Raw genomic sequence first — 59807 nt, 5'->3', positions numbered from 1 at the left:
GGCTGCAGGATCTCCAGCGTTAGTCTTTCCTGCTCTTTCCAGCCTCCAGCCCAGCAACAGCACCATCCAAACCGCAGCTTCATTTCTCAACTTGACCGCATCTTTAATAGACAGATTGTCCCTCTACTAAAACCTCTAAAGCTCCTTCAACAACACATCGACATTCCCGTCGTCAGCGTTTGCCTTGCCATAATTCCTCTTTTTAATCCACCATAAAGATCTGTCAGCTGAACATTCCTTTACTCTTGCTTGCAATCAAGCGCCCCTCCTCCGCTTCCAGAGTCAGCACAATTTACCGTTCCTTCATAAGATCCTGCCCTGGATTTCTATTAGCTACGTTCAACGTTTTAAAGACCTATCCTGTCAATTTCATACTCCATTTCAACGTGTGGTGGCTTGTGCTTTCGACTGGTCACAACATGCTCCAACAACACTGCTGTTCTGCAACTTTGCCACCGGCGCCTCTCAGTCTGTGGCTACCATGGCAACGCCCTCATTGCATGACTGTGGGGAGTGGTAAGTCGCCATGGTGACCAGGCAGCTTCATCCGGCACTGCGAGCTCCGTGCCTCAGTACTCCAATCTCCTGGCTTGCTGCTGCTGCGCTTTCACAATCTACGAGGGCTCGTTCTACTCGCTGAATTGTGAAATCTAAATACTGTGTTAACGTATTTATACACATGACTAACTGTCCTAAAACATGTAACGAAGATATTAAAATCTAAAAGAATATGCAATTGTTGTTCTACACCGACAAGGATTTTAATCACAATAACCAAATATATTCTACCCGGCTTCACTCAAGCCAATGGTTAATGCTAATCATAACCGCTAGATGGCAGTATAACACCACAAATTTTATACAGTCTCTAAGCTGGTTTGCTATCACTGTGACGCTTGCACGCTCCAGCTTTTCTATACATTCCTGCAGTTTGTTGTCACTCCAAGGGATTTGCAGGAGTCCCCCTCCCTCAACCTTTTGTAGCAACTGATGTTCTCCAATTTCAACTCTTCCCCTCTTCAAGGACCTGGTCATGAAGCAACCTTACTCAGCTGTTTTTGAGATGCTCAGTATCTACCATCATAGTAACATCCTGCTTCCCTGCATCACACATCCATTCCTGGGACTTATTCCTGTTCCCAGATTCGTGTTTCCTCATCTGGCGTTGCTCCTCCAATCCAACCAGCTTCATCAAAGTCATCATTTCATCAATGCAAGCCACTAGTCAGTCATGGAACCATGTCCGATTTATCAACATTCCAGTCAATGTCCTCCTATCCCCCAGTAGACAATAAACTGCTCCCGACCAATCAATAGGTTTTGCAGACACCTTGGAGCAATACATTCTTCATCCTCTCTGGTTCTGCAGCAGTCTCAGATCTCTGCAATCTTCATCTCTGCCCAAAAGCATCCCCATCTCTGGCTCTATCTAAATCTGCCTTAACACTGAAAGACCAATATCTACTGCATTCAGCAGATCCCTACTCTCTGCAGCAGACCACTGCACTCTACCGAAGTTAGTCCTCCGTTATCTATTGAAGATCTCTGCTCTCACAGCTGGGCCTCTGCACACTACTGACAGCACTCCATTGTTTTCTTCCTCAGACCTCTGCTCTGTTCAGCAGATCCCGCCCTCTACTGTTAATCGCTCCTCACTACAGCAGATCTCCACTCCCTCTTCAGATCAGCTGCAAAAGTCGCTCTAGTTTACTGTTTAAATCTGCAGCATTCCCACAATCAAGGCTAACGCTAATCCCGATCTAATCAAAATACGGGGCACTACATCAGCAATCCTAGTCATATCTCCTCTCATCCTCCCAAATGTTACAGCACCAATACTTGTTTTGAGACATGGTACGAGACTGGAAATCTGGCTTGATTATGAGCTAAGGATTTCCATTATTAAGAGAATAACTGGCATTGAGAAACCCAAATCTCTGCAATGATTGTCCCATGGAGATCAGCTGCCTCTCAGCCACCTTCCATGCTTATTCCACCACTTGGCTGCATACCTCAAGACAGATCAATTCAGCGTGGTCGGTCCACTCACCCGTCAAGTATCAAGTCCCCTATCCCCCTTTTCAAGGTATCTTTCCTCTCCACAGCATTACAATGGTAGGTAGTTGTGGCCTTAATATTAGTAATATTTGAGCTATTCCCATGAAAAAAAGTAGGAATTGCTTGTTTCCTTTGTTATCCCAGCAGCTGGATAATTGTACATAATAAAAACACGACATATATGCATATAAAACAAACTATTTTTGTATTTTTATTAATCTATTAAAGGAAATATGTAAACACGTAACAAATGCTGAGTATTTGAAATACAACTGACAAATTTTGATTTCGATCTGCTGACGTTACGAAATAAACAACCTAATTCACAATGCAAATGTGGACTTTGCATTTAAAAAGTTGTGTGGTTTTCTGAACTCTCTCAGTCAATGTATCAAGGCTGGATCTGCAACAGATCATGGTAAGGACATGATATTGCATACGATAGTGTTAAAGTGTGTTGCTGTGAAAAAAATTATAAGCTTGAATGAAAACCAAGCTTATGGCCCTCCCATAGCCGTACTTACCCTGGGCCTAGGATTACATTTTATAATAGCACTGCTGTCCTTATAGTGGCTTTTAAAAAGTACGAAATGATATGTCATTTTAAAAGCTCATATACAAACAGTGGTGTCATAATTTTAAGGTAATCATAGTAATGGCTGTGTAGTGCCTTGTTTACATACTATCCCAACCATTTCTCTTTCAGAGTATGTCAAGACTATGAACCTCATGCTTGAAGCTGACATTATAACTGGTTTAAATAGGAAAAGTAAGGAATGTACAGAAAACACAATTAGAAATGGTGATGTTTGATAAAAGCCTTGTTTATACAATGGTTGCATTCCAGCAGCATTTCCTTGTTAAATTAACATCTCACAAGACCTTTGTTTCCTCATTGATCTTTTTGTCCTGCTGCCTTTTATTTTCCCTTTTATTTTGATGAGTGATGCCAGTTATCCTGTCTCAGCTAGCTTCCTGTTTTAATTTTAGAACACCAGCAAGAAACATTTTTGTTGCATGCAAGAGCAGATAAACTAAAGTAGTTTCTTGCTAGTGTCATACAATTTTATACCATTATATGATTCAATGATATATTCGGGCCAGTAGAACACAGATGTAGGCTTCTATTATAACTGGAACATAGGAAGTGAAGCCTCTGAAAAAACCAAGTCTGGAAAACACGAACATCCATTAGTTAATATTACAACTTTAAAAGTCTAAATCGTGTCTACATTCATTGTCATAAAGCAGTTAAGTTTGAAGATTATTGTGAAAGTAAAATCATGAAAAGGTTTATTGGAAAATATCAAAATATGATTGCATTTATGACCTAAAACAGTGTCTAATAAATAAAAGTAAACTAGATTAGGCAAGATTCTTGTTACTCCAAATCATCCAGCAAAGCAATTTTTTTTAGAAAATAAAAAACACACCAAACCAGAATATAAAAAGCTCTGACAGTTTAATTTAGGGTCTTAAGTTGCTTCTTATTCCTTTTAGAATTATAATTGGTGTTTTTGCGCTTTCAGAAAAACAGCAACATAAAACACACTGATAACGAAAAAAACTAAACTTTGAAAATTGTGCCTATAAATATTGAATTACTTGGAATGCAGGTATTAATTCAACAGTAATATTTCCACACACTGCTGCTTCCAGTTTGATGTCTTATTTATTGTTTTCTGATCTAGAAAATGCTGTTACAAAAACAGAATGTGGAATATAAACATTAACCCTTTCTATAATTTCTATGCATTTAGACAGCATACCGGTAAGTAATTTGTTAAAAAATAATCATTAACATGATGCTGTTTGACATATAGGACAAAATGTGCCTGCCTGAAACTAACTGCGAAAGACAATGCCTTGAAACGCAGCAAGAGAAAAAGAAGTGGCCCACCACCATATAAATACAAAAGGCTAATGAAGTCAGTGCCTTCTGGGTAAGTCAGGGTATGAGGTTGTCTGACTTGCATGTATTGTCTCTGATTTAGAAACTGCAAAACTTGGCTCAAACCACTTTGTTGTGCAAAAAGGACCACTTGGGTTTATATTATATGGGTTAACTGTACACTGCTGTGAACAAAATTTGCTTGCAATCATCAAAGAAGTAAAGTATTTAAAAAAAAAAAAAAACCTGTGTTGACAGCATTTACGAGTGCAGCGTGTAGTGCAAATGTGACTTAAGATTGTGCCAAAACCGAATGGTACAACATGGCCTTCGAGTCTGACTCCAGGTGTTTAAGACGGAGGAGACCGTCTGGGGAGTTCGCTGTCTGGATGACTTTGATGAAGGGACATTTCTATGCACATATGCAGGTAATGATGTTCTCTACGTTTCACATTGTCTTCTGCTGATTCAACAAGCAATTACATAATAGAGTGTTTTTGTGGCCCAATGTACACACTGTCACGGGGCATTCCAGGCCAGATCAACAAATCAATGAATCAACAAAGGAAAAACTAGTGTCTGTTCTTTATGGCTTTAAGATGTCGTGAGGTTTCTGATTTTAGATAAGAAACTGAAATTTGCACTATTGTACTTGGGTTTTTTTTCTACAGGTAAAATTTTAATATAGGGTTAGAGAAAAATGAATGTAAATGTATTTATCTATTGCATTTATATAGTTCTTTTTATACAAAATTATCATAAAGCACTGTATAGTACATTGCAGAGAGAAAAAAAAGAACAAACCACACTACATTTGTATAGCATGTCACACATACAACTGCCATAATCAGACCATTTAAATACTTAAACAGTATACATAATACAAAAGCAGCAATTTTAAAATTACATTAAAACCCACTAAGATAAGAAAGCCATTTTTATAAAAGTGCATTTTTAGTCTGAACTTAAACTGTAATGGTCCCAGCTTCCCTGATAAACAAAGGCAGAGCATTCCATAATTTAAGAGTTCTACAAGAAAAAGCCCCACCTCCCGTGTTGCTTTTGTTGACCCTAGGAATAACCAGCAGCCCTGAATCCTGTGATCTCAGAGTGCGGTTAGGAAGATAACGCCTGCAAATAACTAGGTGCTAATCCACTGAGGGCCTTGTAAGCTAACAGCAAAGTATATCTTTAAGTCAATTCTATACTGCAGAGGGAGACAGTGGAAAGACACCAAAACAGGGGTAATATGTTCACTTTTTATGGTTTTAGTCAGAATTCTAGTGGCAGTATTCTGAACAAGCTGCACGCAGGATAGCACACGTTTTGGGGCACCAGAAAAAAGTGCATTACAGTAATCAATTCTAGATGAAACAAAGGCATGCATTAGTCTATCAGTACCAGATATGGAAATAATTGGTCTAAGTTTCGCTATATTTCTCAATGGTAAAAAGGTACTTTAGTCGCTTCCCTAATATGAGTCTCAAGTAATAGATCAGGATCAAAGATGACCCCCAAACTCTTAATTTCTAGTTTAAGTTTTGATGAGAGACTGCAAGAGTCCAGCTCATGTAATCCCACATTTATTTTTAGTTGGTACTGTGAGCCCACTCGCATAACCTCGGTTTTATCTGAATTCAACATTAGAAAATTCTCTGACATCCAATGCTTGATGTCTATAAGGCAAGTAGCCAATAACACCCAGGCACAAGAAATTCCTGGCTTTAGAGGCAAATATAATTGGATATCATCAGCATAGCACTGGAAATTGTCATAATGAAGTTGGATAATGTCACCCTACGGTAGCAAATAAAATGAAAACAACAAGGGACTTAGAATGGAGCCCTGTTGAACACCAGAGACAACTTCCGATAATGCCGATCTTACCTCCCTAATAGAGACAAATTGAAACCTATCAGAAAAATAAGATTTGAACCAGGATAGGACAAGGCCAGACAGTCCCACTGTGCTTTCAAGACGATTTGGTAGGATGGAATAGTCTACAGTATCAAAGGCAGCAATTAGAGCGAGAAGAATTTAAGCTGATGGAAAACCCAAGTCAGAGCTTATCAGCAGATCATTCACAACTCTAACAAGGGCCGAGTCGATGGTATGTGTAGCATGAAAACCAGACTGAAACTTCTTGAATATACCATTAAGAATTATAAATTCTTGTAATTGAATTGAAAAAACTCTCTCTAGAACCTTATCTAAGAATGGTAAGTTGGAGATTGGCCTATAGTTATTGAGGACTTTAGGGTCCAAATTGTGCTTCTTAAGTATAGGCTTTACCACAGTTAACTATTCTGAACCATCTATAATTTTTTAAATATGGGTATTGGGGTGCTCCCAAGTGGCGCATCCAGTAAAGGCACTCTGCGTGGAGTGCAGGATGTGCCCTATAGCCTGGAGATTTCCTGGCTATGACCTCCCCCCCCAGTAGAGCGATCTTTCTGGAAAAAAGAATAGTTAGGTGGAGAAGCCGCAATCAGGGAAACATTGTCATTCAGTCCAAGCCAAGTTTCAGTTAAAGAGAGAATATCAATGTTGTAGTCCTGAATAAAATCACTAATTACCCGAGCTTTATTAGACAGAGACCTGATGTTAAATAAACGTAGGCCTAAATTAGTTCAATCAAGAGCATGTGATTGAACAGGGGCAATAGGAATTTGACAAAGGTTACTGGAGCACACACCTCTGTGTTTACTCAGTGGATAGTGGCAATGGCAGGATATTTTAACCTAAATTTTACATGCTTCTTTAGATTCCCTCCCCTCCCCAGTTCCTAGTTTAAATACCTTGCTAGGTGATGTTTGATGTTATCAGCTAGCCTGCTTGCCCCAGACCTATTTAGGTGCAGTCCATCTGTCCTATAATATCTATTTGTTTTCCAAAACAATCCCAGTTGTTCATAAATCCCAGACCTTCTTGCACACGCCAACCAGCCAGCCAGCCAAGTATTTAAGGCCCCAATTCTACTGAATACTTCATCCCCACTGCCAACAACAGGTAGTAGACCTGAGAGAATAATTCTGCATCCTAACCTTTTCAGCTGTCTGTTAATGATTTAAAATCCTCTTTCAGAATCTGATTTTGTACAACGACCACAGACTCTTTTTTTGTGATTTAATAATCTGTGCACTATTGATTCAAAATCCTTTACTTTTGCTCCAGGGAGGACAACCTCTCACCTGCACGAGGGTGTGGATGGGAGTGGTTTTCAACCACCGAGTGGTGATGACAGATGCCTCCAACTTGGGCTGGGGGTCAGTCTGGGAGGGCAGAGGAATCCGCGGATCCTGGTCGGTCCTTGCATATAAACATGCTGGAGCTGCAGGCAGTCTCCTTTGCTCTCTGCCATTTCCTCCCGGTGCTGAGAGGTACACATGTGTTGGTCCAGACGGACAACACAACAGTGGTGGTCATCTAGGGCTATCAGATGAGGTTGTGAGTATATTGCAGAACCATAGGGCAGATTCCATTAGGCCGTTGTACACCTACAAGTGGAAGTATTTTCAAGCTTGGTGTCTGGCTAGAAACCATGACCCAATCTCTTGCCCAATGCCAGTTATCTTACAGTTTCTGCAAGAACTGCTTGATGCTGGTAGGTCACCTATCACTTTGAAGGTGTATTTAGCAGCTGTTTCTGCATGCCATGACCCCATAGATTTGTTGTCTCCAGGTGCGCATTTTTTTGGCTACCTGATTTATTAAAGGTGCTCGCCAATTTCACCCTTCCAGGAGGACTGTTTTCAAAGAATGGAGCCTTAATATTGTACTGGAGGCTCTCACAAAGGCCCTGTTTCATCCCATGTACTCCGTAGAGTTGAAGTATCTGTCTATGAAGACAGCCTTCCTCGTGTTAAGCGTGTCAGTGAGCTGCAGACGCTGTCCCTGCACAGCTCCTGAATGTGTATTTGGGAGGATGGCAGCAGGGTGTCTCTGCGCACCAACCCTGCTTTCCTCCCAAGGTGATCACAGCCTTTCACATTGATCAGTCTGTGGAACTGGAGTCCTTCCATCCACCTCCATTTTCTTCAACAGAGGATGAGAGATTGAATTTCTTCTGCCCTGTTTGGGCATTGAGATGCTACGTGGATAGGACAAGAGCTCTGCGTCAGTCTGACCAACTCTTTGTCTGTCATGGGACACTGACACTAGGCCAGCCCTCTCAAAGCAGCGTCTGTCACACTGGATTGTGGACACAGTCTCGACTGCGTATGATGGTGCTGGCTTGCTCCCACCTGGGAGGGTAGCCGCACACTCCACTAGAGGTCCTCTTCAGAGGGGCCTTGATGTCCGATATTTGTACTGTGGCTAGCTGGGCTATGCCGCATACTTTCTCCAGGTTCTACCACCTTAATGTGGTAGACCCTGCTATGCCTTTATTAGGCACAAGGGTCCTTGAGTGTGTAAGCTCACACTGCTAACCCTTGGGTTATGCGTTTCTGATGTGTCCCTCAAATGCTGTCGTTTTTTAGGTTACTTACCATAACCCTGGTTACCTGAAAGGAAGACAACCACCAACCGCGAGGTGGCATCGGTCGCCCTCACGGGTTCAATGGAAAAAGAGAAATGGCTTTCTCAGGATGACGGTTTAATCCCTCGGTGGACGGGACCGAGTCAGCAGCTCTGGTATAAGTAACCTAATGTTTTGCTTAGTAAATAAAAATCCGACAGATTGAAATCAGCCTGTTTATGAAGTAAATAATACAATACCGTGCCTTCATCAGAGGAATCAGTCAAATGTGGTAAATACACACAAAAAAAAATCAGAACTTGAAATAGCAGATCCCTTTGACCTACATCCATTGTTTGTACATGTAAAAATGTGAATTCAACATACATACAGATGGGTAGGTGCCTCCAATACTTCCAGATACTGATACTCACAATAACTTTTTAAAAGAAGGTCCTTGGTAAATTCATTACCTTTAGACCTTCATTACCTGCTTACTGAAAACAGATTTAAAAAAAGCAAAGAAAATTATTTTAGCATGCACTGTAGTCTTAACGTATGCTAAACTACTCACAAAATGTTGTTTTTAATTCTCACAGAAATGCTACGGGGATAAATTGTGGAAATATGTTGCGGCGCTTCTCTGTGATAAAGCAGGATGGCAGTGCTCCAGGCCAGGCTGGAAAAGCTGAGAGAGGAGGTGAGGTGATGATTGTAGTTCATGAGTAGCTTTAGCAATGTCCACATACACTGCCCTGCAACATGAATTGGGTACTAAAATAAATGTTTTTTGATAATGAGAAGGCTTTTTCATTGTCTTTGTGTATTCTTTATACATGAAATTGATGGACTAAAAGAAAGAGTAAAACTAATAAATTTCTACAGGATGTACTATATCTTTTAGTATGCTATACATATTTCTATTGAATGTTTTATATATGTAGAGAAAGCTTTTTTTCCCAGTAACTAGGCAGCTAATTAAAGGTCACCTTTATGAAGAAATTCAGAGTTCTCTTTTTGAAGCACCTGAATTCTAGGGCACAATCAAATGCCATCCCAGCAGTTCTCAGGGTGCGAAGAAGATGAAAAAATACATTTCTCTCCCAGAACCAAAGTTCATGAAGAAAATTGGTCCATTGAAATCAAATTCACCCAAGACCAGAACTAGATCAGGTTAGTAACTTTTTTAACTTGTATTTTGCCTTGTGTGGCTATGGTTACTCCTCATAGCTAGGCAATAAGAGATTCCTAAGTGTGAGAAGGAACTTGACCAAGACCACTCTGCAGTACGTTTTCCATTCAAGTGAAGTGTTGTTTGATGAGATGCTTGGTTGCTTGGTGTTTAGCAGGTCTTGTAGTAGAGGCCGTGGCAGACCCAGATGTAGTCTAGCTAGATGTGGAATTGGCTGCCAGTGGACAAAAAGTAACAAATTCTCTCCGTGCAAGAAAAAAAGATTCAAAATTGACTCACGTGTCGTCCATAGCTGAAGAGAAGGAAAACTCATTTAGAAGAAAGTGCAGCTGGCCATCAGAAGTCAATAGATCAGCATAAGCATTTAAAATGTCAAACAGTATGCTAATTGCATGTGAAATCTATCTGAGCATTGCAGTTTTAGCCATTGATATTGCTAACTAAGTTCATGTATGGCTCAAATTGCTAACAATGACTAGTCTATTGCTAGCCCTGGCTGTATGCGTTTGTTTTCTTAAACTTGTATATGTGCCAGTCACCGAAAAGGAAAGTTTCCTGACAAGTTCAGATAGGGGAACTGTGCAAATGTATTTAATGAGTCAGCTATATTTTGGTATTTGATTTTTTTAGTTTTTTTTATTTCAAACAATGCCAATAATGATGCAGATTTACTAAGGGAAGAACAGCATATACATAACAGCATGCCTGTTTAACATCACTCTGTAACATCTTTGTGTCCAATATATATATATATATATATATATCATCCCACATTGGGCGTTCCTGAAGTACAAGTGGTTGAGCCCTTCCAGACCACATACCATGCTGCTGGTCACTGACATCCACTTGTTATGCAGTTTGCAGTCATTCTTAGTATTTCTGATTTGTCTTTCAGTTGTACTTGTCTACATTAAAAATATGTAACCTAGGCAAGACTAGCCAAGGTGTATTTTATAGAAGTAAGGTTCTGTGCAATGTACTGATATGCCACTTTGGGTCCAGTTTCCCATTGTCTTCCTGGCAATACACTGTTGTGCACTAAATGGTTCTTGATTGATCAAGCCAACTGGAACATAAGAGCTGCTCTTGAGTCAAGGAACCTGATGATACAAACATCATATGTTTCCTGAATGATATATATAAACATATATATATATATATATATATATATATATATATACATATATATATATATATATTATCTTATATATATTATATATATTATATATTATAATATATAGATATATATATATAATATATTATATATATAATAACATTATATTATATATAATACAAATTATGTCTTTGTTTAATACCAATTATCTGTCAAACAAAGCTAACAGACTGCCTAACACATCTGTTTCCTTTCAGGTGAACCCCACAGCCTCTCTTGCGATGTCACTGGCTCAGACAAGAAGCACAGTTATGACCTGCAAAGCCCCCTCTGCGCTCACGCGCTCACATCATCTTGTCAGGCTCAGTAGTGAAGGTAAAGAAAGAGAACAGTGCACCCTCGAAGCTCAACACCTAACTGCAAACTAACTCGATCAGGGCTAGCCAACGTCCACACTTCTAGTCCTGTCTTTGGAAATCTTTGTTCCAACCATATCCTTCATCCACAACTATTAAACACTCAATTGTGCTGAGTTTGGAAATACTAAAAGTAACCTAAATTCAGTGACAGACGTTTCCACTAGAAATCTTTTTCAGTGTCTATGATCAGCGTTTCTAGTCTAGAATATATATACTTTATATATATATATATATATATATATATATATATATATATATATAAATAAACAAACAAAAAAAATAGAGCTCTAATTAGAAAACTGACAGGACATTGTATTTAATAATCCCTTTTCTTCCTCTCTCTTTTTTTTAGTTCAATATACCACATAGAAAAGACGATTAAAGGGGCATAAGAACCAGGATCCATTATTCTGTGTGTGTGTATGTGCCTTATAATACAGTTCTACACCTTAGTAGCCAGTTCTGAAAACACGCTCAGGGTGCTACTGAAACATACTCAGAGAGGAATTAAACAATGGGAATTGTACAAACTCGAAGAATACGCCTAATTCCAAGAAGGAGCAGTGGAAGTGTTCCGAGTCGTTTCTTGCTGGCTTTATTTTGTGAAAATCAGTTCATTTGGTTTTACTTTGCACTTGCTTCAAAATACTGTTATGTTTCAGTTACATCTGGTTACCAGTGAGTGCAGCCTATCCCCACATTTTTAACTCCAGTATTTCAGTGTAGTATGGTACCCTGTATCATAATCTAGCCCAGTGGTTCTGAAATTGGAGAGTGGGGAACTCTGGGAGCCCACAGGAGTTGCCCAGAAAATTCTAGAAAATAGTTAGAAAACAGGCTGTTTACAAAAACTTTCTACGAGCCAGAGCAGCACATTATCTTCCCATAATGCACTTTTTTGTCACGCACTTTATTTCGTTTGTGTGAAGTGTGTGATAAATAGACCCAAAGGTGGTTTCCTGGCCATTGTCAGTTTTTGAGAAATAAAACAGAATTGCATTTGTATTGCACACAGGATGTAGTGAGCCTGATACACTCGAGTGAACAGATTCATGTGCCACAACATCAATTTTATTAGCAATAAGGCAGTTCGAGATTTTTCAAAATGTTTTTTTTTTCTTTTTTTTTTACACAAAAATACAGCAAATGCTTTTGTTTTAAATAGAGTTGTATTACATTTCTATGGTAGCACTATTTGCTTGCTTAAAATAAAATAAAGGCTTGATTTAGTCTGTATTTGCATGAGTTTTTGGTGAGCTATCCATAAAACACATTATTAAAGTTTCCCATAGTAAAAGCATAGAAAAGTGTAGTAAAACACAGTAAACGCATAGATAAGCATTGTAAAGCACAGAGAGGTATCGTAAAGCATATTAAAAACATGGCAAAGCAAGCATCTTCAGTCTCCCCCCCCCAGCCCCGCCCCAAGTTTATTTTTAAACAGGGATACCATTTTATCATGGAAACTGATTGTCTTCACCGCCCATGATGATGATGATAATAATAATTAATATGATGTGGTAAACCCTGGGAGATCAATGTTCATTGGAAAGATTGACTAATAAGCATTTATCTCTGTTGTCTGATTATCTCCGTTATACTGTTATACAGTATTGCATGACTAAAAGGCACAGGAAATCCTATATCACTGCTTGTTATGAAAGACCAACACATTGTACTGCTAGGTATTACTGTAATAATGAATGTGTAGGAGGCATAATATATTACAATACAATAGATTTTCAAATATATATAACCAGGCCAGAACCCATAGCACACCTGTACTTTCCATGTTTTTAAATGGAGATTGTGCAGTGCTTTACAAGATTCAAATATAGGTCACTGTGCTAGAGTAGTGTCTCACATACTGATCATTTCAGCTTTGATGACATTGGCAACTGTATGGAAAACATACTGCAAATAATTTGATGACCAGCAAGTTCTTTTTCACCCATTTATAGATTATTTAAAGAAATGTCAAAGTGTATAATACATGACCTCAGAAACAGCACATCTTCCAACACTCATAATATGTTACAAACAGAAATGTGCTAAAAATTCAGGGGTTTTATTTTGGATCTTCATAAAGGTGCTTTGACTATGAGTTCTGGAGCTGCTCTTCACTTGAAGTTGTCTGCCATCGGTTTGATCAAAGTGTTTTTTTTTATTACCAAGTACTATCGCCATCTAGTGCAGGGGTTCTCAAACTCTGTCCTGGGGACTCCCTGTGGCTGCTGGTTTTCACTCCAACCAAGCTCTCAATTACTTAACTAGACCCTTAATTGAACTAATAACTTACTTAGACCTTTTTACTTGTTTTCAGCTGTTGAACAGTTTCAGTTCAAGTTACTTATCAAATGTTACAGCTAACTCGAAATATGCAACTGCTCAAGAGCGGAAAACAAGTGAAAAGGTCTAATTAAGTAAATTATCAGTTCCATTAAGGGGCTAGTTAAGTAATTGAGAGTTCGGTTGGAATGAAAACCAGCAGCCACGGGGGGTCCCCAGGATCGAGTTTGAGAAGCCCTGGTCTACTGTAACGTAGTAGTGCCAGAAAAAAGAAACTTGATCGAAAGCAGTTGATTTCTAGATGGCGTTATCTCTTTTTCTATAAACACACTTTGGCAGATCTAGCCTGTGTTAAAATGTCTCTAGAACTGAAGACCAGCTCCTGAGCTCTGGTCAAAACACCACAACACAGACACAGTAGTCTTTGATGTCATGCTTACAGTGGCTCTGACTGCTATTAGTTAGGCACCCACTATTGTGTAAGTAAGATTTATTTTAAGGTTTATTTTGTTAGTTAGAGAGGGTCCATTGATGAGGGGATTGGACTTTTAAATATATATAAACAGCAGGTGGCACTCCACACCCATCTACTGAAAAATAAAATCATTTACACGCAAGAAGTCCCAGCCGTTTTTTACTTTACAGTACCAGGGCCAGGATAGCACCAGACTTGCGGTTAATGGAATCCTGGGAGATTCTCTAGAGCTGTAAAATTATCTAAACACAGCTCTGACTAATCCTGGGGGGTTAAGCTGATCAAACCCTTAGTCTTTTTAAACAGTAGTTTTTCTTATAACTTATGGTCACTCCCATCTCCATACATAGGGATTACTATCAAATCCAGGTCAGTCATGTCATTTAAATTGGTTTACATTTGTTTAAAGGTGATTCTAAAGCCCGTCCTTTTGTAATGTTTGGCAAGATGTATGTTACCTTTGTATAGGATTCTATACAGTATATTAATTAACCATTCACAAAACATGAACAACATTTATTAACATGTTCACTAGCTGTTAATTGTTAATAAACTAAACAATTCCCCTTAAAATTAAGCTTGACAAAGTATTATGTAACTCAATTATTTGAATATGACTGCTAAGAGAATCCAAGAACAAATAGCCATGCTGTGTATGGTACTATATTAAGAAAATTGTATCCATGAAAATAAAACAGAATACAAATGTATGTAACATTAGGATTCAGCTGAGGTTAGTGACTAATTCAGATCCACTGGTCTTTCCTCATAAGCTGAAAGCTGTACAGGAACTCCGTTGTGAAAATGTCAGCTCTTGTTGGTTTTGTTTTGAGGTAGCAGAAGCTACAGAATTGTTGAAAGTTGTTTTTCTTTAGTGTGCTGTCTTCAGATGAGTGGTGCATCTGTGTTTCAGTTTCACATCCAGCTTGTTTGGTGAAGAAAATGAGAGGAAGGCTGGGTGACACCAGAGTCTTTTACATACATGTATCACAAATAATATATTTCATAACCCATATAAATGGCTTGATTAAGCTACATGGATTTACATTGGGATTTGACCCCTCAGGTTTGGTATACTTTCAGTCGGAGAATCCACATGTCCTCCTATGGTGTTGTCATAAGGAGGCTGTTCTCCTACAAATACTTACCTGCTGCAAACAATTAATTTACTACAGTTAAAAAAAAAAAAAATGCACGTATAGCCATCTGAACTGCATGCATAGCCATCCCTGCTCTTACTAGACTATAAGACTAAACCACACAATATATTGTTTCAGTATAAGCAAAAGAGAGAGACAGCTTGAAAATAAATGTAATGTTTAATTTGTTTTGCCTTTAATGGAACTACCATGGGGTACATTTATAGAAGTGAACTAATCTGTTTTCCCAGTCTTTGTTTCTTCCGTGTACACTGAATTCTATGTAGGACCACTTCTACATTTTTTACTGATTTTAAGGTCCTTTTCTTTACTTTGCGTCCATTTTTGAATGTCTTAAAACAACTTCAGTCTTCAGTATGTTGTTTACCGTTATGAGATGTGATAAATATCAAAATGTTACATTGTTTAAAGATGGTACTGACAATTCAGTGCAAATGGCTACAAAGTAGGAAATATGCACCCACAAGATTTGATACACAAGACAAGTTTGCTTCTGCAAATATACACAACATCATAGTGAATATTTCATTTATGGCCATCCCTTGCAGGCACATTTCCCGTCTTATAGGCTCGGAGCCTTGCTTCTCAGAACTTGGTTTCTGTCTTGCCGTGCCCAAACAAGTGTCTTAATCACTAGAAAAGCATCAACCCCTGTGGACCGGTGTGTTTTTCACAAGCTCGTATCTTTTCATCTTGTCTCAGCAGTGGGGTTCAGCATTATCGGTAACGCTTCACAAAACACTGCCTCATAACATACAGCAGCTCTTCAAGCCCCAAGTTATTGCCCTGTTCTATATATAGCACTGCCAGCCAGGGGCTCACATCCCTACCATGTCACAGTTTAACCTTCACAGCTCCTATGCAACACATTCCATAGTCATGAAGATGATTTTGGATGTGTTTTTTTTTTTTTACATTCACAAGTCTTTATGTATAGCAGTATATATATATGTGAGGAGGGGTCTCTCTACTTTACTGTCACTCCCAGTGTGAAAACAATGAGCATTCTCATCACAATCATACTTTTAAACATAAAGGTTATAGTGTGTAGCCTACAACAAAAACATCTTCATTTGTGATTTGACACAAAGTTCTCATCAGATCCTTTCCTTGCCAACAGTATACTACATACAGCAAAATCAGGAATTGTGACCCATACTGCAGGTTCTATAACACTTGAATTTTAATACCAAGCAATTGGGTGTCACTGTGAATTTTTGATTTGATACCGACATTCTTCCTGCCTTAGCTAAGGCTGGCAGTGCAGATTTAGAATTCATGTGCCTCCTGTTGCTTACTGTATAATACCCTTAGAATGTTATGTTCCAAATCTATAATGCTGATTCAAAATGTTTAATGTTGGTATGGTAGAATGCATTGTTATGAAGCTCACATCACTTGTATGTAGTAAAAGGAACATGTATCTGTTTAAAACATTCCAAAAAAAAAAAAGAAAGTTAATGAACGAGACAGAGACATTTGTTTCTATTAATCTGGATCTAAATACCGTTGTTGTTTAAATAATGAACACAAGGGGAGTGGAAAAACTGAGTCTCTGAAGTGTATTTTTGTCTTGAAAGATAAGAGCAGATTACAGGTTTACAGAGTGATCTTGTACCAGCTTATAATGGACTCCAAGTCATTTATTAGTTGGATCAGAATCATACAAACTGGTCAGGAAAGGGGACTGTTATGTAGCTTTCCATGCCAAGAGGTTGTTATGGTATTATAATTAACAGAACTAATTAATTGTTTAAGATGTTGTTTTTCTTGTTGGAGTAGCCTATTACTGGAAATCAGTTTTTTAAAAAAATGTTGTCTACATATTAAAAATAAAGGCTGACCTTTTAGTATGTTTGAAAAGAGGCCTGCTGCTGTACATTGGGTAAAGCGTTTATCCCCTTGTTAAGTGAACACTTTTCTTTTGTAAAAAATAAAATAAAACTGAATCTTAAAAAGATTCCAACTCAGGAGCCAAAGGAAATAAAGGTAATGTAGGCTATTGTAATGCAGTACTGTGTTGAGCTGAGTGTGGTTAATGCACCTGTGTGCTGCATTTAAGAAAACAAAATTAAAAACAGCTTTGAGATTGGAGCAAAGGATACACTGGAAAGTGCAACATAAGTTATGCACTGGTCTATGCCCCAAGGGTTAACACTTTGTCTAGTTCTTACACTATTTTATACTACAAAACAAACATGTCAAGTGAATTGAATTGAATTGAAGGAATCTTATGTGCACATTGTCCTTTTTGTGTTTTTACTGAGCTGCATGCAGTACAGAGAAATTTACAAGGACAAAATTACACAAAATATATTTTAAAAACTTACCAAACGTTTTAGCCAACAATATTGGAATGTGCCTCTTTTTAGTGTTGTTTTAATGGTCTAAAAGAGTTTAAAATCACATCTGCCTCTTGAAACAGGGGGCTTTCTTGTAGGTTTTCATGTTAACGGTTTGCATTATGTAAAGTTTGTCCTTCCCAAACTCCTTCAAACAAACAAACAAGGCTCTGTTTGTGAGCTCAGTCGGTTTTCAGCTGCAGCTTGTCGGACTGGTTTACTGTGTTGTTAAAAAGATTTAATGTTATATAATATTCTGTATTTATCCAAGTGAATGTTTCAGTTGACTTATATGTAGGAAAGGAAGATAAAGCTGCTGTTTTTTAAAAAAAACAAGAGACACATTATTTTGTTCAAAACAATGCAGCAAAAGGGTATGAACTGACATAGTGTTCTATCCCCCTGCTTATAACAAAGTCTTATTTATTTAAGCATTTATGTATCTATGACTGATGTTAACTGCAGATCTGTTTGCCCTCAGCCCCCCCCCCCCCCCCCCCCCCCCCCCCCCAATTAACTTTAAATGTTGAGGATGTTTTTATTGGGTAAATAACCATTTAAACATTGTTTTGACACATTGTAAAGCATTGAGGTCAGGTCAGTTATTTGAACTGTATTGACTGCAAATGGATGTAGTGTCTTTGTTATGATCTTCTATACACGGTTAATGATGTAGCTATACATGTGTTATAAATAGTTAATAATATAGCTATACATGTGTTATAAGGGATGATAAAAACATTGTTGGACAAAATGTAATACCATGCTATAGCAATCGTGTGTTATACCAAATGTAACTAAAGCACAAGTTTACCAATATTTTTCACGCAACATTTTAGTTTATAATTTGCACTTCCTTTAATAATTCAACTTTTTTTCTCATGTAAATATATATTTTTCAATATATGTACTCATTTATTTTAACCCTTTAACCCTTCACCCTTCACATGGGAGTTGTAATTTCTCACTGGGTTATATTACTACATCCACTTTAAAAATCATGTCAAAGTTCAGCTTCTACAGTATTTAAACATGATTCATAGCTAAACTACATTTGAATTGAATTATCATTTATGGTTTTAACATCTCTGGTCAGTTTTAACATATCACTGAAATGTGAAACAAATGCAAAAGCCAAAGGCTTACAGTAAGTCTTCCAGCTTAAACACGACACTATTTACATTTCGAAACATAACACAAATGTGAAGTAATGTTTATCACACCATTCATTATATGTATAACTTGAACATATACACTGCCAGTAACATCTACAGTGCTGTACATATTTGGCCAAATGGCACACATTTGTCAAAATAATGTTTAAATTGTATCCTTTTTCCAGAAAGCTGACAATGTGGCCAGTTATTTGCATAACGAGAGGGAACGTGTGTCCAGATGAGCTGGGGTAAGGGAGCAGCGGAGTGCTGGCGCAGGTGGAGTGCTCAATCTTTAAGATAAACCCACTTCCTGAATCTATCGACACAGAACAAAAGGGATTGAAAGTGTTATCCACTTGATGCAGTTGCTGTACCAAGAAAGACTTCAGACTTTTTAAAATTGATTTAAAAGAAAATGAATTTACAGCGGACTTGCGCCTTGGCATACCTGGCCACTGTGCTTCCCGTCACAGGTAAGATTATTTTGAATACTCGTTTTCAAACACTTTAGGATAGCCCTGCTTCGGGCTGCTTGTTTTTGAAAACTTTCTTCACCTTCTGCTAAGATTATCTGAACAAAAGAACATTTTATATTTTTAGTTCAACATACTTTTCCTAATGCAAATATAATTCAAAAGCATGATGATTTTTTCATTTTGTGAAAGAGTATATGCCTAGGAAGCAAAGACAGTTGCAAACTTGACAGCCTGTAGCAGAAATCATTTCTAACGTTACATTAATGTTAGCCATTTTAATCTATGGTAGTATATAGTGTGCACGTACTACTGATACCCTTACAAATGAACAGTTCTCTACCTCCATGTTTGCTGAAGTAAAGCATCCCCACAATGAAACACAAATGCAGAACATATATACAGAACATATCACAAATAAGCTCTCATTTTGACAAACAGTTTGATGAATAAAGACATGGATTAACCCTTCTTATTGAAATGATTACATAAATGCAGTTCCAAGTGTATGTTTGGTAATTCTGTAGTGCTTTAGCAAGTGATGTGTACTGTGTATTCAAAAAGCAAAATTCTGCAGGAGCCATTACTAGCTCTGACTTTTTTGTAACTAGGGTGTTGGCCTTGACTAGAAGTTAAAGCCACATGGACCGCGTTTGGTTTGCCGTTATCATCTTTTAAAAAAAAAAAAAAGATGTGCATTTTGTATCCTGTTCACAACCAGCTTTTCTGCTCAGAAAAATAAAACAGTTGCTGCTTTTTTAAAGACAGCAATGGTGCACGTTTAGTTCTGTAGGTTGAATTAGGCAACTCAGAGCAGCCACAGAAATTTTAAACGTACACCAACTGTCAGTTGAAGGTTTCTTGCTGTAAAATGTAGATGTCACACCAATTGTAACGGTATATAGCCCTACTTTTGTTGTCCAATTCAACCTTATTAACCAAGAAACCAGAAAATTGAGATGCACAGTATAAAGCCATTCAGATGAATGTGATAAGTAGCAGTCAGAGGTGAACTTCATATCCTGACCAGTTATGGATAAAATACAAGAAATGTGCCTTACGCACACAATGCACACAAGTTTAGATTGGCTTTTAAAAATCTCTTCTCTTTTTTGCACTGGGTCTCCAGTCCACTACAAAAGCCACTGGCACTAATGTTCGTAGGACAGTCTTTTTGTTGCTTCTCAAATCCAGAAATTCATATCAGAATTGTAATACTGTAGTTTGCATGTAAGTTTATTTTACATTAGGTAAAAGATGATTTGAAAAAAAAAAAAAAAAAAAAAGAATTAAAAAGCAAGCTGAATATGACTGATGATTTGCGGAGGACGAACATGAAAACAAACAAACAACACCATCGCTGTCAGAAGACTTTTCATTGGATTCTCCCTCAAACGGTCAACAATTAGTTAACCTGCGATCAGTGATTTTCTGGTATGCAGATACAAGACCATCTTATATAAAACTATTTTTGCTTTCATTTTCCCCAAAGTTGGCCTAATATGCCTGCAGAGAAACTGATAAACAAACCTTAAAAAAAACCCCATAAAAAACAAAAAACAACATCATAGACGGCAAACCATCATGTGTAATGTTTAAACTTTCATTGAATGCCATTCATTAAATGCATTTTTACATGTGAGCATGCAGTCTATACAGCAGGGCTGCTTAAACATTTATTCGATCTTTGTAATGACCCTCGTAACCCATAACGCACCCCTCTTATTGTAACCTACAATATAAAGTTCATCTGAAAATACTAATCCTTCTGTTAAAGAAATGGTTAATACTACTAATGGAAACAAAAAACAGTTTCTCACATAGTGTAATGAAAACCATGCATTTCAATGGTATTTTGTATATATATATATATATATATATATATATATATATATATATATATATATATATATATATACACAGGAATGTGGTATTCCTTTGACCGGAAAGAAAATTCTGGTTGTCTAATTTTATTGACAATACAGACTATTACAGAACTAGCCAAACAAATGCATGTTAGGAGCGCTTTAACGAATCAACCGAGTTATTTATTCCAGGCTTATTAGCATTACCTTTTTTTTTTAGAACACAAAGGGTGTTAACTAAGCACAAAGGAAAATTAGTTTTAAATATCTGGCCCATGTACTGTTAAATATTATTACTCTAACCTTTTTACTTAAGAGGGGCCTATTAAATCACCCCACCACCAATGTGACTACTGACAAACAAAAATGGCTGTCCTAGTAAAATTCTGCACTTGGTTTTCAATTGCCCCAGGTTTGTTCATTCTATTGCCCCATCGCATATCAAGGCTTTGTTTAACCATATTCAGAAAAGTTACAATGTCACTGAAAAGAGGACTGTAGTGTCTGTCAGCAATAGTTAGTGCTCTCGGGAGATCTTCCATTTATATCTCTGGAACGTTTAAATAGATATTGTTTTTATTCTTTATAGGTCTACATTTTAAGTACGCAACACAAGGACTCAATAAAATGCTTGTTGTGTTACAGACAGGAATCGATAATGTATTTTCCAAACACATATTTAACATGACGTATCCCTGTGCAAGGTCTCGCTGGGTGTACAGTATGAATTATCATTTTTACCAGCATTAATGCTAAAAGTACCCTTAAGGTGGGATTCTGTATAATCATGATTTATATTTGTTAAGTTAGAATTATGTTGTGACACCCTCTGTAAAGATTCCTTAAAATATTATGGGCCTTAATAAATAGGGTTAATTACCTTAAAAAGTATTGTTTAACAGATGTCAATATTATACTTAGCTAACATGACTTTGAAATTCAAAACTACTGACTTTAACAAGGGCTACATTTTAGCTGCCTTTTATGCTAGATCACCAAGTGTTTGGATATTTTTTCAAGGCTACAATTCTGTGTGTAGCTCTGACTGAATCTTTTATTAAAGTAGAACTGCAGTACCTAAGGAGACTCAATCAGACTTGCAGAAAACACCATGTTTGCTACAAAGTATGATTTTAAACAGACTACAGTACACATTCAGGTTTATCCAGAAAAAAAGGAAGACAAAATGAAGAGCTGACAGTTATGATAGCATAATACTACCCACAGCTACCTGGAGTTGACCTTGTCTTTCTGTAGGAAAAACTTAGATAAAAGATACAAGTCTAAATTACCTTCTAGCTGTCCTATATGAACACATTTAGGACAATTAAATTTTGCCACCAGTCCGAATGTGGCTTTTTTATGTTCAAGTGGACTCCTTTTTTAAAAAAAAAGGTTTTGAACAGGGATCCCCGATTGAATAGTAGATTGAATACTGTACTGCAGTGCAAGTCATTTTGTTGATATATTTTCTGTTTCATCACAAGGTCCATCTTTCATCACAACAGTGAGACAGAATGTTTTGTACATAAAATTTACTGATATGTGTTTTATAAAAGAGAAGTTTCCAGAACTATTCCTAGACCCCCTTGGCAACCTCTGCATTGAGATTTGTGTATATCTTTATTTGAATATATTATTTTTATTTAATTATATTATATATAATACTTATAATATATTTGATATATATATAATAATATATATATATATATATATATATATATATATAGATATATATAATTATATATTATCGTATATAATATATATATATATATACATGCACACAAAGGTCTTGTACAATGAACATGTAACCAGCCAGAGTACATTTCATATGCTATTTGTTATTTAACACTACGTATACTTTAGTTAAAAGGGCGATGGCAGTACTGAAATAATCATGGACCACCTTTAAAGCATAATAAAAATGATGAAAGCTCCATTTCAAAGAGAAGGGTCACTAATTTCTCAATACAGCTCAGTGAATATGGGCCTGTGGGATCTATCCAAGCACTGAGAGAACCCAATGGACACATTCACACATGTTTCCCTCTGTACTCCGGCAACATGCAAAACCTTAATTGCATTCACATTTATGTAAAGCCACCATCGAGAGGTTTAAAGATGAACGTTAAGAATGTCTCTCCAGTCCCTTTCGCTGGTCGTCAAGTTCATTGGAGCTCTAATTAAAACATAGCCACTTGCAAGCAGCCAGCATTCCCAACCTTACTGAATGCTTCTTTGTGAGGGTAGGCGTCCAACCGTGAACAACATCAATCTACTATTTGAATACTATTCACTTTCAAATCTGCATCCACTCAGGACCACGGGCAGAAAGGCAGTCGTTCAGAGCATAGGCCTGTTTTCAGTGCACTGGCTGGTACATTAATGCTGCACGAACAAAAAAGCTAATTGAATGTGAAAAGCTGAAGTCTTTGATCAACCCATATTTCAGATTCTATGAACAGCAATGCAATGGCTTTACATATTAATTAAAACATATTTTTCCACAAATTACAATGAATTCATACAAATCATAGAGAGGTTAATGAAAGATTTTAACAGACATTCAAATCTGCAGCCATGTCTTTGTGAAGGATGTTCCTGTTCACAGAATTTCAGAACTTTGCCAATACCTTCATGCCAATGTAAATGTATTCTAACTGGCTTGTGTGACTGTGAATTCGATTGAAGACCCTGAAGTTAGCGAAGAGCCTAAATGTTTGCATTAGTTCATGCTAGAAGAATCCAGTAGGAGAGAGTACCCTTATAATAGTTTCTATGGTAAAAGCAAAGTGTAATAAAGCACAGTGAAAGCATGGTAAAACATAGGGAAGCATTGTAAAGAACAAATAGTGAGATACATCATATTAATAAACTAGACAAACCAGGGTAAACTATGGTAAATGCACAGTATAAAAGGAAAAGCATGATAAAGCTCTAAAAATACAATTGCAAACTACCGTTGTAAACTTTAATACGTTTTTTAGTAATATTTCAGTTTTGAAGATACTTGTAACTAGCAGCTGCAGTTAGAAAATATAAAACAAATAACAAGGAAATTACAGTTACTTAAAATAAGAACATGGAAAGTACCTTTAGAAAATATCAAAACAGGCAGTGTAATTTGTGTTTATTCAGTTTAGGCAAGAAATAACCTTTATTTGAGTAATGTAATAGCAGTTATTCTGTGTTTAGGGGAAATGGAATATATGAATGTTTAATAATTGAAAACCAAACAAAAAATTACACCACTTTATTTTCAATGTCTAGTTCAGTTGTTCAGATTAAGCTGCAGCTGAAATTGTTGTGCTGTTTTCAGCAATATTTGGTGATGCTGCATGCAAGTTTATAATGGACAATTAGCTGATTAGGGTAGGGTAATATAGGAGAATTTCACTCTAATAAGAGGAAGACTTCAATTATTTATCTGAAAACAAATTAAAAGGGCAGCAATAGTTCATTGCTCAGTATGGGAGATTATCGCAGCAAACTTTCTGTGTCTTCAACTTTAACTATTCAAGTCCTTTTTTTATAATTAATTTTGCCTTTAATTTTTCATCCAGGCTGCATTGGTACTATTTTGTCTATAATTTATTATTTGCAGTATAAACCAAGCTTGCTTCCATTGTATGCAATAACACATGTGCAAGTGTTTGCAGAATTTGGCTGCTTTTGTTTGCAGGAGCCAAACCCAGGTCCACCTCAAGTCACATCTCAGGGTTGAGATGCTCTTAGATAAACCCCCTCGAAACACACCTGGGGCGGTTCCCATAGCAACTCCCTTTGTTAATAATATCATTTGAATTTGAATTTTTATTCAGTTCATATTTGCTTTTCTTCTTTTTTTTTTTTTTTAAAGAAACTAACATGAAACAGTATAGTCATCTCATTAGCTATTGTTGGTGTATGTAACTATTACAGTAAGTACCTTCTATTATTTCCCCTTTATTAAGCATTTTATAATACAATACAATTCACACAGCACTTAGCACTTTTAACAAAATGGTATTGTATAATAGCACCCTTCAGGGTTTGTAGTTATGAAATATTTTAAATGTATATCTTAGTACAACTGGACTTGCTGTTGTGTGTTATTATTTGCATGAAAATACCAGTAAAGCATAATTTAAAAAAAATATACAGCAACCAACATTAAGGTGAAAACTGGAAACTGAATTTGCATTAAATGTCCTGGAGGTTCACACGATATTTTAAGTATTTATTAGGACAAACCCATATTACTTTGGGGATGTTCACAACCTATAGTACTTGTACATAGTGTTTATGAGACACACTATCCCTCCTCAAGTATTAGGCCGAACCTATGCCTCAAAACAGGCCCCCTAGTGGTTGTAGGGTGCTTGTGTATATTATTAGAATATGTACATTTCGGAACAGCTATTTCTGAGAAAAATATGCCTAAAAGCAAGTTATACAAAAACATCTATCTGACTACCATTTTTTTTAACTGTTTGCTTACGCCTGCTCAATAATTATTGAGGTTAGGCATCTGAGAAAACCCATGCAGTGGAAACCCAGCTTTGCATACCTACTCATCAAATCCCCAAGGCTGAAATCTCTGAATAACAATTAATTATTTTTTTGCGTTATGATGTCATTGATTTCAGCTGAAATGATGCTGCGTTTATACTGATAAATGGAATTTCTGCCTGTGCTCAAGTAAAAGGAAGAAACTGTCTTTCACAGAAGTTACACATTCTTGCCATGATCTGGTACAAACAGTGTTATTTGTCACAGTGAGTGTTTCCATAACTCAGCATCATTCTTTTTTCCCCCGCATCAGCTTGCTAATGTGTTTGAACTGGGCAATTATATTTCATGCTGACATATATTTCAATGGCAGTTAAGGGCTGTATTGAAGTCTTTTCACATTAGCGTCTGCTCTAGGGGGCTGGTTCATGAGGCCACTTGTAGGCTGACTGGATGGGGCTACTCAGTTGTTTTTAGAACAGAAATATAAATAGGCTATTTAGCAATACATATTTTTACAGTCAAGTTAAATTTGGAATGTAATATTTCAATGGCAACAACTTGCTTTTTCTATAACCATTTAAAAATAGGTCACAATGAAAATATATGTGAGCTGTCGACCTCAAAAAAGCTGTTTACTTATTTGTCTACTATTTCTCACATTTAAATATACAGTGTTTATAAGAAATCAAATGTCTTGATTATAACATCAGCAATTATTAGCTGATTCAGCAACACATCCTGGCAAGTTTGATACACTCTTAAATGAATTCAGTCTCCCTGGTCTCTCTGAAAGTTGCATGTACAGTCACATAACAGAAGGTCAAAAGACTGCCTTATCTGTTTTGTATTGTTGTGGGCTAGTGTGGTGGGTCTCATTAACAAAACTGTAGTAAAGGATGGAAATAAGCTTGAAATGCCTGAGACAAGAGCCTTTGAGTAAATTATATTTAACCACATGATATTAGGCAATAGCATCATATTTAGTTAAAATAGTATCAAAAATGGCATTGCACAATGCTAATGTCTATCATCTGTCAGTTTTTGGTCATCTTGGTAACATATTTTGGCATAAATAGTAATAATAATACACGATTTATCCCAAAAAGCAGCAACAATGTCACAAGAAGAAACAAATTTCAAGAATCATTATAAGCACCTGTGAATGCAATTAATCAACAGGATTGGAGCTGCTAAAAACATTCGCTTCAGTATAACGAGACAGTTTGTGTCAGGTGGCTGGAAAGCGAATCACATTAGGATAAGCTATAGTGTTTCATTATTCTTATTTCATTGTATGTTAAAAAATACAGGAATATGCATGAAGATACAAATTGGATTTTCACCCACTGACCAAAAAAGACTCCCCACTGCCCCCTGTAGGAACCAGCCCCAGACCGTCAAACACTGTACAAAACACCCCCGACCGCTGTAGGAACCAGCCCCAGACCCTCAAACACTGTACAAAACACCCCCGACCCTGTAGGAACCAGCCCCAGACCCTCAAACACTGTACAAAACACCCCCGACCCCTGTAGGAACCAGCCCCAGACCCTCAAACACTGTACAAAACACCCCCGACCCTGTAGGAACCAGCCCCAGACCCTCAAACACTGTACAAAACACCCCCGACCCATGTAGGAACCAGCCCCAGACCCTCAAACACTGTACAAAACACCCCCACCCTGTAGGAACCAGCCCCAGACCCTCAAACACTGTACAAAACACCCCCACCCCTGTAGGAACCAGCCCCAGACCCTCAAACACTGTACAAAACACCCCCGACCCTGTAGGAACCAGCCCCAGACCCTCAAACACTGTACAAAACACCCCCGACCCATGTAGGAACCAGCCCCAGACCCTCAAACACTGTACAAAACACCCCCGACCCTGTAGGAACCAGCCCCAGACCCTCAAACACTGTACAAAACACCCCCGACCCTGTAGGAACCAGCCCCAGACCCTCAAACACTGTACAAAACACCCCCGACCCTGTAGGAACCAGCCCCAGACCCTCAAACACTGTACAAAACACCCCCGACCCTGTAGGAACCAGCCCCAGACCCTCAAACACTGTACAAAACACCCCCACCCCTGTAGGAACCAGCCCCAGACCCTCAAACACTGTACAAAACACCCCCGACCCTGTAGGAACCAGCCCCAGACCCTCAAACACTGTACAAAACACCCCCGACCCTGTAGGAACCAGCCCCAGACCCTCAAACACTGTACAAAACACCTCCGACCCTGTAGGAACCAGCCCCAGAACCTCAAACACTGTACAAAACACCCCCGACCCTGTAGGAACCAGCCCAGACCCTCAAACACTGTACAAAACACCCCCGACCCATGTAGGAACCAGCCCCAGACCCTCAAACACTGCACAAAACACCCCCACCCTGTAGGAACCAGCCCCAGACCCTCAAACACTGTACAAAACACCCCACCCCTGTAGAAACCAGCCCCAGACCCTCAAACACTGTACAAAACACCCCCACCCCTGTAGGAACCAGCCCCAGAACCTCAAACACTGTACAAAACACCCCCACCCTTGTAGGAACCAGTCCCAGACCCTCAAAAACTACAAAACACCCCCGACCCTGTAGGAACCAGCCCAGACCCTCAAACACTGTACAAAACACCCCCGACCCTGTAGGAACCAGCCCCAGAACCTCAAACACTGCACAAAACACCCCCGACCCTGTAGGAACCAGCCCCAGACCCTCAAACACTGTACAAAACACCCCCACCCATGTAGGAACCAGCCCCAGACCCTCAAACACTGTACAAAACACCCCCACCCATGTAGGAACCAGCCCCAGACCCTCCAACACTGTACAAAACACCCCCACCCCTGTAGGAACCAGCCCCAGGCCCTCAAACACTGTACAAAACACCTGCGACCCTGTAGGAACCAGCCCCAGACCCTCAAACACAGTACAAAACACCCCCGACCCTGTAGGAACCAGCCCAGACCCTCAAACACTGTACAAAACACCCGCGACCCCTGTAGGAACCAGCCCCAGACCCTCAAACACTGTACAAAACACCATATTGCAGAGGGGAATTCACACAGAGGAGTGTCAAGGAAAGTGGCAGAATACTCTGGCACCCACGTGCAACACTGCACAACACAAACCTCATACCGCACGGTGAACAGTGTGCTTCTGGTTTGAGAGCGGTGTTGAAAAGTCCTGATCTCCCAGTTGACAGTAAGGGGGCTAATAGGCTAGTACAGTATAGGTGATTATACTTGTTGATTTTCACTTATTTTGCTCAAGAAACCTCCTGAACAAACTACATATCGACATATCACGTTAAACAATATATCCCTGTTGTCATTTCAAACTTAGCAATTTTTTTGCCTAGTGAAATGGCTGCTTTTCTTTGACACCATCTCTCTCTCTCATGGTGGGTGAGAAATGATTATCTGCCTGAGCTGGAATATTCACAGAACCACAGTAGTAATACTGTGTGGGTGCAGCAGCACACAACTCTTGCACCTGCATAACACTGAAAGTGGACAGAACTGCATAACGCACATTATTTATTTATTTATTTATTTATTTATTTATTATTATTATAAATTAGTCATTTAGCAGATGCTTTTATCCAAAGCGACAAACAAAGACTAGGTGGGTGAACTATGCATCACAACTGCTTCTGCAGAGTCACACACAGTGCACATTGCTCAAATCCTCCCCACCCCCCGAAGGTTTATTAAAAAAAGACGTATTTTTCTGATAGCCCCAAACCTGAGTATATAACGTCACTCAGAGGTAGTGAAGCATTACATACGAGTATATTAAATGAAAACTGATTTAAACAAGTGAGGCACTGTGTTTGTTATTTGTATGCATATACATATCAGTTCATTGCTTTCACAATTTTTTAAAACATAAAAAAACATAAAAACTGAATACAGTACCTACTGAAAACAAGTTTCAATACTATTCTCAGAACAGCAGGCTGTATTCCATACTGCTGTTGGTCCTACAGTTTTATGTTTACATTTGCGTGGATTTCCCTCCAAAACAACAATGAACAGGGTTTATGACGTTTGAGATGAAATCAGCGATAATACAATTCTTTCTGAACAGCTAGTCTGTACAAGTTTGCATTCCAAATGAAATTAACTAGGGTGCCACCTGGAGTTTGTAATTTATGCTTCTTATCAACAAATTCAAATTTACTATTTTAACTGTCTTACCTTTTCATACAAAGTAAACATTTTTACTGAATTAAAAACAAAAACTGGTATTGTTCAAAACTGAAGATTATATAACATGGCTAGGCGAAGATCTGCGAGCAGCTACCGACAATTACTATAGGCCCAAAACCCCAGAACCACAGGCAGATAAGAACTTGAACTTGAAGCATATGTTGAAGTGATACGGTCAGCACATACTAGGATAGAAACAAAAATGATATCCCACTTACCACTGTATATAATGAGTTAAAGCTAAATAATATTTTATGGTTTGCTTTTCCAAATGTCTTATATTTGCTATCATTTCTAAATATTGTCTATATAAATCAGTGCTCACAAACCCAAAACTGTACTTTTCTTAACTTTAATGTATTGTAAGCCTAGTCTGTGGCCACTCTCAGACCACCCGAGTTTGCTGGCTCAGCTTCCAGAATGAGGCGACAGCGCTATTCTTTGATACATTTTCACATGTGAGTTGTCAAATTTGAACATAGTTTGCTGGAAAAGATTTCTATTTATTTTCAAAAATGTTCCTAAAAGTGGCGAAACTACGTTAGAAAAGCATAACAGGAATTTGAGTTTATTTATTGTTTTTTCAAACTTATATATAAGTTTGGTTACACATGGTTGGTTACACAATCAGTCATTTCTACTAGTTTCCACTGCACTACTGCAGATTAATGTAATGTATATTTGTTCTACATATCACTTTTAATTTTCAGTTCTCCTGTTGTGGCTATTACAAAACAGAGGTAGTAGGAGTGTGGAAATATTTTGGAAAACAATAATTACACTAACAAATACTGTCTAGGCTGGTTTATTTAAAGCACTACTGGTTTGGAATATTTCAAGTTTTAAGATATAGTAATTTGATACACTAAATGAAGTCAACCAACATGTTTTATTGCAAACAAGAATTTGCTTTTTTTAAAGCCCTCTATGACACACACCTGCTTAAACGACAAGAACTATAGGTAGACACATGGTTCAGCCTGTTGATTTTTTAATAAATAATAATAATATAATAATAATAATAATATATAATAATAATAATAATAATAAAAGCAGCTCATTATTATTTCATAAATCACAAGTATGATGTAGCTGTTCAGTTACCTTTATTATTGTATACACATTATTATTTATTATTATTTATTATTATACATTTATTATTAGACACAGAATTATGCACAAGCATTGCAATACTTTAGATGAGGACGTGAGATGGCCTAATTCCCTTAAATTAAATTAAGTATACCTTGTAGCTGTATCATGCATAATTTCTACATTAAACACTGGGCATCTATATCAAATAAAATAATCGTACTATTAAAAATAAATAAATAAATAAATAAATGAAAATAGGGGTATTCATATGGTAACTGAATATTTATTTTTTCGGCAAACAATACAAGAGCGGAAACAAAAAAAAGGGAGGTTATTTTTAGATGAAAGCTTAAAAAATGAATAGATCAGAATGATATACGTTATTCACTGCTTGTGACACACATACTCAAAATAATAGCTGACTGTGTTGCCTCATCTGATTAGACCCCTCAAAGAAGAAGTTAGCGGTGCCTAAAACAGCTATACAAAGGATTGCCTACCAACAGTGAAATTGATTATTAAATGTATTTAATTCATTTGTGGGCGATATTTGAAAGTGTAAGTAGGTTTTATCTGTTCGGGGGGTGTAGCTGTGACACTGATAAAGCAAAACAAATTGTTAAAAAAAAACTTAAATAAAGTGAAGCAGGTGGACTAAAGATGGTTTGAATGCACCGACATAATTTGCTGGTCTCAAATGCATGTTTTTGTTTTTTATTTTTGTTTAAATTACTCGCTATGTATAGCCATGATGTGTATACTGTGACCCTTAGGTCATTGTGTGTATGTTTGCAGCAAGTGAAATGTCCTAACTACAGTATGCTGTACTTTACGATCAACATGTTATTCAAAGCCTTGGTAGGGAAACTTCTCTTACTCCATAAGAGAAAAAAAAATTCAAAAACTCAACTCAAAAAAAAAAAAAAAATGGTGCTTGAAGGGGATATATTTAAATATGCATTTATGGTTTCAAAATAAAAAATGAAACACAAAGTAAATGTATTTTAGCACATTTGTGTATATCTAAATCAAGTATTGAAAAGTGGTAATAATAGCTTACTTTAATAGCCACTGTTTTGCTTATTAACAATTAATAACCAGCTTACAAGCATGTTAACAAGACAATAGTACTTTCTTCAAACATCATCACATTTAATAATAGTAAGAGATAATATAGTTGGAATACCTTTCGTCTTTATATAGCATGACAATGACTCTCAACACATTAGATTAGTTCAATTTGAGTCATGAGTGATCAGTAAAAGCATTGCTTGCTTTTAACTACATTATTTTCAGTATATTTTAAAAATAATAAAAATAAATTTTTAAATATACTATAAGGGACGATAGATTAATAACATACTATTATTAACATTACCAGACTATATAAATATAACAAGAATTATAGTGCAATAAAAAGAATAAATGAAAAAAAACTAAGTAACACTTAACTTTAACCATAACCCTAACCAGTGATGCAGCCTTCTAGTCATACTGTATAATCATTATTACATTTTACCTGTTATTAAATGTCATTATCTTTACTAACTTGCTTATTAGTGGATCCTTAAAAATGCTGAAAACATTGTGCAGAGCATTGAGTAATTGAACATTATATGAAGACACTTTTATAAAACAACATCATCTACCCTGAATGTTTTTTTTCTGCAGTGAATTGAGAAATTAAAAATTAATTATAGTAAACATGAACTTTCATTGAAATACAATAAAACACACTTTGAATACAGTGCCATATGGTTGCTTTTTCCTATTTTAATTGATATATGAAGCACAATAGCGGTTTAGTGATGTTGCTATTACTGATGCTCTTACAGCAGCACGCAGTTTATCAATGCTAAAGATATAATCATGATGAATCTTGTGTTTCACAGGATAAACCGATTACTTGCATTTCTCATGGTGCTTTTCCCATTTCTTCCAGAGCAAGTGAACTTGATGGGAAATATGCAGGCAAAACCATTTAATACCATTCCTCACAGGTGTGCTTCTAGCAGAAAATGTTCAGGACAAATGTCAGTGACATACATCCCCATCCACGACTTGGATGATCTCGAGGAATGTAAAGTAGGGCTGTCTTCACTATTCTTCCAGGACTATGCATCTCCATCAGGCAACAGATAGTACCTTGTTTACTGAAATACCAGCGGCAGATATTTGCCTTAGAGTACTATCCTAGGTATTACTGTACACCTAAGTAAAAGGCAACCCTGTTGAACTTTGTTTGGACTTGTAGCCAGTCTTACAGTAACCCAGGTAGGAAATATACCCCAGGATACTCATACATGATTTATAAATAATATGACAGTCCCAATCAAGGAGCCTAAATAAATACAACTCATGTACCTTTAAAATACCAGTAAAACCACACAGTACTAAATTGTTGTCTTTTTGCAGGTCTCTGCTTCTTATCCAACATCCTTGCTTGCGTTTCAAAATGTAACACATTTGCTGGACTAATGCATTAGATTTTATTCAAAGAGATTAGGTTTACCAAGCAGTAATACCCACTTAACTCGCCCAGTTTGTAAGACTTTTTTTTTTCTGTTACGAAAAGTATGTGAATTGACTTCTCCTACCATCCATTTGAGTCAAATCGGTTAGGATGTTCATTGATGATACTAACATTGAATGGGCCAATAACAAGTTCATGGACTGGCGTTTCAGAGTTGTTACAAATATGATACAGAACGCTTTTACTGCAGTTAGATCTGATATATGATTGAAATCAGTTCAAAAAGACCTTCATGCTGAAGTCCTCTGGAAGAAGTTGAAAAAATTTTGTTTGTCTTAGAATTTCATTATAAAAGAGGCATAATAAATAAATGCTGACTACAAGAGCTGTCGGAAACCATCTTTGAAGCCTGCGGTTCAAAACTGTTCAAAATGTAGACTGATTGTGCCTGACTCGCTGCTAATCTGAACCAGTTTAGACCGGACCTTGTTCAGGTCAATGTTTTGTTCAGGGTACTGATCATACTCACTCATACCACACTGAGATACAGTACTAAATGTATTGTTTTGTATGATACTTGCAGCTGTAAATAGATATTAAGTTCTATGCTGTTTTTCTTTACAGACTTGTGTGGAATAAGACTAATCTTGTTCCATTTCCAATAACTGTTCTGCTATAAATGATAATGTACTGTCTCTCTCTAATGCAATAAGAATCTTCTTATACACTACATACATTTTTATATATAGTACAGTATATTAGCAATTTTAAGTTGTATTTGATTCACATTTTTCATTTACCTCCCTTTGAAAAATGGTACGTGCCTGTTTTAGTTGACGAAACTTAGGACGAAACTTATCAACTCACAGAATTGCAGGTGGCCTCATATCTCTCAGCCACTGGGTTCATCAGAAATCTTCCAGCTCAGGAAATAAATGGTTGGTGTGGTACACACCAAATGAACACTGTTGGCGTGTCATCTATTAACAGGTATCACTGCAGTCTTAGTGTAGCTTTTCCTATGGCTATACTATGCATTTACCATAGTTTACTCTACTTTATCATGCTTTTAATATGCTTTCCCATACCTCTGCTTTACAATACTTACCTGTGCTTTACCATGTGTTCACTGTGCTTTATTACACTTTGCTATGCTTTTGCTGTAGGGAAACCTTTATAAGGGCACTTACCTTGGTATCAGCTAACCTGACACACAGACACAGGCATATCACATCTGATCAGGGACCTCAGCCTGCATCTCTCTGGACCCCAAAATGAATGAATAAAACAGCATCTCTAAGTGATGGGACTGCCACTCATAGAAAATCATAGAAATATGTTCTTATTGATACAATACATGGATTATTTGTAACCATAATTGGAATACTCATGAAACATTAACATGAAAAGAAACTATTGGAATGAACATTATCTATTTCCCTTCATATATCACAAGTCAGTCAGAGGAACCCCCACCCCCTTAGAAAAGGAAACATAGAAACTTGTAAACATTAAAGAGGCTGGGGGCCCCCAAGACAATATCCTTATTCACGCTTTGTGTCTGACTGACTTCTAGTTGGTGCCTACTGGTGCCTACTTTCAAGTTCAGGGTAAGGTTCATCTGAGCCAATCAGTTTTGAGCTGCAGTTTTAATAAACCTTTTAACTGCATCGACGGCTGGATTCTGTTTGATGGTGTCACGGTGTGTGCACGCAAAATTAGCATATGAAACGAAAAGGAGACAGGCTTGTGTTCTTTTAGATTTTACAAGGTCTTTGATCGGAAGAATTAGACCATATCTTATTTGTGTTGCCGCCTCTCCCTTTCACAAATTCTTATTTTTTTGTTATGGGTTGCTAGTGATCCTAGCATTATGACAGGCTGAAATACCCCAGCCTAGGCTTGTTAAGCAGATAAAAGTTCAAACACGACTTCCCTGACAGAGCAGTGCCACTATAAGGGCATGTGAGTTAGAACATAAGAACATAAGAAAGTTTATAAACGAGAGGAGGCCATTCGGCCCATCTTGCTCGTTTGGTTGTTAGTAGCTTATTGATCCCAGAATCTCATCAAGCAGCTTCTTGAAGGATCCCAGGGTGTCAGCTTCAACAACATTACTGGGGAGTTGATTCCAGACCCTCACAATTCTCTGTGTGAAAAAGTGCCTCCTTTTTTCTGTTCTGAATGCCCCTTTGTCTAATCTCCATTTGTGACCCCTGGTCCTTGTTTCTTTTTTCAGGCTGAAAAAGTCCCTTGGGTCGACACTGTCTATACCTTTTAGAATTTTGAATGCTTGAATTAGGTCGCCACGTAGTCTTCTTTGTTCAAGACTGAACAGATTCAATTCTTTTAGCCTGTCTGCAATATGACATGCCTTTTAAGCCTGGAATAATTCTGGTCGCTCTTCTTTGCACTCTTTCTAGAGCAGCAATATCTTTTTTATAGCGAGGTGACCAGAACTGCACACAATATTCAAGATGAGGTCTTACTAGTGCATTGTACAGTTTTAACATTACTTCCCTTGATTTAAATTCAACACTTTTCACAATGTATCCGAGCATCTTGTTAGCCTTTTTTATAGCTTCCCCACATTGTCTAGATGAAGACATTTCTGAGTCAACAAAAACTCCTAGGTCTTTTTCATAGATTCCTTCTCCAATTTCAGTATCTCCCATATGATATTTATAATGTACATTTTTATTTCCTGCGTGCAGTACCTTACACTTTTCTCTATTAAATGTCATTTGCCATGTGTCTGCCCAGTTCTGAATCTTGTCTAGAGTCGTGACGGTGAGATCCCCTTGCTGGTCCTAAAATGTCCCAATCTGAGTGGCAAATGGTATTTCATAGTTAGACACATCGAAAAGATCTTGAGCAGCGTTTGTAATGACAAAAGACAATGGCAATGATTCAGGTCACACCTGCAAAATATGCAAAAGTAAAACCTCAACTCAGTTTTGGCTTACCAAACTTTTGCAACATCCAGACACACACCTTTTCGTTATACAACAGTCTATACATAATTCAACCAAATATTTCAGGCAAGCACAAGTTAACCAAGATTCCACAGTACTTTCTCTTTACCTTTCTCTTTACCTGAATAGAAATCGTCTGGAAGCTAAAACCAATGGCATTGTACAGCAGGCAAAGTAGGCAACCTTCCAAAAGTGGTATTTCCGTGTTAGAATGAGTGCATTTACACAAGAGATGCTTTCAGAGGGTTTCTTTACTATCACTTCCAGCACTGACAGAAGACTACTGAGAACATTAAAATAAAAAGAGATGCCACTAAATCATACTCAGAGCAGGACAGTGCATGATTTACAAGAGCTTATGTAAGCAAATCCATAAGGGTTAGAGGTGATTCCAGGAGTAAGAGTCGAAAATTTAAGATTTATTGTACAATTTAATGAAAACATTAAAAAAAAAATCTTTAATAGCCGTAAAGCCCTAAAGCTTACTGCACGTTTACATCTGTAGACTACTTCTTAAAAGTCTAAATCAAACCTTATCTATATATTCTGCTACATTGGGTTTTCGGGCCTAACGTTGACTGAATTAATGAGAAGGGAACTCAGTTAGATGAGATGAGTTGGTTTGGCCACAGTTCATGAGTCCACACAGGTTTTCAGTGGAGCCGTCCTAGTTTCTATCTGACTGAGTGAGATATGGGAGCTGAGCTGGGTACTTGCAGCACAGCACTCAGACAGTATGGACTGCTGTAACGAGTAAAGGCACGCACCCAATTCAGATATTTGATCTGCAACTGCAACCAGAGTAAATCCTTTTGACAAAAAAGCACCATGGCAAACATACAAAAAAAACCAAAAAAAAAAAAACTAGTACAAATGCAGTTGCCATAGCTGTTACAAGAGGCAGGAAGTTTTGAATGTTCACACGGGTTCAGTTTTTAACGATTGAAGGAAGCAAAGTATAATCGCATTTTCTGATGAGGGAATCCTTAAAGGTTTCTTGAGTCATTGAAATTCTGAGTTTCATGTGCATCATATTTGGGTGGGATGGGGTCTGTGAGCTTGTATACCACTGAGGCTGGCTGAGGAAGGATGGCGTCAGGTTGTCGGGTTGAGAGATGGGGAAGGAAGTCTAAACAAATTGCAATGTAGTTAACAGAGTGGTGTGTGAAGTCTTGTTGAGAAAGCTACAGACAAAGCTGGTGAGCTTACCTTATGCACAAGGCCTCTTTCTTTCAGACGGTTAAGATGCAAGTAGATAAGCTCTCAGGGAAAAGTAAACTGCACAGGAAACCACAAAACTCGAACCTTGCTCGAATTGAACTCAGACGTAGACCGCTAAAGAGAGGGCTTGAAACAGCCTGAAAAACCATACAGAGCTGAACCAAACGTGTACGTGTGTGTGTATGTTATAGAATGAGCTAATAGAGAGGTGAAAAGACCTCTTGTTTTGACCTGTCTGCCTGCAGAATCATTGTGTTTTCACCAGACATATCCCAACAAACTGAAAATATACCTGTGAATATATGGGGGGGACGGGGACAACACTTCTGTGTTTTAAAGTTTTCTTAAAATGTTTTCTTTTCTTTTGTATCTCTGAAAGTTTGACATGTTTGAAGTTATGGAAAACTAATCATGTCTTACTTATCTAGAAACTGGTTGCTTTTTATGTTTAGAAAGCACAGTTTACTCTGGCTTATGCATGTGTAGTCGTCAACATTTCCATCTGTATAAACTACAGCCTTTTAAGTCTGATTATTTACAGTTGTTGTGCGACCCTGGAAAGATTCAAGGACTGTGCTTGCATTAGCTTCATAATACAATAATGTTTCTTGAGATAAAGCAGAAAAGATTGATATATCAACTGAAAGAATCTGGCATCTCCCGTTTCCCGCCATTTCTTATACTTTTGAAGATGCAGTTGTGAAGGATTATAAGCCTCAGTCCTGACTCTATATTAACCTTTCTAGCCTCACCACCTTCCTCTAGCTACTCGAAAAACCCTTACAAAGCAAAAACTGCCCTGACTGTCGCATTGCAACCATTCCCCACACACCTTTATACTGATATATTTCAATACTGTCTACTCACGCAAGAGACATGGAATCAATATGTTCTGTAGGCTTCAATGTAATATTATTTACTTAATATATTATTACAGGTGACCTCACTGGCATATTTCTATACAGTTTAAGCACTAACAGAGGCCTCTTTCTTAGACTATGTTAAAAGGTGTTGCTGGAGCATTCAGCTGACAACTCAGACAGAGAATGTATGTAGGTAGCAGGGTGCTATGGATGCTACACTGCAGATAACTTCTTGACTTGAGCATACAGATAACAATCTATGGGCCCTGGGTGGGTTTAACCTTCGGCACAGAGTGCCCCGAGGTGTTTCTTAAACTCGGTATCTAACAATGGATATGACATATTTTAGATTATCTATCTATCTATATATATATATATATATATATATATATATATATATATATATATATATATATATATGTGTGTGTGTGTGTGTGTGTGTGTGTGTGTGTGCATCTCCAGTCGCAGTATTTTTTTCATGATGAATAAGGCTTGGTAAAATTAAGTTTGAAATTTATAGTCAGTTGACATTTTCTTTAAATTAATTTAAAATACCGTTTAATAAAATACAGGTAACTGAATACTGGGTTACACTTTACATTGTGTGTCTCTAATTACTGTATATTTACATAGAAGTTACTTACTACATACGGGTGTACTTACACAGAAAAAAGTGCTATTATGCACAGTTACAATGTGCTTAAATGTGTAAACGATGTTGCATGATATAACCCCAATTCTAACCTTAACCCTATCCCTAACACAGTAATTTGTACAGTGTTACACTTACTGTACAGTGTGACTGAATATTCTTTAAAACATTTTTAATTCACAATGTCTGCTCTGCAGACTCACAGACTATTCTCTCTCTGAACCTGACAAGTTTCTGGGGGCTTGTTTCTAAAGACTGTTCTATCAGACATGTGTATGAAGTTGCTCACACTGCATGATTGTATTACTTGTCCTGCACCTAATTACTTCTTGTAATACAACAGATAGATTACAGCATTTTCATCATTGAACTTTGACAAACATATCTCCTTCATGTTGTGTATTTAAGACCTACTATGGGCGTGTTTTTTTTTTTGTAAGTCAAGTTGCAAAATTATGTCCATTTAAAAAAAAAGGGGGCGGGGGGCGGGGGGTTTGCTCTCATGTAATGTCCCTCGATTTGCTTGCAGAGCTAATTCTCTTTGCAAGTGCAGTCCATTTAAACCTCATTATTTATTTTACAAAATAAAACGCCCTTTTCGTTTCTATTTCTGCCAGCAGTGTGTAGCTCTGCTATTTCGCGAAAGTCTGAAAATGGAGGGGTCACCGCAAAATGAATCTCTTGAGGGGCCAATAAATACCTGACCAGTATGGAGAGAAAGAAAAAAAGAAACCTGATTTAAATTAAGTCTTGCACATGCAAGTGACGCAAACTAGGTATCTTAATTCTGCTGACAATCTTTTTTGTTTAATTCTTTGCCATCCTGCGTGCATTGCACTTAAGAAAATTAAAGAAATGATTAATTAGACAAATAACATAAAAAATACCCCAAAGCAGTTAACTTTTTGTTTACATTTTACATGACAATGATGGTTAAATCTTTTGTACAGCTATGCTTCAAAGCGGGAGGTCACGGGTACGCGTCCAACAGCCTGTGCGACGCCCCTGCTTGCTGGAACCGAATTTCGCCTCCTACGACCGATCGCTATTTAGCATTAGAATCAGACATTAAACGAAAGGTTACTGCAGAGGCTGCTAAACAGAATGTAAAAACAGCAACAGTTTTCAGAAAACAAACTTGAAAGTCAGCGCAGACATAAAATATTCCTGTCGGTTTGTAGTCAAGTTATATCAATACAGGTACGATCAAGCACAGCCTCCTCACTCCAAACAACCTGCTGCTTATTATTTAAACACAGTTAGATTTTTAGATGCGAAAAGGCACGTTTTCTTTCTTTTTACTCGGTACTAGTAAAATAAATTCCTGGATGGGACAAACAACATGACAACCGACGTAGTGCATATATGGCCTTTATTAAAGAATGCCAATGGGACTGGAGCTGTTTATAATCGATTTGCCAAAGCTTTGCCTTCACACTTCCAACCAATTCAGTGGATGCAGAACGTACAGTCTCAATGTATGGGCAAGGTTTCACAACATATACAGTAAAGAAGCAAGTACCACTAGTTTTAGGCTTTTATAGTGCTCTGAAATATTATTTAATGTTTAAACAGGTCCGTGAAATCCTGTAACTTAAGTTCTCTGCGATTTAAATATACCCCTAGCTATAACCCTTCATGGATTTGCATGGCCGCTGTATCTCCAACACAACACAGAACTTACCTTAATAACCAGGCTCATTAGAAGTTGTTTTTAAATATGTTACATGTGTTCTAACTGATTTAATCATTCTTTAGTTAAACGAACTGCGATCTACGTAATCTCAATTTAATAATATAGTGTAGCATACACGAGAGTAGGCAGCACGGCAAGGGAGTCCGTTCTTTTGTACAGCGGTATCGGCGCTATGCTTTAGGTTCACGCCAGCTTTCCACCAGTGTGTGGATTGGCGCGCCTGACTGCGTTGACCGAGGTTGCTACAATATGTTGTCCCTTACTTTTAGACCTTACTAGGGTTGCTGTGTGTACATGTAGTTAACGTGCCTGTATTCTGAAGTGAATCCATGAATTTAGTACCAGGAACTCTAGGCCACATAGCATACCATGCTGAACCACTGTTTGTTTGCTGTTATCAACAGGTACAACATCCTGTATGGCAATAATTATGTGGTTCCAAGCCTGCGGTTTCCTGTTTTGAGTAGGCACTATAAGTTTGTGTACAGTAGCTTAGTTTTGTTTAAATTTGTATGAAACACATCCCTCTGGGAGAGCTTAAATCTTTGTTTGTACTCACACAAAATGTATTCCAGATGTCATTTCAAAAGGACTGAACAGCTTTTAATTAAATTTTTTATTTGAAAGTAATTAATGTACTGTATAAGGGAGTTAATCTTTAATGAATCCCGGAGGAAATTTATTGCTCAGCCTTTTTTTCCCATCCATTTTAAGTTCACTGCATGCTCCTCATTCTAATGTAAAATACTGAATGCCTATGATTTGAATACCTAAACCAGGATTGTCTAATCCCTGTGTATTAATAAACACAGCAAACTATATTAAATGCATAGTATAACCATGGGAAAAGCATGGGAAAAGCATGATAAAACTGTAAAAATACTGTGCCAAAATACCGTAGTAAACCTCAACACTTACATCTTAATGTTATCCTTGTTATCTAAATGTTACCACGTTTTTATTATTTGCCCAGGTTTATCTCAAGGTAAAGAACATTTTTGAATGGAAAATGTGGAACAAAATGCTAACACAGGGTGAAATGCTGAGAGAGAGAGAGAGAGAGAGAGAAAGAGAGAGAGAGAGAGAGAGAGAGAGAGAGAGAGAGAGAGAGAGAGAGAGAGAGTAGTTGTGAGTATGCTATGAGTAGTTATTCTTTTGATGGTGAAGGTGAAGCCAGCTTTTTATATTACCTCATAATTATAAGTAGTAAACACTCCATTAAAATCTATGACTCAATATAGGCTTCTAAAGGTCAACAAAAATCATTTTATATTGACCGTAATTTCTGTGTGCAACCTACTTACAATAATGTTAGGCTGCAGAATTGAAAACTGCAGATACTTATTACAATATGCTGGATAATATATTGATAAGGCATTGTAGATAAAATAATACTGTGACAAGAACGTTTACAGCTGTGTATGACATAGGAGACAGGGTCAGCTGTAGATAAGTACAGTAGTTAACTTATAAACACGATACATTATGAAGAACAGGGTAGGCAAGCCTGCCACACACTCTTGAAGTCTATAGTGTGCTGCAACGTTTTCTTTCTTCAGACTACTGATGCAATGATAGCATATTATTATGCGACTAAAAATACTTGCAGAAGCATGCGCTCTAACATGACATGCATGCGTGAAGTTTATCAAATGGGCTTTTTATCAAAGCTTTTTGTTCCTTTGGCTTGATTTAAGGGTTACCAGAACAGCTATAACACAACACTATGCAACAATCTGAAGAATACGAGATCTAGCTCCATTGTTTAAATGTGATGTGTGGGTGAAGATCTTACATATGTGTGCATTGTTGTGCAATGTATTTTGAATTCAAGACTACAAACCTGTACAGAGATACAGTTGTAAACCAAACAATTTGTAACAAACTAGTTTTTTTTTTTTTTACCAATGATAGCCTGGCCGTTTTATGTGATTTGGAAAAAAAAAGATAACCCTAAAGATGGCAGATAACAAAAGAACTAACTGAAAAGATCACTTGAGCAACTGTTGCTTTCCAGTGTGTTTTGCTCATTGCCTCTGTGCCTGCGTGTGCGCACGTGCTTGCGTGCGTGAGTGCGTGTGTGTGTTCCTTCATATTTACACCTGGCTATCTGTTGTGATGTATGCACCCCCGTACACTATATTGCACAGCAACATGCTACAAATATATCAAATTCAGCTGCCAGGTGGGGCTGTTTCCTCTGCCATATATGTGGACAGATTATTTTCAGTCACGCTAAAAAGCTACTGGGTTACTGTTTTATTACAGTGCATTATCATAAAAAAACCACAACATTACCAGCAATAGCAGCAGCACAATATTATTGTGTAGGGTGTGTATTTATAGATGGAATCTGTGCTGCTCATATAATGCTACATGAAAGTAGAAGTTAGTGGGGGATTGAGACTATACACGGAGCTGTTCTATACAATTGCAAGCTACTGTGTTTGGGTTCCCCTCGCAGTTCAACCCTCCATGTAATACTGATGCGATTAATTAAAACTGAAAAAAAGATCAATCAGTATTAACTAGAAATGTTTACTTTAATATCGTTGGAAACATACTGGGTCCTGGGAACCACTTAGATATTTCTATTTTTAATGTCTGTTTCTTAGGACATGAAGGCAGTGTCAGTGTTATGTAAAGGCCATAACTAAAAATAAATACTAAATATAAATAAATCTTAATAGAACCTAAATTATACCCGGAAGAAAATTGTAATATTTATGCAAAAGTAACTGTAACTCTAAGTTCACGTTCCTTGTCGTGGAACTTTTCAGGTCCGCAACTTTAAAGAGCCAACTGCACCAGATGTTCAGAGATATAAAGCTTTATTAGTTTGCACAAACGAGAACAGCTCAGCACATCAGTGTTTGGAAGCCCAAGCAGTGTTCTGCCATACAGAGTTAGCATACAGTTATTATACCTTTACAGAGAGACAGGGTCGTTTCCCTTTCAACCAATAAGCTGGAGCCAGCTCAGTTGGGGTAATTAACAACAGGGGGGACAGGTATATATGAGGTAGTGAGAAGTCAACTCAGTAGGTGTTAATGCAATAAAAGTTTAGGTGGAATGTCATGTTCCTTTTGTCCCACCACCCACAGTTTGGTTCCCAGCTACACATCTGTAGTTTAATACATTTACTTTATTTCTATAAACTTAATAGATCACAAACTCAAAAGATTTTAAAACATATAACTCAGTGAATAAATGTAGTACAGGGTAGCAACAAACAGGTACAGGAATGGTTGTATGCAATTATTCCCCTACATCCTTTAAAAACAATGATTGAATCCAGTTAAATATGAAATAAAGGAAGCCTATCCCTTTAACACTGTGGCACTGAAAGAAATGTAATTGAAACCCCCTATCAGATAGGCAATTCCTTTTGCCGGATGTGGTTTGTCTCACTTTGAGCCTTTCAATATCTGAATGTTCACAGAACTTTCAATAGGTTAGGCTGACATTTAATTGGCAGGGTCTTAAGATTCAGCATGTATTTAACCCAGTTTACCATTACTATGTACACATTTGAATGCAATTCAATTCAAATTATTGTATTTATATAGCACCTTTCATACCACAGTACCTCAAAACACAATGCCATACTGTCTATTTGAGACCCTGTGAGCTGCTAGTGTACATATGTATGCACATTTTATTATTTACTTGATAAGTGCAGCCTGGACAGTTAAGTCTTGCACATAATTGTGTGCTAAGTAAGATTATAGAAGTATCTACCCTGTTCAGTATGCAGTCCAAAATAAAATGCATTCTGTAGGATTCTGGGCTTATATTTATGTGTCTCCTCACTTTTTAAACCATTTCTCCTGTTTAAAGTAACTTTCATGGTTTCTGATGCTGTTCCAATGCTTGTTATCCACAGAGGCAGAAGTTCTCGGTCTGACAGACCCCAAGCTGTGCTACATTCTTGATGGAGTGCTCCTCCTCTACTCAATACTCATCACGGCTCTGTACTTCAAAAACAAGGTGAGAAGCAGCAGTTCTCTTTCCAAAATCAGAGCCCACACATGCCAATGTAAACTCAGAAGGTATCATTCATGAGATTCAAAAACAAAAGCCTAATATTGTTTTTGAAAATGGAGGTTTGGTAATATTTGTATTTTCAGGCAAACATTGTATATAATGGTCTAAGAAGTGGTGGACCAAAAATGCCTTTAATTTAAGATGGGCTCAGTGACAAAGACGTTTCTGGTTATATATATTATATATATATTATATATATAATATATATATTATATATATATCTATTATATATAAAAAAAAAAAACATTAAACACAGACCAGTTGAAATAGAAAGGAAAATAACTTAGCCCAGATACTTTGGCCTCAGTCCTCTTTTCCTGGGAGACTGGTCTTTCCCCTTGATGCTGAAGCAACGACCTAGCTCAGCAAGACCTCTCCAGGGAGAAAGCTTTGCTGCATGGTACTGGAAGAGATTAAGAAATAAGAGACAGAGGCAGGTAAGACCTGCAGGTATAAACAGAACACGGGGGCAGCGGAAATGAGTTCAGTGAATTGATGAATTGAAAGGGGGGGGGGGGGGGGGGGGGGGGAATGTGAAGGCAAGGGTGTCCCCGGGGGCGTTCTTTACATTTTGTTTTCTTGCTGGTGTTTTACCCCAGGGCTTATTTACTACCTTGTTAGCATCATTGAGTTCAATAAAAAATACAATGGGAATGGTCTATGTTAGAGTGGCCTAGGGAATTTAAGAGCCACAATATTTGAGATCTGCCACTCTTTAGATCATTAACATAGATCCCTGGTGTTGATATCGCAACATAACCAACAATAAAATGTTTCTCACCTTTTGTATTGCAGTTCTGTAAGGCAAAAGACGAACCCCAAAAGGAAAGCCTGTATGCAGTAAGTATCAGCGCTGCTTTAAGTTAGTATTAGCAAAATCCAGACAATAACTTGACACGCTTGATAATATTCATGTAACAGCATGTTTAAAAACAAACAAACAAACAAACAAAAAGAACAACAGCTGTGAAGAAACATGAAACACAAGCAAGGTGCATATAGCATCTCTTTAGTTAACCTCATGTGTTTTAAAGCGTTTTAACAGCATTTTTTTGTTAAAACAGTGGTCAATGTGGTGGTAGCACTTTATAATAATAAGATCCAATAATAAACACTTAATTGCCCTTTATAGATCATGAATCATTGTATATAAACTATGAACAGGTTATAAATAGTTATAAAGCACCTTATTAGCACCAACACTTTATTAACCATCTATTAACATATGCTACATAAAATATGCACATAATATGTATACGTATATATATATATATATATATAATATATATATACTATATATATATATATATTATATATATATACTTCTATATATAAGGTTATATATAGCCATTCTAAATGAGGTTATTGAGGACAAATCAGCATAGGCAACTGATTATTCAAGCACATGTCACTATTAATGCTTTATATGGTCTACTAATAAACACTTTAACCCTCATTTGTATGGTTTTATATATATATATTTCTATAGCATTTATTAGCAGACCTTATAAAGCATTAATAATGGCATAAATATAGTGCTTTATAAATATATTGTTCATAGTTTATATGCTATGTATTCATCATCTATAAAGGATGAAGCGTTTATCACTGGACTTTATTATAAAGTGCTATTATGGTTTGTATAAATGTAAAAGGTGGTTTGTATCAGAGTAAAAACGCCATTCGTGTAAACAGCATTTTCAGAGCATGCTATAAAAAGAATACTTTTGTTATTTAATTCAGCACTTGTTGCTGCAGTTTTCCAAACAGGTCCAAAAGGTGCTCTACATCCCTGTAGAAATGTAAACATATCATACGGTCTGAGGTAACACTAAGAGAATGAATTCCTGTTTTCAATCGTTGGGTGACCTGCCAAGCTTCATTGCTATTCATATTTATGTTCAGTGGACGTTTTTTCCATAGCAGCAGATGTGCATATTCTGAGAAGACGTAGTGTTTGAAACCAGGTGGGCTCTCAGTCCACACAGGTTGTGCTCTAGAGCTGTCTCAAATGCAGTTGCAGGGTAATTGGCTCCGACACAAGAAGGCATGCCAGCTGTGATGCTTTTTTAGGTGGCTGGGGTGGAGAACTTGCTGGGAGGTGGTTTTGAGTCCCAGTCATTGGCTTTGTTCTTGGGTTACCACAGCTGCTTCATGAATAATCATTTTATTCACAATCCATTTATTTTTCTGCCTTTTCTCTCTAACAGCATAAACCTAAGAGTAGAGAAAGGAAATGAGTAGTGGCATTCTGTAAGCACTTGAGATGTAAATATGAACTTATGAGCAAATGTTAAAAGTATATAAATTGTAAGAATATCAGGAAATGTATTTAATTTTTATAGCCTACCATGATTTACTTTTTTGAATGACATAACAAGTTTTTCTGGTGCTGAAATGCTAAATGTTTATTTTATTTTTTTTATTAAATGTAAAAGAAAATAACTACAACTCGTGAAGCTGCCATTGCCCCTCAGTTGTGTGTGTGTGTGTGTTGTAAATACTGGAATAGTTGTGTTTAAAAACACACTCTAACCTTACAGTAACATGTTTTTAAAAGTTATATTTAATAAGTGAATTCTGTAACCTGGAGTTGTATAACACACTTTAGTGATAAAAACTATGAGAGACTCGTCTTGTTTCCAGCTCTGATCTGACAGTCTTTCTTATTGACAAACTGGACAATTGGTGACTTTATAACCTCCTCCCTCACAGCAACGCAAGTACAATTACAATTACACTGTGGTTATCACCTGTACTATATGAGTATGACAAACATCCCTCAACACCCCAAAGCAAGCTTCACTTGGTCTATATCACAATACCAGTAGATCCTATTCACAAAGCTTGTTTGCAAAGATGCTTTATTTATTTATTTATTTTTAATTTAGTCATCGCCAATTATTTTTATTATGTTCTCCCAATTTAGAATGTCCAATTATTTTTAGGCTAAGCTCACCACTACAAACCCTAAGCTGACTTGGGAGGGGTGAAGACAAACACAAGCTGCCCTCCGAAGCATGTGCCGTTAGCCGCCCGCTTCTTTACACACTGCAGGCTCACCATGCTGCCACCTTACAGCTACAGCGTCAGAGGGCAATGCAGCTCTGGGCAGCTTGCAGGCAAGCCCACACTGCCCGGCCAGATCACAGGGGTCACTGGTGCGCGGTGAACCGAGGACACCCAGGCCGACCTAAGCCCCCATACCCGGGCGGCACTCAGCCGATTGTGTGCCGCCCCCTGGGAGCTCCTGTCCATGGTCAACAATGGAATAGCCTGGACTCAAACCGGCGACCTCTAGGCTATAGGGCGCATCCTGCACTCCACGTGGAGCACCTTTACTGGATGCGCCACTCAGGATCCCCCTTTGCAAAGATGTTTTTGATGAATTAATATTGATCTACTTTTTAACTGGCATTCCTTGAAACTGTTCTTGGTCATTGTATACATTATAAATGATTGCACACTGGGCAAAGAGTATCAGTATTTCTTAACTCTTTATTTCCTTAAAACAGGACTTGGAAAAGAGCCGTGTCGAGGTATATGACCAAGCCAATTCCCGGCCACGTGATCCCGAGGCAGGTGGTGGTGGAAAGGTAATGGCGTGACTTCGTTTTATTTCATTTTATAAACCCCTTTCCCTCTTAGAAGCTGCTGAAACTGAAAAAAACTTTGTGACAAGTAACATCTGTTCACTGCTAAAAAAAAAAAAAAAAAAAAAAAATTTGAGTTCTACTGCTCTGTTGGCCATAAAACTTTACACCCCTAATTGGCTGTGCACACTTTACTGCTGCTTTGTAACCGGGATGTATCCTTAGGTTGTAAAACAGGGCTGCTTGGTTGGCAGAGGACATGCAATAGATCCAGTTCAGGAGACACTGTCGTTGTTTAAGAAGTCTCAGGGGAGCAGGTCTGAAGTGAAGTGATTCTGTGATAGCTACATGAGAGGGTCCCCTAAATGAACAGGGTAGGGTTAGGGTGCCCTTCAGATACGGGGGAAACCCCTCTATTATATCCTTCTAATCTCCCTTTCAGATACCCGCTGGCTCCCCTGCCCCGATCTTAGCAATCATGGAACAGGCTTCTGGCATTCTACTACCATTCTCTGCATTGCTAACACACATATTGCACAGCTGTTCATTCACAATACTTTTAAATGAGTGCAGGGTCTAATATTTCAGTTTTCAAACAAACACAGCTTGGTCTTCATACCGCAGTGTATCAAGTCTCAATAGACCACACTGGTGCTGAACAAGGTGTACTGGGCTGTGCACACAAACCCATCTCCCTCTTAGTTCCTGGTGCATGTGAAAGGATTCTGGGAGAGGTCCTTGGATGCTGCACTTAAGGAGAGCCCCGGGGGGTCCTGTTTCACAGCACTAGAAAGCACAGAGTCAGCACCCCAAGCTTTCTCATACTTTGTTTTGTAAGCGCTGTGCTTTTTATTCAGCTCTGCAGGTATAAATACATCTAAACCACATGTGCTTCCTGAGCCTTTTCCCTGTGAAACTGCTCTAATCCACGAATAAGTGTTTGGGTTGGTTGTTTGGTAGTGGTGGTGTTGGTGGGGGCAGGTATTCCTTCACACAGAACCATATCAGAGTGGAAAATTTTTAGAGATGAATCGTTGAGATGTGCAAAGATTACAGTGTAATAGCTGGGGTCCCGCTCCCACCTAACCACACTGAGCAGGAAGTTATACATGTGCTCCACAGCTAGGTGCTGGGTGTAGCTTACAAACTCTTCAGCTAATCTTACTCGCATATTGACATCATGTGTGGGTGGGACTGTACGTTAGGGGTCTGTATTGAGTATGAGTTTCTGCACACCCTAGACAATACCAACGAGTATGAGTGATGAGTTTCTGCACACCCCTAGACAATACCAGTGAGTATAAGTGATGACTTTCTGCATACCTCTACTGCACAGTATTGTTTTCAGATCCTCAGGCTGGGTGCTGTGTTATTCAACAGCTATAACAAGAGCGGGGACCCGGTAGCCAGTTGTCATGCTCTTTTCTCTATCCAGACTCAACACAGTTGTGGCTGACCAATTTTCATCTTAAAGAGGCTAAAGCTAGTTAAATAATTCCATAAATCTCATCTTTCGTGCACTTCCACTTGCACATGCAGTCTTGAAGGAGACACGTTGCAGCAAACACACATTGCCATCTTTAAAAAATAATAATCAAACCTGGTGCTGTACTAGGTTAAAGAAAGCTCCCAGTTTGCATACTTTACTCTCTGGTTGTCTGTTACACTTGTACTGTCTACATTTGGCCATTCACTTAGAGAGTGACATTGACAGATAAGATGAATGGAATTGTTTTATTAGCTGCTACCCTTTTAATAGCAGAGGTCATACTGTAACTCATTGATTTAAAAAACCTGATATTGCAAGGACACCTATTCTAGTGAGGATGGTATTCCGGATTCTTGGTCGTGATGCTTCAGGGCTATACTGTTCAGAGAGGGGTGTCTCCTATCAGTTGAAAGAGTAGCAACACTGTAAAAGAGCTCTCTCTCTGGCATGTTGACCCTCAGATATTATATATTAGAGACCCAAAGCCCCATTTGATTGTCCCATTCAGAGAAAACAATCATTGAGCTCCCCCACAATTTCAGTGAAGAGGGACAGTACAGTATGTGTAGAGTTAAGTTTAAAGTTGAGGGAACTGAAGAGAACAGCTATAGCGAAAGGAAATGTATTTTAAAACTTTACTTCCTGCACTGCAAGGTTAATTATTGAGCAACTGCTGAGCCAGTGCAGTTGATGTCAGCTAATGGCTCTGGAAGTAGTCTAACTGTGGAATAATATAATTGTGTGACTAAAATATAAGTGCCAGTTTTGAATATTGTAGTGTTTTGATGTGAGGCATTCTACTTCTTAAACTAATACAATATCCTGTCCTTTTGTTTTTAGAGAGGCAAAAGAGGTGATGCTCTATATACAGTAAGTATTGTAGAACACAAACAGTTTTTTTTTTCCTTTGTTGTGTTGTTAAATGAAAAAAAATCCTGTACCATTTTAAACAGGAATCAAAGTGTGTAGAGCATGGGTGCCCCTGTGTGGCTGCAGTGTTAATGTTAGGAGAGAAAACCTACACCTGTAAATTCACTAAAGTGAAAATGACTGGGGAATTAATTTCAATTGGCTTGTCTTCAAGGTCTCACTGTTACTCATCACCTGGCACCAACACCACTCCCAATAACACATTATAGAGGTCACACACATACACACACACACACACACACACACACACACACATATATATATATATATATATATATATATATATATATATATATATATATATATATAATATATAAATATACCTTACTTACACCTAAATCTTAGGAATGAATGTGGATTTAGGTCAATAATACAAGTGCCTAAAACTATATAATATGAAAACAGATCAATTATTGGCACCAATTAAAAAAAATATGTATACAACGATACACAAAGATATAGAGTAGGGATTGTCAGCCTTGGCCTCTTCAGAATTTGTGACGACTGTGTTAAGCCTCCAGGTCCCAAAGGCATTTGATTATTTCATTAAACCTGTTTCATTAAACATGGCCCCCCAGGACCACCTTTGCTCTAGGAAATTGTGTTCAAGTTCTTTTGCAGATTATCTGTTTTTTTTTTTTTTTTTTAATTTGCATTGTATGATTTTTGTTTACTTTTAGTCACTCAAAAAGGACCGTCCTGTTGATGCATACAGTGAAATTGGACTGCAGAAACAAAACCAAGAGGTAAAGACTTTTTGAACTTTTTGCACCGTTACAATTTGATACTCACTGAAAAATAAAAAAACAACATAGGCATACTGTTTTCAGAGATTACTTTAGTGAACAAAAAATGGAAACACCAATGTAAAGTCATTGGGCCACCACGTGCAGCCAGTACGGCCTGTATCCACCGTGGCATAGAGTCTACCAGCCTCTGGAAATCTGCAGGAGGGATGCGGCACCATTCTTCCACGAGAAAGTCAATCAACTCACGACTGGTTGATGGAGGTAGAAAACACTAACTCGGGCGTCATTCCAGAATATCCCATAAATGCTCGAATGGGTTCAGAGCTGGTGACTGAGAAGGCCATGACATCAGTGTCATGCTCATCAAAAAATTCGGTGAAGATGATCACTCAGTATCATTAAGTAGCGATTAGCATTGACCTTGCCTTCTAAAGGAATGAGTGCACCCAAACTATGCCAGGAAAATGTGCCCCACAACATTACGGAACCACCAGAACCCTTCACTGTTGGAACCAAGCACTCAGGGCTGTAGAGTTCTTTAGGTTGGCGCCACAAGTGCACTCGTCCATTTGTCGAGAACATGGTGAAGGATGATTCATCTGACCATATCACATTTCTCCATTGCTCGGTAGTCCAGTGCCTGTGCTCTTTGCACCACTGAACTCGCAAACGTGCATTGCCAGGTGTGATGAGCGGTTTGTGCACTGCAGGTATCCTGCTCTGTGGAGTTCTCGGCAGACCATTTTTGATGAAACTGTCTGCTGGCGCCCTAGGTTGAAATTTGCAGTCGATTGATCTGCAGTTGCTCGCCTGATTTGCCTTGCACTTCAAATTAATGCACAGATATCATGATCCTGGAGTATGCGCTTCTGCCCACTGTTCCATGCCAACATCACCTTAGACACCGTTGCTCGTGAAACATCAGCAAGTTGAGCTGCCTTGGTCACTGAAGCTCTGCCAAACGCGCCCCAGCAATCACCCCTCTTTCAAAATCACTGAGGTCTCCTCTAGCCATAATTATAGGCAACCAGGCCTGTCCAACATTTTTATACATGACCCAAAACATGCTGTGTTGTTATTTGCTTAAGGCATGAGCCACACCTGTGTGGAAGCCCTTGTTTTCAATATACTTGGTGTCCCTCATTTACCCAGGTGTTTCCATTTTTTTGTCCACAGGCTCTATATATGTCTGTGTGTGTGTCTATATATATATGTATATATATATATATATATATATATATATATATATATATATATATATATATATATAGCTAATTGTATATATCTAACTTGGGTAACACATTAGGTGAACCACACCTTGATGGAATCGTATTGGATTACCCTCATTGTAATGAACAGATAGAATTAAGTACATGTAGTATGTAACCTACATGGGGTACATTACATGTAAACAGGTATTAATACCATGGAGATTCAAAATAACTTCGATACCACCCCAAAGTACAACAACATGGTCCAAATCGTGGAGAGTTTGTTCATTTTATCAAAATTTACCGGGGCGCCGCCAAGTGGCTCACCTGGTAAAAGCACAGCCGCGTGAATCATACATTCAGGGGAGCGCAGGTTCGGGTCCTGGCTGTGCGAAGCCAACAGTCTTCGCTGGGGATCCCAGAGGGGGAGTTGCGTTGGCAAAACCAGCAGGGACTGTTTCTCCTCATCGCTCTACAGCGAACCCTGCTGGTCAGGCACCCAGAGAGCTCAGAGCAGACATCAGCAGGGCTGGCCTTTGTCCACCAGAGGTCAGTAGCTTGCCGACATTTGCGCTCGTTCCTGTGTGTAGAAAAGAAAGCTGGCTTGGTAGTGGGATTGGTGGACTACCACTGAACCTTCAGTTCTCCTGAGTTGTGTTGGGAGTTGCAGTGGGGGGAAAAATAATTAGGCATTCTAACTCTGGGGGAAAATCTGAGGTAAAATAATTGGACAGTCTAAAAAAAAAAAATAATAATAATTACTGTATTTAATTATAAGATTGTGTTGTACAGTATGTGTTTCCTGCACAGTTGTTTCTGTATTACAAAAGTAATATTTACAAATAAAGGACGTGCTATCAATAACAAACACCCTGCTGTTGTAGGTGGTAGCAAGCGTGTGACTGTTTAAAAAACATGCAAATGGGGCCTTAGAGAGGGACTACCTTAACACAGTGTAAACAAACTGGAAAGTCAACCACGCCTGCTTTGGACAGCAGGGTACAATGAGAAAACAGACTCCCAGGAATCTTGTTTTTATTACACATAACATGATTGTTGGATACTGCAGCTTGCATGTATCATGCTCATTAACACCCCGCAACCCATGTAAATGAGTGTCCAGGTCACTGTTTAATATTACTGTTTCCTGGGGCCAGGAGCACTGAATTGAAATGTCTCTGGGGGAAGCTTTAATTGAATATCTGGACTTGGCTTTTAGTGCTGATTGTGTCTGTTGGCGAGAGAAGGCAGTTCTCATGAGGAAGGTTACTGCAGTCCTTAAGCATGGAGAGTAATCTATTCAGCACTGGGATGATTGCAATTGAGTGTGGCATTTAACACAATGTGTTCTGTCTTGCTAGAAGAGACGCAGAGGAAAAGGAGGTGAACAAGTTTACCAGGTAAGAAAATAGCAATGTCTTCACTGGTCTTTTGCATTTACACAGAATATATAAATATCCGAGCAGCAGGTTAAGCTTGATACCAGTGTTCTATAGATTCTGTGAAACAAATAGCCCTACGATTAGTATTCACCACAAAGGGGTGAAACTTTATAAAAGGGGTGTCATTTTGATATAAAATTTCAAAAATACCCTGCACATTTTAAATTTCCTGGATTACACATTGTTATGGGAAATAAGTCTTAAGTAAACCAATTGATAATATTCTCTGTGTGGCATGTTATTGCATAAATCAACCAATCAATCAATCAATCAATGTATTTTTATATAGTGCCTTTTATGGCAAGCCATCCCAAAGTACTTTACAAAACAAGCAAAAATGTAACTAATATCAAACATTAACTACAATAAATAAAACAAAAACACTAAATTAAAATATCAAATGTCTATTTTCAATAAGCATGGAAAAAAGGTTTTTTCCTAGCGACTTAAATTCCTGTGTAAATTCAGAGTTTCTGAGAACTGGAGGCAGGCAATTCCAGAGGGAGGGAGCACAAATAGAAAAACTCCAAACTCTACGAGTGACACACCTAAACAAGGGAATGGTCAGCAACTTCAAACCTGAAGAACGGAGAGCGTCTAGGGGTATAGAGATGCAACAATTCAGAGAAATATGTAGGCCTTATTCCCCCGAACAGCCTTATGAATCAAGGGTAAATAATGTTGAAACACAGAATTGAATCTGTTTAAAGTGTTCGATGGCTACCTCTAATCCTGTTGAGAGTGTGCTTCTCTTTTTAGCAATAAGATATTCTGTGTAATTCATTGTTTAATACACCTTGTGTTAGGATGCTTTGACCTGAATTCTGGAGCAGCTCTCTAGCTCCAGTTGTCAGTTTTTTTTTCTTTCAAAGATGGCTAAATCAGAAAAGTGACATGCAAATGAGAAAAGTGTAAGAGCCAGCAACAAGTGAACACTGTGCTGGCATTTAAACCAGCTCTTCAGATGTACTGCACTGTCTATTACATTTTTAATCTTGATATTTTCAGGGACTCAGTGCGGCAACCAAGGATACTTACGATTCTCTCCAGATGCAGCCTCTTCCTCCACGCTAAGAAATGCACACTTCTTCCTTTTTTAATGACACAGCACCATGCCACGACTTGAAGATGCAATATTTAAAGAATTACCTGAGCATATTATTATTATTCTTATTTTTTTTTTTTTTTTTTTTTTTTAAGAACCAGGTTAGCAACTGAAATGCTTTAAGGTTTTAAAAGGTTGACTGATGGCTGAATTTGGTTATTTGCTAAACAATTTAAAAACAATTTTTCACTTACCTAATCAAAATAAGAGCAGCACTTACAGTGCCATTGGGAAAAGGAGAAGGCAACAATATTGTACCTTCAATTCTAGCTTCAACTTGTGACATACTGTCAGTATACTTGCACAGCATTGCACTGCCCCACAGGTTTGAACTTGTCTTCCCTTTGACAATCTAATTATAGGGTAAAATAAGGGTTATTAAGATAGGGTTACCTTTTAGTTTCATGCACCAAATTAACAAGAACAATAAAAAATACTCATGCTGTTTTTAAATTATTGCCTTTTATAAATATTGCTTTAAGGATAAGACATGAGAAAAAACTGTACTGTATATAAAAAGTGTATATGTATAAGAAAACTAATCTGTTCCAATATACAGTATCACATTGGTTCCATCTACAGTCTGCAATTGAGTCTGCAAATGAGATTGGAACAACAAAGGTCAAAGTTCAACATTGTGCTCAACAGACTCAATACCAGACGCTATGCGTCATTTGCATACAGTCAATGATTTGGAGAAACTGATTTCTGCCAGCCGACAATATTAACAGGGGCTGACAGGATCCCAATTCAGATCGGTTTTGCTTTATTCAGTTACTGATGAAAGCAGACTCATTTCAAATCAATCTATGCAGCACACATGGAAATGTGGCAGACATTTTAAATTAAGGCAGCCTTCAAAATTAGCTTCATATGGTTTGCTTTTAAAATATGGGGTTGATAAAACATTCTGGGCAAATGTTATGGGTGAATTTTAATATGTAAATAAAGTACAGTTATAGAATCTTTGTTTTATTATGTAATTAATGCTTAATCAGCTGCAGATCATTAAAACAATTAAAGACAATGGAGTGTATGTTAAATAATGTTTAGTTTAGTAAGTTATACAAAATAAAAAACAAAAAAAAACAAAAAAAAAAACTCAGGATTAGTATTGCATTCCTGTAAATTTAAGAGAACAGGTTCTGGTGTACAGCATTGCGCACTTCAAGGATTTTTTTTTGTATTATGTGTTCCAGTGTGTCATGTTCACAGCTAGAAGGAAACACACTTATGTATGTCTATAGAACGAGTAGCTGGAAGGACACAAGCACACAGAGCTAGGACAGAGGAAGTCAAAGGTGTTTTTCACATATGCTGTAAAAAAGTTAGGGTTGTGTTGGTGCAACAGAAGTATGAAATTCGACACTGATTAATGCATGCAGAGTTAGCAGTAGTAAGTTGTTTGATATTAGTCAGCCCAGAAATGTAATCAATAAATATACCTAGAGGGTTTTAGTACTAGCACTTCAGTTGTATCATCAAAAGTTTATTGGTACTACCTGAAGAATTACTGTACAATTCTTTTTTAGTAGTGAGCAATTAACCATTTCAGCAGAGTAATCTTCATTTCAATTTTTCTGCTTTTCCAAAAAAAAAAAAAAAAAAAAAAAAAAAAAAAAAAAAAAAAAAAAAGCTTACGATAAGCAGTGGTTTCTTTTTTTCTGTGACTAGATACTGGAATTCAATTTAAAAGTAATTCTAAAATGTCTACTTTTATTTGTGGCCTTAAAGAGAGCCAGCCAATATAATGATGATACTACAAATGCTTCTGGGCCACGCTTGCAAAAACATATATAAATACAACTTATGCTCCATTTGATCACACTTGTGGTTTTCATTTTGCTCTGCATATGACATAACTGAAATCCGTCATTACTGGTGAAACAAAATCCTGTTACAATTAACTACACTGTGATAGTGTTGGTTGACCAGATGACAACGATGTATATATTTTAGGTCAAAGGTGTATGGTTACACCTACGATAAAATTATATTTGCATAGTGCTACAGTGGCACAAAAAAAAAAAAAAAAAAAAAAAAAAAAAAAAAACTTACATTAAATTCCATCATGCCTTGGAGAAAGTATATTCAGACAGTATAGCTGCCATACCTATGCTGATGTAAAAGGCGGCATTGCAATATTGTAATAGTGTCAACTGGATAGAGCAAGTTTTAGGGGTGTATTGGGAATGGAAAAATGCAGAAGGCTGCAGCCCGAGTACCTTAAGGGCTAGAGTTGCCTATACTGGATTTACTGACTGCATTATTAAAATTGTAAACTTGCTTTCAAGCTAACAACTTGGCTTTATACACATCCGCTCACACACATCAATGCCACCTGCTTTGTATTGGCAGAGTTCCAACATTCTTCCAAATTCTTACACACAAAACAGTAAGGAAACTTTCCTAAAAGTACAAGGTAAATGGTAAATATAAATTTGCTGTTAATATCTATTTTATACACGTGATGGAAAAGGAAATGATTTGTAAAATACTTCTTTAAAACATGCTTGTATTTTTAACTTGTAGAAATATTTCTGGTGCTTTACTATTAAAAATGTTCTTTCCTCTCCTGAATCATGGTTTACGTTATTATTATTTTTCTTAAATATATGTACCGCTTTGACACATTCATTATGAAAAATTTTTACCTGCTTTTCTTTATATCCTATTTAAAATGCCTAATTCAAATGTTGCTCTGCAACCAATTAACCTGGAGGACTGCAGATTAACAAGAGGACCCAAAATCTCCCAGTCAAGCAACCCCCCTTGTTACACCTGTCTAAAAAACTAATATTGCTGTTATCTGAGAGAGAACTGAATGGCAGTTAAAATCAGGGGTATTTTGGCAAAAACTTTCACATCATGCAAAGTATCAGGAGTATGTGATGTTCATTGCATTCCACTGAACTGCAGAACAAACTAATTTCAAAAATATCTGGAAAAGATTAAAAGCAAAAAGGAAATAAAGGTTCACACTTGTACAAGAGAAAAAACACATATCAATATACAATGTTAAAACACTTGGAAAATGGTTTAATGATGTTTACAACAAAAAAGTACTGTACAGTAACAGTAAAAGATTATCTTTATATATATAAAAAAAACACAATTACAGCAGACAAATGCATCTACACAAAATCTACAATGTATCCTGATTCATATACTTAATTTCTACATAAATCTTTCAGATCTAAGCTACCATGCGGTAGCCGTTTTAACTGCCAGCATTAAAGAAACTGTGTCCCCATTTTCTGTACACACAATGAAAACATGATAAGATCCGGTTTATCTGCTTGCTTGGTCCAGACCACTATGGTAAAGCTGTACTAGCCAAGATAAGTATATGGAAAAGTCCAGGCATTTCTACACTAAACTGCGATTTTGTGTGAAAATTCAGGTTAATTCCAAATATTTCCCAAGGATTTTTATTTTTTTATTTTTTTAAAAAATTTTTAAAACATAAAAAGCTACTGTTTTAAAATTAACAGAACATTTTACACAAACAAAACAGTGTACATTGTCAAAATTCTGGTTACAAAGGGGATACAGTTCTGCAACTGATAACTACAGTGAATGCAATTTATACAAAATGCACATCATGTTAAATCTACAACGGAATTAATATGTACACTTTCTAATCATGAATCACCGGGCAGTGAAAACTGTTACCACATACATTGACACACCCAAAACATACAAAAATACATTTATTTTTAAACTACTAAGAGTAAGACAGTTCAGTAATTTTTCTCCATGCTATGACTGAAGAGAGCAACACCGAAACGAACAAGAAATTTAAAACGACACAAAACCTTTTAATTATCCCAGAAATATACCAAAATATACATCTAAGCTTTGGAATTACTGAGGTTATACTAATGCAAGTGCTGGGTAACTGCATTTAATACACATGCCTAAGGTTTTGCAAGAAGAAACAAATCTTTGGTATCTGCATCAGGCGAACATTTAATATTTGGATTTTTGCTTTGGGATAGAGCTTGTAAGATCCCACAACCCCCCACTAAGTTAAAAAAAATCTGTCAAAAATCCTTCATTTTTCAATGCATAAGAACATTTACAGACATCTATCTAGCATAAGGTTGAGGACTACAATGCATAGTTGCACAGTGGAACAGTGTAGACGAAAAATGAAAGACCTTAGAAAAAAGCTAGCAGTTAAAAAAGAACAGCATCTCCTAAGCATTTGCAGTGCGCTCAGAAGAATACCTCAGTGTGTATTAATTCACATCACCCAGCCGACAAAGGGTTAATACAAGCACCCATCAGAGTAGCCAATTACATCCCAAATAAAGACTATATAAAAGTTGTGAAACTCTGAGAGAATCTGCATACTAAACAAAAAGGTGCCACTTTAAAATAAAGACTGATGTAGGGCTGAAGACCATTTAGTTCATACAATCATTAAGAAGTCTTTGGTTTTCTCTTAAGAAGTTATCTGGATATAGCTAGCCTATTACAAGGCCAAATGGCAGTACAGTTGCACAAACATCTACATTCAAAGAATTCATATGAACTGGATTAAGGATTGTCAAAATAATCTGAAGAAATTGTGTCAGGATGTGTGGTTTTTTTTTGGTTAAGTATAACAAATACCCAAATAATTAAATAACAAAAAAGAAGTGTCAATAGTAT

General features: G+C 37.5%; 1 protein-coding gene across 1 annotated transcript; it reads left to right on the top strand.

Annotated features, from left to right (window-relative positions):
• Nucleotides 1–18756: 18756 nt before the first annotated feature.
• LOC121327591 (T-cell surface glycoprotein CD3 zeta chain-like) lies at nucleotides 18757–56770 on the top strand. The gene is made up of 8 exons (XM_041271696.1): nucleotides 18757–19029; nucleotides 44469–44572; nucleotides 45425–45469; nucleotides 48145–48225; nucleotides 50552–50581; nucleotides 51322–51387; nucleotides 53963–54001; nucleotides 55052–56770. The coding sequence occupies exons 1-8, from the start codon at nucleotides 18972–18974 to the stop codon at nucleotides 55115–55117; spliced, it is 489 nt and encodes a 162-aa protein (XP_041127630.1). The 5' UTR covers nucleotides 18757–18971; the 3' UTR covers nucleotides 55118–56770.
• The last annotated feature ends 3037 nt before the right edge of the window (nucleotides 56771–59807 follow it).

The sequence above is a fragment of the Polyodon spathula genome, chromosome 15 (genome assembly GCF_017654505.1).
Source record: "Polyodon spathula isolate WHYD16114869_AA chromosome 15, ASM1765450v1, whole genome shotgun sequence".
NCBI classification, from domain to species: Eukaryota; Metazoa; Chordata; class Actinopteri; order Acipenseriformes; family Polyodontidae; genus Polyodon; species Polyodon spathula.
Note: the sequence above shows the minus strand (reverse complement) of the source record. Positions and strands in the feature narration are given on the sequence as shown.

Bases quoted from the DNA above. Each gene is read 5' to 3' on its own strand.
- LOC121327591 (XM_041271696.1), top strand. From the start codon at position 18,972: ATGAATTTACAGCGGACTTGCGCCTTGGCATACCTGGCCACTGTGCTT. The intron at 48,226-50,551 runs GTAATGGCGTGA...TTTTGTTTTTAG, and splicing joins AGGCAGGTGGTGGTGGAAAG to AGAGGCAAAAGAGGTGATGC. The intron at 50,582-51,321 runs GTAAGTATTGTA...GTTTACTTTTAG, and splicing joins GAGGTGATGCTCTATATACA to TCACTCAAAAAGGACCGTCC.